Source organism: Triticum aestivum, chromosome 1A (assembly GCF_018294505.1).
Source record: "Triticum aestivum cultivar Chinese Spring chromosome 1A, IWGSC CS RefSeq v2.1, whole genome shotgun sequence".
NCBI lineage: Eukaryota > Viridiplantae > Streptophyta > Magnoliopsida > Poales > Poaceae > Triticum > Triticum aestivum.
The window spans coordinates 546200315-546271965 of NC_057794.1; the positions used below are offsets into that span (position 1 = coordinate 546200315).

Genomic DNA, 71651 nt, shown 5'->3' on the forward strand with positions numbered 1-71651 from the left:
AACTGTTTAACTTGCAAAACGATCATATATTATGGGAGAGAGGGAGTAGTTTATAACCTCTCTCTCATACACATCAATACATATATCCAACTTACTCTTTATAATCACTCTCATACACATCAATACAAATCAACAAGCTTGACTTAGGCTTTTTACTAATATTTGCCTAAACTTCAGTAAAACCTCTATTTCCCCAATGTCTTCGAGGAGATCTTTGCAGGCACATCTTTCTTTCTCATGTTCTCCATGATTCCTCGCATGACTGTACAATTAGGTCAATTTCAGGCGATGAGTTGATGGGGAGCAAGACGAAGCAACACAAAATCCGATGAGACGGAGAGAACTAAAGCTATGGCGATAACAAGTTGCTGGTCCGTGGATCTTGATATAATTTTTATTATTTTTTAGGTTTGTTGTATTGTCATGATTAAAGACGAATAGATTGAAAGTTTTGTAAAAAGACAAGTTGTCACGTTTGCGTTTTGTGCTTATCCGTTTCATGTTTGTTTGGCGAATGCCATAAGGACAACTGTCAAGGGGTTTGTCAAAGGTTTCAAAGTACTTTCTCCGTCTCAAAATTCTTGTCTTAGATTTGTCTAGATACAAGTGGTGCTAGTATGTTCTGCGTGAACACGTGGAATTTGGCTATAGTTTGAAATTTATTACAGTGTCTCAAAACAGACATTAAGTCGTGGAATTTTCTTGTTGAAAAATAATAACACTAGGAAAATCCGTCGGGGAGTCCAATTGACGGACCGCCGTCGTGTTCCCGATTTAACTTCCGTCGCATTTCCGCCGTCGTTGTCGGCGCCGACGACTCTTCCCTTCCACACCACCGTGCGGCTGCCGCTCCTCGCCTCGTCCCCATCTCGCCGAAGACCCCACGGCTGCCGCAGGTCCCGGTCCATTTCAGGCCGACTGGTCGACGGGGAGCGAGATGAAGCCGTACAGGACCAGACGACCCCAAAGCCCGGAGGTACTGGCGGAGGCGGCCGGCGATGGAGGGAAGCAGCCGCCGCGCCGGCAGCGCGAGGGCGTCGCTCAAGGTGGTGCTGCTCCACGGCAGCCTCGACATCTGGGTGCGCGACGCGGGGGGCCTCCCCGACAAGGGCGTGCTCTACAAGAAGTTCGGCGACCTCCTCGGCCTGCACATCGTCAGCTCCGTCGCCGGCAAGGTGCCCAGCGCCTCGATGACCAGCGACCCCTACGTCACCGTCCAGGTCTCCGCCGCCACCGTCGCCCGCACCTACGTCGTGCCCAACAGCGAGGACCCCGTGTGGGCGCAGAACTTCGTGGTGCCCGTCGGCCACGAGGCGGCCGAGGTCCACTTCGCCGTCAAGGACAACGACGTCTTCGGCGGCCAGGTCATCGGCGCGGCGGCCATCCCAGCCGAGCAGCTCCTCTGCGGGGACAGGATCGAGGGCGCCTATCCTCTGCTGGATCCCAATGGCAAGCCGTGCGCTCCCGGCGCGGTGCTGCGGCTCTCCATACAGTACACCCCGGTGGCTCGCCTCACAGCGTACCACCGTGGTGTCGCTGCTGGGCCGGACAGCCATGGAGTGCCAAATGCATACTTTCCTCTGCGCCGTGGCATGAGGGTGACCCTCTACCAGGATGCACATGTGCCGGAGGGCTGTCTCCCGGACATCCGGCTTGACAATGGGCTCCAATACCAACATGGGCAATGTTGGCGCGACATGTACACCGCCATAATCCAGGCACGGCGGCTGATTTACATCGCCGGCTGGTCGGTGTTCCACACCATTCGGCTCGTGAGGGACGGGGCCAAGGAGGTGCCGTCACTTGGGGACCTGCTGAAGATGAAGTCACAGGAAGGGGTAAGGGTGTTGCTTCTTGTTTGGGACGATCCAACATCGGAGACTATCATCGGCAGAACGGTATTTTGAGTTACTCATAGAGTCCAAAACTGCTGTGTTGAGGCAATTTTGCATCCAAGCTGAAAATTGTAGTGCAGCCAATCTCCCAGTAATACTTATCATTCATTTGTAAATTTTAAGTTGCTAAACATGTTAAAGATAGGACAGCCTATTTTTACTTCTGATGAAAGAATTTATGTAGACCTCCTAATCAAAATTTTATTATAGGATGGATATATGCGAACACGAGATGAGGAAACACGTAGATTCTTCAAGCACTCTCCGGTTCAAATATTGCTTTGCCCAAGATCTGCTGGGAAACGTCACAGCTGGGTGAAACAGAAGGTTATTCTTATTATTATGTCATATAACCATTTTGCTTATCTGTTATTGTAGATCATCTTTTGTTGGAGACTGAAAGTATTATGTTCAGTGCACCTAGCTAATGTGTGTGATTTTAGTTTGTTTGCCATCCATTATTTTTGCAACCATAAAGTTATATTATGCTGCTGCCTTATATTACTTCATAATATCAGTTCTTACTATTTACTACCTCCGTCCCAAATTATAAGATGTTTTGGTAGGCTATATTTTAGCCTACCGAAACATCTTATAATTTGGAACAGAGGAAGTATTATTTAACCAGGAAACTAAAATATATAGCTGCACACAATTTAAATTGTTTTTGTATTTATTTTCTGAAGTAATCTTGTATTGTATCAATTCTTCAGTGCCATTTATTTATCATATGAAGATTTTGAAAACTAGGAAACAGGAACAACATATAGTCATCATCAGAAAACAGTTATCGTGGATGCTGATGCTGGTGGTAATAGGAGAAAAATAATTGCTTTTATTGGAGGCCTTGATTTGTGTGGTGGACGCTACGATATACCTGGGCACCCTCTGTTTCGGACTCTTCAAACTTTGCACAAGGAGGATTATCACAATCCAAACTTTGCTGTAAGTGTTTGATTCCTTTGTCATGTACTACTTGTGTTGTGTGTTACCGGAGTCTTCTTTTTTTTTAAAGAGTAGGAGCCTTATGTGCTGTTTGCCTTTTAATCATTGAAAGGAGATCATCTTAGGTCAGGAAGAATAATTGCATCATGTCTTCTGCTCAGTGTTTATTCAAATCTCTGTTCTGAAAGTAATTATCCTTGTCATCTGTTTACAGGTGGTTGATGCTCGTGGCCCAAGGGAACCATGGCATGACTTGCATTCAAAAATCGACGGTCCAGCAGCTTATGACGTTCTAAAGAATTTTGAGGAGCGTTGGTTGAAGGCATCGAAACGCCATGGTATTAAGAAGTTTGGAAAATCATATGATGAAGCACTTCTCAGGATTGAAAGAATACCTGATATCATAAACATTAGCGACACATTATATTTTAGCGATAACGATCCTGAGGCATGGCATGTTCAGGTAATTGCAGAATTCTGTAACTGGAGAGATCTCTCTTTTCAAAAACGAAACTCAGGAATCAAGGGTTTTCCTTGCTTCTCGTTTCAATTTTTGGGCATTTAGCTCTCTTGTACTTTGATATTCAGGTGTTTCGATCTATTGATTCCAACTCTGCCAAAGGATTTCCAAAGGATCCACGAGAAGCAACCAGAAAGGTCACTGAATCAATTAAAGCAGCACCACCCGCTAACATTATGTTCTGCAGCTTGCGTGCTTCTAACTAACACTCCTGTTTTGGCTAACAGAATCTTGTTTGTGGAAAGAATGTACTAATTGATATGAGCATACACACAGCTTATGTGAATGCCATCCGGGCAGCCCAACACTTTATTTATATTGAGAATCAGTACTTCATAGGTTCTTCATTCGATTGGGATTCAAACAAAGATATTGGTACAGTATTCTTCTCATGGAAGTACAGAATACACCAAATACCTTGATTGACTACTCAAGATTGCAATGTGTTTTCTTTCAGGGGCTAACAATCTAGTACCAATTGAAATTGCTCTCAAAATCGCAACCAAAATTAAGGTGAACCAGAGGTTCTCTGCATACATAGTGCTTCCTATGTGGCCTGAGGGTAAACCAACTGGTCACATAGCACAAAGAATTCTTTACTGGCAGGTTAGATTGGGCACCTTTATTTGTGCCATGTTACTTGTTTATTCATTATGGAGCATCTCGGTTCATTTATATTGTGGAATTGCTAATTTTCGCTCTTCCTCTGGCATTGTAGAACAAAACAATGCAAATGATGTACAAGATAATATATAGAGCCTTGAAAGAGGCAGGTTTGGATGATGTATATGAGCCTCAGGATTATTTGGTCTTCTTTTGTCTTGGCAATCGTGAAGCTTCTGACAGTCCTAGCGCTTCAAGCACAGCAGATAGTCCTCAGGTGAGAATGATGTCTTGTTTTCCTTTTAAGTCTGAACACATTGTGCTTGTGATCCCTAAAAGATTGGATAAAGCGTATGCCTCTGGCAGGGACGCGTTGCATGTTATATAGGCAAAGAGGTTTACAAGATTTGGTAGTTAGGTTATGTTGGATTGATCCTCAAGAAAGAAACACAAGATGAGGATGAATCCTAACCAACCACAACTACCGGTTACAACACCACGCAACACGCTAGCCTACCGGGCGTATATACGGTTTATACTTATACCGTATATACATGTTACAATGTATTCTAACACGCCCCCTCAATCATAACTTCACCAAGTTGAGATTGCTCTTAAAATCTTCCAATTTTCGCCATGACAAGGCCTTGGTAAACCCATCAGCAACTTGATCACCTGTGGGTATAAACCGAATGTCCAGTAGCTTGGTAGCTACTCTCTCTCGAACAAAATGATAGTCAACTTCTATATGTTTAGTTCTTGCGTGAAACACTGGATTTGCTGACAAATATGTGGCACCAATGTTGTCATACCAAAGACGAGCAACTGGCGAACGAGCAACTCCAAGTTCACGCAGAAGAGTTTGGACCCAGATAATCTCAGCAGTTGCATTGGCTAATGATTTATACTCTGCCTCAGTACTTGACCTTGAAACAGTAGCTTGCTTACGTGCACTCCAAGAAATCAGGTTGGGACCAAAGAACACATAGAAACCTCCTGTTGATCTTCTGTCATCAGGACATCCTGCCCAATCAGCATCTAAGAAGGCACTAACAATGCTGCAAGCTGAGTGAATTTTAGGCCTGTACTCATATTACCTTTGAGATATCTCAAAATCCTTTTAACTGCTGTCATGTGTTGAGAGGTAGGAGAATGCAAATACTGACAAACTTTGTTCACTGGGAAACAAATATCCGGTCTTGTCAATGTCAAATATTGCAAAGCACCTACCATACTTCTATACCTTGTTGATTCTTCAGCCCCCAAAGGTTCTCCTTGTTCCTTTGACAGCTTTTCAGAAGTTGAGAGAGGCATGTTCGAAATCTTGCAGTTTGTCATACCTGCACGTTTCAATATATCCATGACATATTTTTCTTGGGTCAGAAGGATGCCATCTTTTACCTTCTTAACTTCAATTCCCAAGAAATAATGTAGATCTCCTAGATCCTTCAAGGCAAAATCTCTTCTCAAATCTGCCAACAAAGCTACACTTGCATCTTGTGATGAGCTAGCAACAATTATATCATCAACATAGACTAACATAAACATAATAGTCTTTCCTCTTCTAAAAAAGAACAGAGAGGTATCCCCTCTTGATGGTTTAAAACCAAGTGCTTGAAGTTTGTCACACAACCTGGAGTACCATGCCCGAGATGCCTGTTTTAGACCATACAACGCTTTGTCAAGTTTGCAGAGATGAATTTCCTTGCCTCTAATTTCATAGCCAGGTGGTTGTCTCATATAGACTTCTTCCTCTAGAACGCCATGGAGGAACGCATTCTGAACATCCAATTGCCTGAGGCTCCAGTTACTGGATACTGCAACAGAAAGAACAAGTCTGATAGTAGCTGCTTTAACAACAGGACTAAAGGTATCTTCATAATCTATATCGTATCTCTGTTTGAAACCTTTTGCTACTAGCCTTGCCTTGTATCTGTCAATTTGATCATGTGCCTTTCTTTTAATCCTATAGACCCACCTACAATCAATGATATTTTTATTTTTTATTGGTGGGACTAAGTGCCAAGTCTTATTTTTAATAAGAGCATCATACTCATCATTCATGGCCCTCTTCCAATTTGTATCATTCAAAGCTTCTTGCAAGTTATGAGGTTCACCAGTAGTTGTCAGACCACCAAAATGAGGTTTGAGCTTGTCATACCTAATTGTGCCATCTGTACGAATTTGAGGTTTTAAAATGCCATGTTGTGACCGTGTTCGCCGGGTTGGCACATCAGGAGCTGCAGGTGCATGCGGCACAGAAAATCCGCCCGAGGAGGGAGGATCCGTATGCGATCCCATGTCAATGCGCGATCCCGTAGCGGATCTGCCGCCAGCGACAAAGGATATCTCATCCTGTCGGGGCAGATCGACGTGGGAGCCCGTGCGCACGTCTCCCTCGCTTGGTTGGCCCACCTGGCGGCCCGTGAGAGGGGAGCCGATTGGCCCACCTAACGACGCGCTGTCGGGAGATTCAGCGAGCGGCCCAGCGCGCGCCACGCGTCGTTCCCGCGGCGGCGTCTGCGCAGTCGATGCAGATTCGCCCCCTGGTCCACCCGCGTCGCCTGCGCCTGCTGACGCTGCAGGCTCGGGATCGCTGCCCGCAGCACCTGAATCCTCCTCGTGTTCTGCAACAGTTTCGTCTTGTTCTGGCTGCATAAAATCATGCACAAAAACTGGATTTTCTCCATTGTTAGCAACATGATTAGGGCAAAAATTAGCCTGTTGATCAACTACAGGTTCGTCCCCATGATCAAAAGGTGTAGACTCAGGAAGTAAAAGGACTTCTGACCGGAGAGGGGTGCATGCATTAGGATTTAGATTTGCAAAGGGAAAAACTGTCTCATCGAAAATAACATCACAGGATATGTATACTCGTCCAGCAGCAACATCTAGACATTTAAAACCTTTGTGAAGATTGATGTAGCCAAGAAACACGCACTGTTTGGAACGAAATTCTAACTTTTTGGAATTATAAGGGCGAAGATTCGGCCAACATGCACATCCAAAGACCCGAAGAGAATGATAATTGGGTTGTTCTTGAAACAAAGGTGTCAGAGGAGTTTCAAAATTAATCACTTTGCTAGGGGTGCGATTTATCAGATATGTAGAAGAGAGGAAAGCCTCATCCCAAAACTTCAAGGGCATGGAGGCATGGGCTAAGAGAGAGAGCCCTACATCAACAATATGTCGATGTTTTCTTTTTGCTGATCCGTTTTGCTGATGAGCATGGGGACATGAAACATGGTGAGTGATTCTAACTGACGAAAAAAGGAATTTAGACGTTCATACTCGCCACCCCAGTCTGTTTGCATAGTGATTATTTTCTTATTGAACAACCTTTCAACAAGGGGTTTGAAATTCATGAAAGACTTTAAACACTTCGGATCGGTGCTTAAGGAGATATATCCACGTGAATTTGCTGTAATCATCAATGAAAGACACATAATAGTTTTTCTTATTGATAGAATCACGGGCAGGCCCCCATACATCGGAGAAAATTTGCTCTAAAGGAGCTTTAGACACACTGTTTGAACTAGGATAAGGAAGTTGGTGACTTTTGCCCATTTGGCATGCATCACACACTCCTTCTTTATTCAAATCGCTACTAGAAAAGGGAATATTATTCTGGCTAAGAACATGACGCACTATGGTAGATGACGGATGCCCTAGCCGACTGTGCCACCTTTCAACAGGCAGTTTATTGGCACCAAACGCTTGCTTGCTTGAGCTAAAGGGAGCCGATGATACGGGGTAGAGACCTTGTCTACACCTGCCGCGCAGAAGAGTTTTCCTCGTTCCCTGTTCCTTGACGAGAAAAAAAGTTGGGTGAACTTCAAGGAAAGTATGATTATCAGTGGATAAGTGATGGGCGGAGATAAGGTTTTTGGCGGCATCGGGTACATGCAAGATGTTCTTAAGATGAAGATCACGAGTAGGGGTACGAACGGTAGTGTGACCAATATGACTAATTTCCATACCTTCTCCGTTCGCAGTGTGGACTTGATCGTTGCCGTGGTACTTGTTGTGGACGGTCAACTTGTCAAGTTCGCTGGTGATGTGATCGGTGGCGCCAGTGTCCAGATACCAGTTGGTATCTACTCCATAGGACGAGGTTGTGGCAGATTCGGTGCTCTTCTCGTTCTTGGTGTAGGAGATGTCGAAGCGCTGGTAGCATTCGAGGGCGGTGTGATTCGGTCTCTTGCAGATCTGGCAGACAACCTCAGGAAGATCATCGGCTCCTCCGTTGCCGTTGCCGTTGCCGCGGCCTCCATTGCCACGACCACCGCCTCCATTGCCACGGCCTTTGTTGCCACGGCCACCTCCTCCATTGCCGCGGCCACCGTTACCATGGCCAAAGCCACCGCGGCCACGAGAGATAGTGTTGGCGGAGGACTGGGAGGAGTGGTTTCCACCTTCGAACATGGCAAGACGCTTTTCAAAACCGCTCAACTGAGAGTAAAGTTCATCTACCTTGATTGGTTCAGTCCTCGCGGCGCAGATGGACGAGACAAACGAGATGTAGTCGTAGTCTAGTCCGGCAAGGATGTAGGAGACCATGTCATCATCGTCGAGCGGCTTGCCTGCTGAAGCCATCTCGTCGCCCAGCGCTTTCATGCGCCCGATGTAGTCGGCGATGGTCGCGGTGCCCTTTTTGGTGGTGGAGAGGGCGATCCGCGTGTTGACAATGTTGGCCTGTGTCTGTGAGAGGAACATCTCCCTGATGGCGGTCCATGCCGCGGCGGCCTTGGTGCAGTGGGCGACTTGGATCACCACAGGTGGCGAGATCGAGTTGAAGATGAAGTTGAGTACCTGTGAGTCTTGCGCCACGGTGACAAGATACTCCGGGTTTGGCGCATCTGTCGGCTTGCCGTCTTTATCGGCGAGCTTGGGCTCCGGGAACGGGTGATCAGGGTTGAGGAGATCGACCAGCTGTGCTCCACAGATGGTGGCTAGGGCTTGCGCGCGCCAGACCAGGTAGTTTCCCCGGTGCAGCTTGTCAGCGATGGGAATGAGGGCAAAGGCGGCGGTGGCAGCAGAGCTGGAGCTAGCCATGACTAGGTTTGGATGTTGGAGAGGAAGTTGGCTCTGAATACCATGAAAGATTGGATGAAGCGTATGCCTCTGGCAGGGACGCGTCGCATGTTATATAGGCAAAGAGGTTTACAAGATTTGGTAGTTAGGTTATGTTGGATTGATCCTCAAGAAAGAAACACAAGATGAGGATGAATCCTAACCAACCACAACTACCGGTTACAACACCACGCAACACGCTAGCCTACCGGGCGTACCGGGCGTATATACGGTTTATACTTATACCGTATATACATGTTACAATGTATTCTAACAATCCCTAGCTGTTTTGATTCATCCCAGGAAGGTTGAAATGTTTGAGTTTTCAGTTGCAATATAATAGTAGAGAAGTTAGATGCGTCAAACTTAATGCCCTTCACCTGGACAGAACTTGACAGTTCTGTGTTTGTCTCGGAAAAGTATTGACATGGTTATGTTAGCCTCTATGATCCATGATGCACCACAATGCCAAAGGTTCAGATCCTTTTTGTCTCTTGCTTCAGAAGGATGCAAGCGGGAGGCTCGCGAATACCCCCATCCAAACATACAAACATAGGATCGATTTGATAGGTCTATATGCGGGTTTTGCAGGATGCCCACCTGCATCCTTATAGCATATGGGTTTTATTTTGAATAGCCGTGTGACATTAGTTCTGAAAGGAGATTGGTATAAGGTCTTGTGATTTTTGTCATATTTTCTTTGACCTTGGACATAGTACTCATTTACACTTTACTGTTTAGGAACAAGCTAGGAAAAATAGGAGGTTCATGCTGTATGTACATTCAAAGGGCATGATTGTGGACGATGAATATGTGATAATTGGATCAGCTAATATCAACCAGAGGTCCATGGAAGGAACCAGAGATACTGAGATTGCTATGGGAGCGTATCAACCACAGTACACCTGGGCAAATAAAATTTCTGCCCCTCGTGGACAGGTAATCCTGTTATGCCTCATTTTTCAAGCTCTTGCTTCTGCATAACATTTATTGGTACTTGTAGGACTGACATGTCTTCATTGGCTGATTGGCTCTGTTTTTCACCTGTCGTTTTTGCCATTACATGACCTCAGATGCACCCGTTTGATATTTACATTTTCTTTTATTTATTGGATTGGAATAGCAAGAATGACACTAGCACTTCTGATGCCAACTCTACTAGTACAGCTTTTGATGCATTAAAGCTAAATAATTTAGTGAGTTATGACGCAACTGATATATCTTGAATTGTTCTCTAAATAAAATTTGTGTAGGTTTACGGGTACAGAATGTCGCTCTGGGCTGAGCATATCGGAGCTATCGAGGAAGACTTCAACCATCCAGAGAGCATAGAGTGCATGAGGCGGGTTCGACATCTCGGGGAACATAACTGGGATCAGTTCGTTGCCAATGAGGTGACTGAGATGAGAGGGCACCTCTTGAAGTACCCTGTAAGTGTTGACCGTGAAGGCAAGGTGAAACCCTTGCCAGGATGCACGACATTCCCAGACATGGGCGGGAACATTTGTGGCTCTGTCCCCTTTACACTCATCCATGATAACCTCACAATATGAATTTGGTTGTGCAAGTATGTATAGTTGCTAGTGGTTTCTGGGGTAGCCTGGACAGGTAAAATGGCAATTTTATAGTATCTTGGATGTTGTTAAGGACGAGCCGTGAGAATTGTTAGTTATGTTCTTCAAGTAGTATGATGTTAGTTGCCCAAAGCTATGATCCAAATAAGTTAAGCTTTTTCATACCAATACTAGGTAGAAATATGATTGGATTTTTTTAAACATATTTTGAACCAAAAAATTGAATGAGCAACTAAAACTACAAATATTAATGGTTTTAACTAGCAAGATGATGTGGCCGTCGATTTTGCCATGTGTGCACTTACAAGCGGGACTCGCCCATTAGGAATCGTGTAAACATAGTTTTTTTTTTCAAGAAATCTTTCAATCTATTCATCAATTATTAAGGTAGTATAAAAAACATCAGAAGTAAAAATTACATCCAGGTCTGTAGACCACCTATCGATGAGTACAAACACTGAAGCGAGGCAAAGGCGTGTTGCTGTCCATCGCCCCTTCCTCATCGGAGCAGGGCAAATATTGTTATAGTAGACAGTTGAAAAGTTGTCATGATAATGCCCCACAGGACTAGCACACTAGAACATCAACCGTCACCAATAAATAGAAGTGTAGATCAGAAAGATCCAACCTGCAGACACACATATGTAGACGAACGAAGACTGGATCCAGACAGATCCACCGAAAACAAATGCCGACCGCATCCCACGAGATTCGCTGCCACACGCCCTCCGGCGACGGTAGAAGCATCGCCAGGACGGGAGCTAGGCTGCGAGGACCTAAACCCATCAAAAAGAAACCGCCGATACCTCGTCTTCTTATCATAACACAGATCCTAACAAAACTCAGAAAAACACCTAAAACCGGAGCTCTCCCGCCGGCAAAGGCCGGCATCCACCGCGCCTCCATGGTCCAAGGACCATAGGAGACGAGGCGGACCGGCCGCGGTGGCGACAAGAAGTAGAGAAACTCTAGATGAGAGTTCTTCGTGTAAACAGAGTTAAGCGATGGATTAGAGTTAGATGCAAAGGGTTGCATCAATATGCGGTGTCTTGGTGCAACAAACCCTAAGGGCAACTTCAATGGGGCGGCCCATTTCGTCTGCTGGCGTTCGTTTGGGTCAGCACGGACAGAAAAAGCGGCCCAACGCACCGACCCAAACGGACGCACGTCCGCTTGCCGTCCGCATGTCGACCCATTCCTGGCCCAATTTTGAGCCGGATTTGCATCGGCGCGGACACGAGACGAACGCGCGCGCCTACTCCTCTCCCCAGGCCCGCCGGTCGGTGGCAGCCACTACCATTTCCCCTCAAAACCCTCCGCCCCTGCCCCACACCCGCCATCGACCTTGACGCCGCCGCCGACCCCACCTCGTCCGGCTGCCGCCCCGTCCGGGAAAGGCAAGCCTCGTGCCCCGCACAAGACCGCCGCCGCGGCCAAGCCAAAGAAGCCGCTGACTCCCACACAGCGGGCAATGGAGTCGGCCAAGAGGAAGGACCGAAGGCACGCCGTGGACGCGGGGGATGAGGCCGCCGCGCAGGCCCCCATCATCGCTGCTGCGCAGCAGGAGGTCACCAACACCCGCGTCGCAGCGGCAATGAGGGAGGCTGTCGGTGTCAAAACCGGCGGATCTCGGGTAGGGGGTCCCGAAATGTGCGTCTAAGGCGGATGGTAGCAGGAGGCAGGGGACACGATATTTTACCCAGGTTCGGGCCCTCTTGATGGAGGTAAAACCCTACGTCATGCTTGATTTATTCTTGATAATATGAGTAGTACAAGAGTTGATCTACCACGAGATCGGAGAGGCTAAAACCCTAAAAGCTAGCCTATGGTATGATTGTATGTTCTCCTGTGGACTAAAACCCTCCGGTTTATATAGACACCGGAGGGGGCTAGGGTTACATAAGGTCGGTTACAAAGGAGGAGATATACATATCCGTATAGCCTAGCTTGCCTTCCACGCCAAGTAGAGTCCCATCTGAACACGGGACGAAGTCTTCAATCTCGTATCTTCATAGTCCAACAGTCCGTCCAAAGGATATAGTCCGGCTGTCTGGAGAGCCCTTAATCCAGGACTCCCTAAGTAGCCCCTAAACCAGGCTTCAATGACGATGAGTCCGGCGCGCAGTGTTGTCTTCGGCATTGCAAGGCGGGTTCCTCCTCCGAATACACCACAGAAGAGTTTGAATACAAGGATAGTGTCCGATCCTGCAAAATAAGTTCCACATACCACCGTAGAGAGAATAATATTTCCACAAATCTAATCTGCTGACACGTTTTGGCAGCATGACATCACGCCATGGCCTGGTAATTATTCGAACCGTTTTTCTTTAACTAGCCCCGCACATAACGCGAGGCGGTTTGTTGACACGTCTTGTCAAAGTAGGGATCGTGTTCCCCTTATTACGGGATTCTCATCAATACGGACGTGGGTAACCCAACCGCGCCACCAATTACGGCGCTTGGGGGATAAGTGAGTTTTACCAGGCTAGTGGGGGCGCATGGTTTCATCCGCCCTTATAAAGGAATAAGGTCTCACCTTTTTCTACACACGCCTTCTTCCTCCTTGCTTATCCATTCTTGCGCACTCGAGCTCCAACGCCCAAGTCCACATCCTTCTCCTCAACTCTCTCCAAACATGTCCGGAGCGGGAGGCAAGTGGATGGCCTCCTCCATTACGGAGGGACATATCAAAAAGCTACGTGGAGCCGGATACTTAGCCGCGGATATCGCGCACCGGCTGCCAGCCGCGGGGCAGGTCGTCCCTACCCCGGAACCTCATGAAAGGGTGGTTTTCCTCCCCCACTTCGTCCGCGGACTGGGGTTTCCCCTCCATCCATTCGTCCGCGGCCTCATGTTCTATTATGGGCTGGACTTTCATGATTTGGCCCCAAATTTCATCCTCAACATCTCGGCGTTCATCGTCGTGTGCGAGGCTTTCCTCTGCATCCGGCCCCACTTCAGCCTGTGGCTGAAGACCTTAAATATCAAGCCGAATGTGGTGGGCGGCCAACAAGCGAAATGCGGAAGAGCCATGGTGGGCAAAATGCCCAACGTTATATGGCTTGAGGGCTCCTTCGTGGAGACCATAAAAGGGTGGCAATCGGGGTGGTTCTACATCACCGAGCTGCGCGACACCAACTGGGTGGCGGTCCCCGAGTTTCGATCCGGATTCTCCACGCGGCTCACTTCCTGGAAGGAGAAGGGCCTGTCCTGGGGTTCATCGGTGGAGCTGGACGGACTCCAGAAGTGTATCCGAAATATGATAAGCAAGAAACTTAAGCTTGTCAACATAGTCCAGGTCATGCTCTTCCGCCGGATCCTCCCCTGTCAACAACGGGATTTCAACTTATGGGAGTTCGACCCGGCCCAGCACCAGACTCTACACGAGCTCTTCGACACGACGCACAAGGACGTCTGGAGGGTGCTATTCAAGGGTGCCGAGGTCCCTCCTTCTCTTACCGAGGACCGCGGATTAAGCGCGAAGCGCCCTGCGAATCGGTAAGTTATGTACATCCGGTAGGATATTTATTTCCCATAGCTTAACCATGTGCGGGGTCTGAGCTCCCATGCCTTTGACAGGACTGGGTGGAGACATCGGAGCAGATTAACTGTCCGGCCCCTCTGCCCGAAGACACTGCGGACGCTCTCCTGACGGAGATGCTGACTCCGGCTCCTTATGAGGTGCCGGAGAAGACCAAGAAGAAGGCCAAGGGAATCTGAAAAAGTTCCCGGCGCCAGGTGGTATCGGACTCATCGTCTGATAACTCCGCGATGCACTCCTCCCATGAAAACGAGGAGGAAGATGAAGATGCTCCCCCTCCAGCCGGGGGAGACAAGAAAAGGAAGGCCGCCCCAACCGAGGAGGCCGAAGGGTCCAAGAAGGGAAGGACTCTTCTTTCGGACTGCTCCACCACCGCCGCCGAAGGCGAAGACGAGTGGCTGCTCAGGGCCAAGCCCCTGGCGAAGTCGTAAGTATTCGGATACCAGAGTAACTCATAGCATACCTTTGTCGCACTACTTCTCCTAACGCCGAATATGATTATGCAGACCGCCCCAAGCCCGTATTGACGTATCCTCGTCGGACGGTTCCTTGGACTCGTTGGATATGAATAGCGATCCACTTCCGACTGCCTCCTGCCCTTTCCCTATGGACAATGCCGAGGTATTGTCTCAAGAGGCACCGGGCCGAGGGGAGACAGTCTCGGAGGTGCCTCAAGGCGACCTTCCGGACTCCAGGAGCAAAGAGAGTAAGGCTCCCGGGGGCTCCAAGTTCGGCCCTTGGCCGAACACCGCGCCGGAACCTCCGGTGGTTCCGGACTCGGGCAGGCGGCCCCCTTCCAAAAGGGGCAAGACGCCCGTGCCGGTGACCTCTGTCCATCTAGAGGCACCGAACAACCTGCTGGGAGCGCTTCGCGGTGCTTCCATAGACGAAGAGCACCGCACTATTATGAGTGCGGTGATCAAGAAGGTTCAGTCCGCCAAGAGCGGACTGACTGAAGCCTGTGCCAGCCTTCTAACAAGCTTTGACGTAAGTATTTAAAATATAGGAAAAATATTACCGCATAGATAGTAGCCCTTGATGCTCTGTTTGGTGTTCACAAAGAAAAGCCGAATAGAGGATCAAATAATATCTGCAGGAGTCTAATATAAATATGTCTGTATGCGTATGCAGGCTTCGCCGCTGACCTCTGCCGCTCTGACTGCGGAGGTCGCCGCATTGAAGCAGGACCTCGAGGGGTCCGAGAAAGAGCTCGGCCTTGCCAAGAGGCAGCTCGAGGAGAACAAAGGTAAGTAATACCTTGTCTATATATATAAAAGAAAATGTGGTTGCGAAATGACAGGATCATCATGAATGTGCCAGGGGCCACGACCGAGGTGGTGACCCTGAAGCAAGCGCTGTCCGAGGCCGAAAACAAAGCAGCCCGGGAGCGCACCGAGCGGGAAAAATAAGAGGTACGGGTGGGCGAGGTGCAGCAAGAGCTCCAGGCTCTCGTGACGAAGCACGAGGCTTTGGAGCTTGACTCGAAGACGCAAGAGTCCGAGCTTGCCGCGGCCCTCGAGAGCGCAAAGAATGTCAAGGCTGAAGCCTAAAAGGCCCTTCAGGAGATTGAGGCGATGAGCAAGATAGCGGCGAGTAAGGCATTCAATATGCAAAGCAAGCATGTGAAAGTAAATTACTTGTTACTTACCCGAGTCCGGAGCTCTCCAGAAGCATTCGCAGATTTGCCCCGCAGCGTGTCGGATGCCACGAAATATTACCAGGCCGAGGAGGGAAGCTCGACGAAGAAGTTGTTCTGGTCTCAGTATATTGGGACCGAACACCCGATGCCTATGAGTGACCAGCTGAAGCAACTGGTCGAGCTGCACAAGGCGGCCGAACAGGCCATGAAGGGCTTTATAGTCCGGATGTGGCCTAGCGACTCCCTCCCCAACAGTTACTTCGGCTTGGTGCGGCGGCTTGTAGATACCTGCCCACGGCTAGAAGTCATCAAGCGGTCCGTCTGTATCGAAGGTGCCCACCGGGCTTTTGCCTGTGCCAAGGTGCACTGGGCCAAGATGGACGCCGAGAAGCTGGTGAAGGAGGGGCTGCCGCAGGGCAAGGAGCATCGCCACCCCGAGATGTATTATGAGGGTGTCCTGAAGGGTGCCCGTCTTCTGGCGGACGAGTGTGCGAAAGATGTAATTTTTGAATAAACTTGCTCGTGTGATCCTGTATTATGAAAACTTGTTCATATGCGCTATGCAACGCCTGTTTGAATTTAAAATATTACCTTCTGTGCGGCTGTTTTATAAAATCTGAGAGATGGCCAGTCGTCGACTTCTGTCCCCATGCCACGAGTGCTTGGGTGTTCGGGATAAACCTAAGCACTCTTTTTCCCATTGTTGGGTCCTTCGAGGGAGGTGCTCAGCACAACGAACAAGGAAATCGGACTATAATGCTTTATCACTCTCACTTAGCCATAGAATTCTATAATTTTAAATTTTGACGAAGCCCCTAGTATTCGGAAGGCCGAATTCGGGGTGTTATACATGCCTTAAGCCGGACAAAGCCGACTTCTCGCTCTAAGCGGCATAAGTCTTTAGGGACTCGAGACCTCTCAAACAGCGACCAGCTCTCGCCTTATCATGACAGTCAGTTTTAGCTTTCCCTACTGAGGTGCTTAGCCCAGCTGAACCGGGGCACAATCGCAGTAGTTCTCCCAGTGCTACCTTAGCCGATATAGCGGAACGTAAGGTACCAAAACATGGGAGCTGGGCAAACCCAACTATTGACCCAAGACATGATTCGGAGTTGATGCATATAATGCTATAAGTTCGGGGTGCCACACTGTTGAAAGTGTTCAGACTTCTCACGCCGTATTATGGGGTACGCTTAAGCCCCTGGCGTATTGGCCGTACCAGAGTGTACGGATGCTGAATGTCATGGATGAACATATATAAAAAAAGAAAGAATGGAGAATGCGATAACAGTCTAGTGCTATGCATTGTTTATTCAAAAAGGTGCGTCGAAGCAGAATGATACAAGTAGTGCGATAAGCAAAAAGTAGGACTATTTGACATATCCCCTCCAAGAGCAAGCTAAGGAATGGTATTGAAAGCAGGTATTTTACTCGTTATCAGAGACCACCTGGGAATTCCATAATGCGACGTAGCTTTCTGCCTCCTTGATTGTTGTATCGTGTGTCCGGCGAACATACTGCCAGGCAAGGTTTCCAGAGAGTAAAGTCCTGAAAGAGAGGAAAAATAATAAGGCGGGAAGCCCCTAGTGCGGTTGAGCCGCGTCTTGGGGCGTGCCGTAGTAGTGCCCCCCTCCCCACCTGTGCCCATGGTATTTTCAATGCGTAATTATGTACGCGTGGCACGAATTTTGCCGTTTGGTTGGGGATGGGGTGGAGGCCGCATTGCTATGCGAGCTCGAAACGTGCCAGGCGGTCTTGTTGCCGATTACTCCGGGCGCGCTTGAAGGTGTCCGGGTCTTTAATCACCGAACTGGTGGATTGCCTTAAGAGGCTGCTTTGGGTTTCTGCTGCGAGGGCCGCAGTGTGCTCCTCCGTGCGGAGAGAGCACTCTGTGTTTCCAATGACTGTGATGACCCCTCGAGGTCCTGGCATCTTGAGCTTGATATATGCATAGTGCGGTACCGCATTGAATCTCGCAAGCAAATGCGGTTCGCCCGAGCAGTGCATGGTAGCCACTGCGGAACGGGACTATATCGAAGATTAACTCCTCGCTTCGGAAGTTATCCGGGGATCCGAAGACCACTTCCAGTGTGACTGAGCGTGTGCAATGGGCCTCTACACCTGGTATGACGCCTTTGAAGGTCGTTTTTGTGGGTTTGATCCTTGAGGGATCTATGCCCATTTTGCGCACTATGTCCTGATAAAGCGGGTTCAGGCTGCTGCCACCGTCCATAAGGACTCGAGTGAGGTGAAATCCGTCAATGATTGGGTCTAGGACCAGTGCGGCGAATCCGCCATGACGGATACTAGTGGGGTGGTCCCTGCGATCGAAGGTGATCGGACAGGAGGACCATGGGTTGAACTTTGGGGCGACTGGCTCCAAAGCGTATACGTCCCTTAGCACACGCTTCCGCTCCCTCTTGGGGATGTGGGTTGCGTATATCATGTTCACCGTCTGCACTTGTGGGGGGAACCTCTTCTGTCCTCCGATGTTCGGCTGCCGGGGCTCCCCCTCGTCATCGCTATGTGACCCCTTATCTTTGTTTTCGGCATTTAACTTGCCGGCCTGCTTGAATACCCAACAATCCCTGTTGGTGTGGTTAGCTGGCTTGTCGGGGGTGCCGTGTATTTGACACGAGCGATCGAGTATACGGTCCAAACTGGACGGGCCCGGAGTGCTTCTTTTGAATGGCTTTTTCTGCTGACCGGGTTTAGAGCCTTTGAATCCGGCATTGACTGTCGTATTCTCGATATTGTCGCTGTTGATGCGGCGCTTGTGTTTGTTGCGACGTGACCTGCCATTGCCATCCTTAGTATCCAAAGTACCATGGTTCTTTGATATATATTATTGCTGCGAGCCAGCCAGCTGTCTTCTCCCGCGCAAAAGCGGGTCATGAGTGTCGTGAGGGCTGCCATAGATTTCGGCTTTTCCTGGCCAAGGTGCCGCACGAGCCACTCGTCGCGGATGTTGTGCTTAAAAGCTGCTAGGGCCTCTGCATCCGAATAGTCGACGATTTGATTTTTCTTTGTCAGGAACCGTGTCCAGAATTGCCTGGCCAATTCCTCTGACAGCTGAATTATGTGGCTCAAGTCATCGGCATCTGGTGGTCACACATAAGTACCCTGAAAGTTGTCGAGGAATGCGGCTTCCAGATCTTCCCAACAGCCAATGGATTCTGCTGGCAGGCTGTTGAGTCAATGTCGAGCTGGTCCTTTGAGTTTAAGTGGGAGGTATTTGATGGCGTGTAGATCGTCACCGTGGGCCATGTGGATGTGCATGAGGAAGTCCTCGATCCATATTGCAGGATCTGTTGTGTCGTCGTATGATTCGATATTTACGGGTTTGAAACCCTCTGGGATCTGGTGATCCATTACTTTGTCTGTGAAGCATAGAGGGTGTGCGGCGCCTCTGTACTGGGCTATGTCGCGACGCAGCTCAAATGAGTCTTGTCCGCTGTGTTCGGCCCAGCCGGATTTACTTTTACTGTATCCGGCGTGACGGTTATCGTCTCGCAAGGTGGCGCGCCCTCGTGATCCGTAGATCGATATTGCGTGTTTTGCTTTGTCCTCCAATACGTCTCGCAGGTCTCGCGTATTTCCCCATGCCTTCACATTTTTATTTGAATGGCGTCGGGGTGCGGGCTGAGCTTTTGGCTGAAATGCCTCTCTGTCGCGGCCACAGGGTGGCCGATCAGCCGCGTCATACGCTGGAGATGTAGGTTTTCGTGCTTCCTCCTCCAGTCGGGGTAGCAACCTGCACTTTGGGTAACTCTTGGAGGGGTATTCGAGTTTATATTCCTCGGCCGCAAGGACTTCAGTCCATCTGTCCGCTAGCAAATCTTGATCAGATTGAAGCTGTTGTTGCTTTTTTTAAGGCTATTTGCCGTGGCTATAAGCCGGCGCTTAAAGCACTCTTGTTCGACGGGATACTCAGGCACGACGAATTCGTCGTCGTCTAGGCTTGCCTCGTCTTCGGAGGGAGGCATGTAATTATCATCCTCCGCCTCTCCATCTGCCGCTCTCTCAGGAGGGCTAGCTTCTCCATCCTCCTGCTCTACATCTTGCTGGAGGGGATTGTTGTTATCTTCGGCACTGTCCGGAGTGCTATTATCTCCTGTGCCGGTATCACCGATTTTGCCTTGGCGGGACTTAGAGCGGCGCCGCTGACGCCGGCGCTTAGGTTGCTTCTTGGAGGGGTCATCCTCCGCTGTCTCGTCGTCATTACCTTCTTTGGGTGTGTCCACCATATATATGTCATATGATGAGGTGGCTGTCCAGTGCCCTGTGGGCAGTGGTTCTTGTTCGTCTCCTGCATCATCGTCCATGCCGTCGATGTCTTCGGAATCGAAGTCGAGCATGTCGGTCAAGTCGTCGACAGTGGCTACTAAGTGGCTGGTGGGTGGGCGGCGAATTTCTTCGTCATCCGCATCCCAATCCTGTCGGACATAGTTCGGCCAGGACTCTCCTGGCAAGAAAAGAGACCTTAATGAGTTCAGTATGTCGTCAAAGGGCGAGTGCTGAAAAATATCCACGGAGGTAAACTCCATGATCGGCGCCCAGTCGGATTCGATAGGCATGGGCGCAGGCAGTTCGGAGTCCATAGCCGGGGAAGGATCCGACAGCTTGGCATCACGGCTCTCGTGAAGGGTAAGGTCGATACTCGGCTCGATCGCCGCTGAGAATACGGCCTCCGTGGCGGGGTCTATCCACCCGTCCATGGATGGCGTAATTGGCTCCGAATAGAGGGTCGGAGCGGTTGCCGGTGCGATCTCCTGAACACTGTCCGATGGTAGAGCTAGATCGTGCTCATCGTGACTGTGTGGCGCATTCAGCAGGGGCTCGAATCCGTTGAAGATCAAGTCTCCGCGGATATCGGCTGTGTAGTTTAAGCTTCCAAACCTGACCTGGTGGCCAGGGGCGTAACTTTTGATCTGCTCCAGATGGCCAAGCGAGTTGGACCACAGTGCGAAGCCGCCGAATACAAAGATCTGTCCGGGGAGAAAAGTCTCACCCTGAACTGCATCGCTATCGATGATTGAAGGAGCCATCAAGCCTAATGATGACGACACAGAGGAACTCCCAATGAAAGCACCAATGTCGGTGTCAAAACTGGCGGATCTCGGGTAGGGGGTCCCGAACTGTGCGTCTAAGGCGGATGGTAACAGGAGGCAGGGGACACGATGTTTTACCCAGTTTCGGGCCCTCTTGATGGAGGTAAAACCCTACGTCCTGCTTGATTTATTCTTGATAATATGAGTAGTACAAGAGTTGATCTACCACGAGATTGGAGAGGCTAAACCCTAGAAGCTAGCCTATGGTATAATTATATGTTGTCCTACGGACTAAAACCCTCCGGTTTACACAAGGTCGGTTACAAAGGAGGAGATATACATATCCATAGTGCCTAGCGTGCCTTCCACGCCAATTAGAGTCACATCCGGACACGGGTCGAAGTCTTCAATCTCGTATCTTCATAGTCCAACAGTCCGGCCAAAGGATATAGTCCGGCTGTCCGGAGACCCCCTAATCCAGGACTCCCTCGGAGGCGCTCTACATGCTAGGGTTAAACCCTGGCCAGCATGGCCTCGTCAACGCCGTCGTTGCCGCGGCCAGCACTGGCTCATCGGCGTCTTCTCGATGGTGACCGGGGTGGAGATCATGAAGGTGGATCTCAACACCGTGTCACCAAGGAAGAGGCCATGGTTCAAGAAGATGCAGGCCGACACGCTCAAGTTCACCGACGAGTGATCCCGTGGTCGCGAGTGCCTTCCTTTTTGTATGCCGGCTTGTGTGCTGGCATAACCACGGGGCCGCGATGGCGTGGTCGAACCCATGTCCCACCCTTTTTGTGTACTGGCATGTGTGTCGGCCGGCTGGCGAGTGCGCCAACATGACATGTGTGTCGGCCGGCTGGCGAGTGCGCCAACACGAACTATGGTGATATTTTTTGAAGCCGGCATTGTATGCTGGCGCTGGCATGGTGCCGGCATGAGTCATGGCCGCTGGCATGATCGGTCGCAGGTCTTTTTTTAAGTTGAGTGCGGATATGAAATGAGTCGGCGTGTTGAGCGCACTGCTGATCCAAACTTCGTTATATCTCAGTCGAAGCTATATTCATTAGATCATGCATTGAGATCCGTGCAAAATTTTCTTTTCAGATTTTTCTTTTTATATGATACTCCCTTCGTATGAAAATACTTGTCATCAATCAAAATGAATAAAAAGAAATGTATTTAAATATATTTTAATTATAGATACATTTCTCTTTATCCATTTTGATAATAAATATTTTCGGATGAAAGAAGTATGTCAGTTGATTGAAACTTTGTTAAATCTCAGTCGAGAATATCGGAAAGCCACGCCATATCGGAAATATCCGATCGTTTGCCACGAGAATAACCCAGTCGTACGCACGCGCCTCCTGCAGCTCTCGTACAGCTCCCTCGGACGCAAGCGCAACGCCACAGTTTGGCACGTACAGACGCGGCTGGTCAGGTCACGTCCATCCGCCCACGTGAACCCGCTGTGCCGATGCTTGATGCTCCGTGTCACCCCGTCCCCGGCCAGGCACCTGAAAAGCGGGCAGCGAGCGCCTGCGCCCCCGTCCTCGGCATGGCCCCCGCCGCCCGTCCTCTCGCCGCGCCGCGCCTCGTCAAATGCTCCTCCGGTCCGTGACTCGCAGCAGCAGCAGCAACCACTAGCGCGGGCTACAACGCGCAGGGTGCATGGCGACGGCGATGGCTCTGCTCCGCCTCGCGGTCCTCGCCGGCGCCGTCGCGCTCCTCCTGCCGGCCGTCGCCGAGGCCCGCATCCTCCTCTCGCTCGACGACTTCGGCGCCGTCGGCGACGGCATCGCCGACGACACGCAGGTACGTACGTGCGTGCATGCGACAGTATGCCTCCACCTTGCTCCTCAAACATGACACTGTCTGTTTGGCTCTGCTGTCCAGGCCCTGGTGGACGCATGGACGGCGGCCTGCGCCAGCACCAACGGCCACGTGGTCATCCACGTGCCCGCCGGCAGGTCGTACCAGATCTGGCCGGTGACGCTCGCCGGGCCCTGCAGGGACGAGATCATGATCTTCGTACGCTCCTTCCTTCCTGCCTGCCTGCCGCCGCGTGCGCTTCTCTCGTCCGGCATGCACGCACCTGCGCGTCTTCGCTCATCGAGTCTTGGTTTGTGCCCCTGCCCGGTGGGACAGGTCTCCGGGAACATCATCGCGCCGGACAGCCCGGAGGACTGGGAGCGGCGCGACGGCGGCAAGTGGCTGCACTTCTTCCAGGTGCAGGACCTGACGGTGAGCGGCGGCGGCGTCATCGACGGCCGCGGGCAGGAGTGGTGGGCGCAGGCCTGCAAGGGGAGGCACCGCAACGACAAGGTATGATTTGTTTCATCACTGTATGATTGTGCGCATCACTATCACACAACTGAGGACTGATTTGTTTTACTCCGATTGTTTCTCTGCAGCATTGCACAGCCCCGGATGCTCCCAAGGTGAACTCCTCTGTCACCTTCACTTTGATGTTTGCTCATCATTTCCCTGCCATTTTTCCATCTACCTCGTTTCATGTTTGAAGAAAAATGGCTCGTGTTCTCTGCATGCACGCAGGCGCTTCACTTCGAGGAGTGTCATGGGGTGCGGGTGCAGGGCGTGACGCTGCAGAACGGGCAGCAGCACCACCTGACCTTCACCCGCTGCTCCAACGCCAGGGCCAGCTTCCTCAGGGTGGCCTCGCCGGAGAGCAGCCCGGGCACCGACGGCATCCACCTCGTCAACTCCATCAGCGTCCACGTCAACGATGTCCACATCGCCACAGGTGTGTGTTCGATCCGTCAATGGCAGTCTGCATCTGAAGAAGAAAGGGGTTTCCTTCCTCAGTTACAGTGCTCCTGGCTAACTGAATCTCTTATTTTCAGGCGGCGCTTGCGTGTCCATGGTCGGCAATTGCACCGACGTCCGCCTCAGATACGTCTCCTGCGGACCTGGCAATGGCATCAGGTAGCTTCTTAGCTGCCTCATCAGCTACTCCGTTGGTAAATGCTTGTCTGCTCATTGCTCATGTGTTGGATCTGTCAGTATTGGGAGCATAGGCGAGACCCCGGTGGCTGACAGGCTCGAAAAGATCGAGGTGGACACCATGTTCATCGCCAACACCTCCAACGGCCTCCTCATCAAGACCTGGCAGGTAGTAAGATCGATCTAGCAGTAGCTCATCATGAACTACTGCAAGGAGCTCATCATGAACTTGTATTGTCTCCATCAGGATGGCTGCGGCTACGCGCGCAAGGTGAAGTTCGCCAACGTGGTGATGAAGAACGTCTCCGACCCCATCATCATCGACCAGTACCGCTCCGAGCACCCCACACCCTGCGGATCGACCGCGGTACGATCTCCGCTTGCCGGACTAACAAACACGCCGATCGATGCCTGAAACTCTGGTCTGCTTCTTGTTCTTGGGCGCATGCATGCAGGCGACGAGGACGGTGGCGGTGGAGAAGATCGACTACGTGAACATCGCCGGCACGTCGGCGTCGAAGCGGGCGGTGACCTTCTCGTGCAGCGACGTCGTGCCGTGCAGGCAGGTGTCGCTCAAGGACGTGAACCTGAAGCGCCTCAGCGGCCGCGGCGCCTCCGCCTACTGCCGCAGCGCGTCCGGGAAGGCCGCCGGCGTCGTCGTCCCGGAGTCCTGCCTCGACGGAACCAGGGGGGCCGCTGGCGACGAGGAGGAGTGAGCCGTGAGGTCTCGGCCGGGTTCTTGGTCTCGGCTGTGATGCTCCGGCATGCAGAGAGTGGCGGCAGTAGTGCCATGATATGGTAGTACCTAGTAGAGTAGCCGGCAGTTCTACGAATAATCCCGCCATGTATTGTGCCAGTATTATATTGTGATGTACTGTACTCCCGTACCGCCGTACGTATTCGGGCGTGTTGTATTTTCCTGTACGTACAAAAAATGTGCTCGTAGCAATTTTCGTCCGCACCGATCGGCACATACCTCGTCGTAGAATGTTGCTAACTGACCCGCGGATGCGGCGGTCAAAGCCAAGGCAACCCGGATGGCGAAGGAGCAGCAGCGTGTGGTCCGTCCACCGGCCGGCATCATCTCCTTTGACGACAGCTCCGACTCCGACGACTCCGCCTCTCTCGTCGCCGACGCCTACATGGAAAGCTACAGCCGCACCGGCGACCGCAAAGGCAAGGAACCGGCACGGAAGTGGTGATGATGATGAACTGGGAAAGATAGTTTAGTTTAGTTTTTAATAACTATGTTAACGACGATGAACTGGGACTTTGGGTCCGATGGACTGTGTTTATATGTTCGTATGTTATTTCGTTTTAACTGTGTTGTTCATCAGTTCATCTGTAGCCGTATGATGATGAATAGAGACAGTTTCTTACGAACATTGCATGGATAGCTTTGAGGGATGACCGGTCACTGTCCGCAGCCTTCGAAGAATCATGTTGTGGACGTGGCCATATGAGGGTGACCAGTCATTATCCATGGATATGGCCGGGCCTTTCCATGGATGTATAGTAGGATGAATTTGGTATATCCGGTTATAGATGTTCTAAGACCATTGGCCTTGCCAAAAAAACTGCTTCTGGGCCTTTTGGAAAAAAAAAACTTCAACGGATGCCCTATAGTGCCTAATTTAATATCTTTTTGCAAATGCCCTAAATTTTGCCAGAAGTGATGTACCTTCCTTTCGGTTTATAGGGCTTATCTTAAAAGAACTGTTTTCCCATTTTATAAGTCACAATTTTATTGTGTCTCATCACATATTCAGATTTTTGAGGTGCATTAAATCGTTGCATGTAAGATTAAAAAGAAAACTCACGATGCACGTAAAAGCTCTTAGCCATTTATTAGTCACACATGCATGCATTGCAATTAATGCATTGGTTAATACAATTTTTTTAGGAAAACAACCGCATTAATTGAGTACTTTTACAAGCTACAAAATTACCGCATGCTTGGATCCAAGGGACTATTTTTAGTCTGACTAAAAATAGTCTCTTTTAGAGGCTAAAGTTCCAAGCACCCCTGACTAAAGAGAGGCTAGGACTAGTCTTGAGGCTAAAAAAATTTAGTCATAGGAAACCTACTAAAATATGTATTAGCCCTCTCTCTCCTCATTTAATGTCTCTCCTTTAACACATGCGAGTTCTGGATTAGAGGGTTTAGAGGATAATAAATGCTCAATAACTTGATTTTAGTCTCTTTAGTATTTGGATCCAAGCATGGGTGAGGCTAGCAAGTTTTAGTCCCACTACTTTTAGTCATGGGACTAAAACGTATCCAAGCACCCTCTTATGCTACCACTCACCATCTATGTTGGTGGGTGAGATTTCTCAATTGAGCCCTATAAATCGAAAGGGAGGGGTACATTTGTAGCAGCACTGACAACTGCCAAAAAGAAAAACGGTTGTATCAGGAACCCAACCGTTTGTGTGAACTTCCACGTCACCGCACCGCCTCACCCGCCTCTGCGCCGCCCGATTCCGACCATCGGTCACTGCCGCCGCCACTCTGTCGGTCACCATGAACTTTGTTGCCACTCGCAGCCCCACCCCGCCCATCAGCAACCTCCTTCGGAACAAGAGCAATTGGAGCAGGAGCAGGAGCAGTAACATCAACAATTGGACCAGGAGCAGGAAAAACATTGGAGGTGGCTCTACATACCAAACAGGTCTCCTATAACAATGCAAAGCAATCATATGCAATGGTTGGTCTTCTTTAAGCATCTTTTGGATCGTAGCATCATTTGTTAGTTCAACCATGGTCATCCTCCCACTTGACCAAACCTTTGAGAAAAAAATGTATTTCTGCATAACCCCCACTCCAACAATTGTTCCTTCAAGCTATCATAGGTAATTGAGTCCCTAAGTCATGCCTCGGGTTGTAATGTTGAGAAGCACTTTTTCCGTGCACAGTGAACCTAAGCAGCCACATGCTTTCAATCCGAAACAGACAAAATCAAGAACAATTTAGTGCAAATGTAACTGATTTTTATCTATAACTGAACTTTGACACATATTACTAAATTTTTATGACACTTGTAACTGAACTTTGACACGTAGAACTGATTTATTATGACACCTATAACTGAACTTTGACCCGAATAAGAACTTTTACTGCTAAAACCCTATATTCTCTTTGATCTCTTCTAAATTCTTCTCGTTTAGCCCAATCGTCACTAGACTCACATAAATCCATCAAAACCCTATCTTCATCTCTTCACCGAGCCTCTTCTATGCTAAAACCATAAACCCTAACTTTGATCTCTCTTAAATACTTCTCTTTTATGCAAAGATGCATTAAACACATATCTAATCCAATAGAAAACACAAGAATAAATCATCAAAGACCTATCTTTTTCGAAGATTTAACATCTTTAGAAAAAACACATATCTAAGGAAGAGTAGTACATCCGCAGAAAACCCTTCTAACCAACACTGCCCTATCCACAACAGCAGACCGGAGAAGCAAACAAACCAAGAAGTAAGAGAGTAAAGAAGATGGATCAACGAGCACTGCCATCGTTTTTGTCCTCCATAATAGAGCACTGCATATATCTTCTGACAGAGGAGATGGAGAAGAAGGAGCATAGCATACCATCTGGACGATGGCCCCGTTGACTCCTCCAGCGAGTGCTCCGTTGACTTGATCTCCTTGGTTGCAAAACACCATCGTGAAAGGAAAGAAAGCCCGGGGGGTGCGAGTGGAGCAATGAGTTGAAGAGGGAAAAGGGCGCAAAGAGAGCTGGTGGACGTGACGCGGGCGGGCATGATCACTGGCGGAGTTTAGTGCAAGCAAAACTGGGCGGGGGCCCGCCCAATTTTGCTGCAAACCAATGGGCCTTTAGGCAGAAATGGGCCATAGAGGAAAAAAACCTTGGGCTTTTTTCAAACTGGCCCGCCCAGTCATTCTGATGTAGCTCCGCTACTGCCGCATGGTACGGCTAGACCAGGTGCGCAGCTAGTGCGGCAACTGGTTTTGTCCGGGTCGGCCATTAACCAGTTCGACTCCAAAAAAAACAGGTCGAAAACAACACAAAATGGGGAAAGTTGCGGTATCGGTGTAAAATGTGGCAAGAATTTTTTGAAAAATGGGTAATATATGTCACAAAGATCAGTTTTTGGGGTAAAAAACAATAGAATTTACTCTAAAAATAAAGAGCACATTGCATGATTCGTGGATCATGATGCCCAAGTTGAGTATCCAGCTGCAAAAAATGAATGCCAAGATCGTCGATGCACAAAGTCAAACAGATCGCCGGGGAGAAGAAGCCCCGGCTGACCGTGTAGTGTACCAGCACGTGATTCAGGGCCGGGCTGATCGTCCGGCGATCGCAGGTGCAGCGGCGAGGGACGACCCCTCCCGCAGATCCGGATCTTGTTTCGTTCTGCACTCGACTCGATCGTGCAGCGCCGTGCTTGGCCTGGCCTTGGCGCCCACGTGTCCGTTCGTTCTCCCGCGCGCCCTGCCGTTGCCCCCCACTCACCCAACTCAACTCGCGCCAAATCAGCTTCCGTCACTGAGCAGCAGCAGCGTGACTGAGCTCGTGAGTGCGCGCGTGCAGCATGGCGCTCCCTGCAAGGCCAAGGGCGCGGCTCCTGCTCGCGGCAATCGCCGGCGCCGTCGCCCTCCTGCTGCCGGGCGCCGCCGAGGCCCGCGTCCTGCTCTCGCTCGACGACTTCGGCGCCGTCGGGGACGGCATTGCCAACGACACGCAGGTGCGCAGCAATGTCGCCAGAGCCATCTCCGGCGGCACGGCCGCATTCCGTTGACTCTCCCTTTGTTTTCTCCAGGCATTCGTCGACGCGTGGGAGGCGGCGTGCGCCACCGGCGGCAACACCTACCTCAACGTCCCCGCCGGCAAGTCCTACCAGATCTGGCCCGTCACGCTCGCCGGCCCCTGCCGCGGCGAGATCAACCTCATGGTACACTTTTGTCCCCACTTCCTCTGTCACTGTCACAGTACACTCTAGCTAATTCGCGCCTCGTCAGATTTCCGGGAACATCATCGCGCCGGAGAGCCCGGAGGAGTGGGCGGACGGGGACCAGGGCCGGTGGCTCCACTTCTCCGGCGTGGGGGACCTGTCGCTCAGCGGCGGCGGCATCGTCGACGGCCGGGGCCAGCAGTGGTGGGCGGGGGCTTGCGAGGACGAGAACTGCACCTCGTACCGCCAGCACCAGGTCGCCCCCATGGCGCTCCACTTCGAGGACTGCCAGGACGTGAGCGTCAAGGGCCTCACGCTGCAGAACAGCCAGCGGCAGCACCTCGTCTTCACCCGCTGCTACAACGTCGAGGCCAACTACCTCCGGGTCACCTCGCCGGAGTACAGCCCCGGCACCGCCGGCGTCCTCGTCGTCAGCTCCACCAACGTCCACATCAAGGATGATCTCTTCTCCGTCGGTACGTCGCTCTGGTTCTGTATCTGAACTGAAATTTTCTCTGACAGGCGAACTCTGCTGGTGTTTATATTTTGAGTGTCATTTTCAGGTGGCGACTGCGTGTCGATTGTGGGCAATTGCTCGGATGTCCGGCTCAGAGCCATCTCCTGCGGGCCTGGCCTCGGCATCAGGTAATGTGTCATCTCTTTGCAAATACTAGAATTTTCACCTAATCTTAAGCTGAATGTGTCATCTTCTTCTTCGTCATGTCAGCATTGGGGGCTTGGGCGAGAACCAGAGTAATCACAAGATAGAGAAGATCAAGACGGACACCATGTTCATCTCCAACACCAAGAACGGCGTCCGCGTCAAGACCTACGAGGTAGTACAAAGCACAAACCAATAGCCAAAATTCTCATCCGAACCAAGAATGGCCGTGTGACATGGTGACATTTTTGTGTGATGTTCTTGGTCGTCATTCAGGACGGCTGCGGGTTCGCGCGCAAGGTGAAGTTCGCGCAGATCATGATGAGGAACGTGGCCAACCCCATCGTCATCGACCAGCACTACTCCGCCTCCAACCGGGGAACTCGCTGCGGCGCCCCGGTACGGCTGAGCTCGCCGGCCGTCTTGACTGAATCCGATGACGCGTTTCACTGCCTAGCAGCAGAACGCCGTGCACATCTCTGAACTTGTTTGGTATTGTGGTGCAGAACGGGAGCGCGGTGGCGGTGGAGAACATCAACTACATCGACATCACCGGCACGTCGGCGACGGAGCAGGCGGTGACGTTCGCGTGCAGCGACGCCATGCCGTGCAGGCGCCTGTATCTGGACGGGGTGAACCTGACGACGGCCGGCGGGGACAGCACGTCCGCGTTCTGCCACCAGGCGTTCGGGAAGCACGTCGGGGACGTCCTCCCGGAGTCGTGCCTCGGCAAGGAGGACTTCGTGCAGCTGCAAGCCCCGACCGCCGGAGACGCTCAAGACGAAGAAGATGCTGCTGATTGGTGAACCTGTTCCTAGAATTTGATCTTGTAGTGCGAGCTTGTATGCAGTGTGTGTGGATTCATGAAATAAATCATTTTTTGTTTGAGATATAAATGAACATGCCTTCAAAGCCAAGCATAATTTCCAAGACAGGACAACAATATGATAATATCCACGAGTTGTCCACTTGTCCTACCAAAGGTAACACAACAGTATACTTCCTGCATCCACCAATAAGTGTACATTTAGCTTTTGTCCAAAGTTAAAGTTTTAAAATTTTGATCAAATTTATAGAAAAAAGTAGCAGCATTTATGGCACTAAATTACTATAACTGGATTTGTTTTGAAATGTAGTTTCATAATATACCAATTTGATGTCGTATATACTACTGCTCTTTTGGATAAATTTAGTCAAAAATTTCAAACTTTAACTTAAAACAAATAGTAGAAGTAAGGGAGTATTATCATAGTTTCACTGAAGAACTCAACAGCAGCACAACCACCTTGCGGAAAGTGACACGGAGTCAGCAGCGAGGCAAACAGCCAGCGCGAAATAAAGTCAATCCCCACCAGCCGGACAGCGATCAGCAGAGGTTAGACCAAAGCCACGCACCAGATTCAGATTTGGGAGCAAATATTTTTCAGAAAAGAAGGAGAATTCAGAGCTGCAGATGCAGATGAGATCTACTTGAAGGAGGAAGACCAGATCGAGACGAGATTGAGCAGCAGCAGCAGCAAGAAACATGGCGATGATGTCGCCGAAGCAGCTGCTGACCACCATCCTCATCGTCTTCTCCACGCTCTCCTTCATCAAGCTGCTGCTCCTCACCCACTCCGCATCGTCGTCGCCCGCGCGCCCCGGCCGCTCCGCCTGGGACGCCGGCGGGTCCGGCAACGACAACGGCACGGCCGCCAGGGACGGCCTGAACGCCAAGGAGTTCGCGCTGCTCCGCTCCGTCGTGGCCGCGCGCGCGCCGTGCGGGCTGCTCGTGTTCGGCCTCTCGCCGCAGCTCCTCGCGCTCGCCGCGGTCAACTCCGGGCAGGGCGCCGCCACCGCCTTCGTCACCGACAGCGCCGAGGACGCGGCCAGTGCGCGGCGCGTGCTCGCGGGGCGCGGCCCCGGCCCCGGCTCGGCGGCCGTCCACCGGGCCAGCTACCCCGACCCGGCCGGGGAGGCGTGGGCGCTGCTGCGGCGCGCGCGGGCGAGCCCGGTGTGCGGGCGGCCGACGGGGACGGTGCGCAAGTCCGGCTGCCGGCTGGCGCTGACCTCGCTGCCGCGGGAGGTGCTCGACGCGCGGTGGGACGTGGTCGTCGTCGACGGGCCGAGCGGGGCCGGGCCCGGGGAGCCGGGGCGGATGGGCGCCATATACACCGCGGCCGCGCTCGCGCGCGCGGCGGGGGGCGGCGCGGTGGACGTGGCGGTGCACGACATGAACCGGACGGTGGAGCGGTGGTACGCCAGGGAGTACCTGTGCGAGGACAACCTCGTCGCCGCCAAGGGGCGCCTCTGGCACTTCCGTGTCGCCGCCGGCGGGCCGCCGGACGCGTTCTGCTCGACTGCTCCGGTCCAGATCTTGTAACCTGAGCAAGCGGAGTAAGATCGCCGGTGGTGCCGTGGTGGGCACGGCATGTCGGCAAGGAGGACTTCGTCCAGCGGCAGGCCCCGACCATGGCCACCGGAGTGCTGCACGGAGAGACTGAAAATCTTGATGGCGAAGAAAATGCAGATTGGTGAAGCTGCTGCAACCATTTCGCCCGTGGCCATGTCTGACTGTGTGTGATCTTGTAATGTGATACAGCAACAGAAGAGGCATGAGTTTGCCTCCAATCTAAAAATTCGCATGTTTTTCGTGAGATACAAATTTTCTTGTGTCCTACCCCTAGGTGTAGTTTAGGTACTAGCAGTTGCGCCGAGTGAAATCACAACATCATGCCAAAATGCAAATTGTGGTTCTCGTATACTCCCTCACTAAATTAATATAAGAGTGTTTAGATAACTAAACGAAGAAAGTACTTCTTGGTGATCTAAACGCTTTTATATTTCCTTACGAAAAAAGTATCTGTTTTTCAAGAGCACACATTTTCTCTGCTTACTCAAGGTAGCACTATATTTTTTGAGAGCACTATTAGAACATCACCAACAGGAGACAGAAATCTCACATGAGAAAAAAAACTATTCCCTTAACACGTTTATTTTGGGACGGAGAGATTAGCTTTTTATTCTTTTGGAGCAAAAAACAAAGGCTACAAAAGAAGACCAATACATGCATACCAACTAATTTTTTTTCCTAACCAAAAAAATGGTATAGAAATGGTATATTTGGGTCACCACTAGCAGTCGACAAAAAATCAAAACCACAACCATGGAAGCCCCAAATGTCTGGTCTGAAACTTTCCCACCACCGACCTTCCTACCTCACCTCGGCACCGGTCGATTCTCGCTGCTGTCGACGCCACCCCCTTGACCGCCGCCACCCCTTCGCTCGTTCCCGTCAGTCGGGACAGTCCGCCACGACCCCGCATCTGTCGTGGATGCTCGGAATGTTGCGCCTGTTCCCGCCGATTCCGAACCCTCCCTTGCCCTTTTGTCGATCAAAATTCTCGCCGCCACACCAATGTCGCCCACTGAGGTAGATTGGAGGCCAGGCGACTCCCACTCGATCGGTGTGACCACCGCAAAGCCGAGGCTCCATTCGAACCCCTACTGTGTTGGCCTAGGCGAGCTACACCGGCAAAAGCTGAGCTTGGTGCCCACAAGGTGTTCGGCGGAATTCCTCTAAGGTAATTACCTTTCATTTTCTGTCATTTGTTGCGTCCTAGGACTTGTTCGCGATGGTAGATTTGTGTGGTGTAGATGAATTGTTGCAAATCCTCCTCGTTACCCGTGTATGATGATTCCTCCTCCGAAGAGGAATATCTGTGGGATGAAGATGAGGACATTGCCATGGTCATGTTGCTCGACATGGAAAAAACAAGCAGCCAAAGCAAGGTGGTTCCGTTGCCCGTGAGGTGATTCGTAGGAGCAGGTAATATGGGTACAATAGGCTGATGCTTGATTATTTTTGTGCAAATCCGGTGTATTCAGAGCGATACTTTCAATGCCAATTCAGAATGACTCGGATTTGTTCCTCCACATTGTCAACATCGTCAAAGGGAATGATTGATTCTTCATGCAGATGAGGAATTGCGCAGGAGATCTTGGATGCAACACTATCTAGAGGGTGACTTCAGCACTATGCATGATGGCATATGGTATTCCTACAGATTTGATTGATCATCACGTGGCGATGGGAGAGAGCACTTACATCAACTGTGTAAAGAAATTCCCTAGCAGTGTTTGAAGTGTTTGGGCCACCGTATTTGAGAGCATCCAATGCTCAGGACACTCTTACACCTTTGGAGATGAACAAAGCACGAGGGTTTCCCGGGATGCTCAACTCTGTTGAATGCATGCACTGAGGTAGAAGACACTAGTAAAAAATAGGGCTTTGATCCAGGCAGGGAAAGCCCATTAATCCCGGTTCACCCATGAACCGGGACCAATGAAGGCATAGGTCCCGGTTCATAAGGCCATGACGCGGACCGGGCCTCGGAGGCCATTGGTCCCGGTTCCAGACACAAACCGGGACCAATGGATCTTGCTCCTGGCCCATCATCTTTAGGATGTGTTTGATTTGAAGGATATCCCGCGACTGGACAGGGACAGCCGTTTTTGAGGGGATACCAGCTGTTTGGTTTATGGACGAGGAGGGATATCAGCAACCAGATTCTTGGAATATTCCATGAAACTCAGGCTCCACTCGTCCGCCAAAAACTCGCGGATATGGGCATCCCGTTCGTTCTGTGCGATAGCCTTTCTTCTCGCCCGTTACCTCCCCTCACTTTTCCTCTCGTTGAGTGCGGCAGCGGCGGGGTATCTAGGAGCGGCGGCCGGAACTAGGCCGGCCGCGACCAGGTACGACAGGTTAGCTTGGCGTGGCATCTTGGCCACCGCCACGAGGAAGACGACGCCCGGGACGAAGCAGTGCCATGGCCGGTCTCGGAGAGTCGGGGAAGTCAACGCTGGCATCGGGGTCAGGGAAGGAGCAGTGCCATCGCGCCGTTTTCCTCTCCGCAAAGCAGGGTCGCACCGTCTGCCGTGAGGATGGCAGCGTGTGGAGTTGCCTCCGGGAAGACTCCGTCCGCCGATTTTCTGACAGAGCCATCCGTGTGTACATGGTGATTACAATATTTCGTAGCGTGTCCCCACGAGATTGATGCTACTTCTGTAAAGAGTTCCTGGTCACAGTTTGATGCAATGTGTGTGTTCGTCACAATTTCTATCCACTACCCATCCCACAAACCAAACACATATATGATTATCTTCAACCACTCTTCATCCTGCCCAACCAAACAGAAAAAGAAGCTATCCCTAACCAGGTGGTTGGGATACCCATATCCCTCAACTCTATCCCGCCAACCAAACGCATCTATTCCCGGTTGGTGTCTGGAAGCGGAACCAAAGGTGTTTTTTTTAATCCAAACAAAACTAAAATATTCTACAATAGCAAAAAGAATCAACTAAAAAGCTTTAATAAAACTCTAATAGGAAAAAGATTCAATTAAAAAGAATCAATAAAAATAAAATTTATGCAACTTAAATTAGATAAAAATTTATGCAACTAAAAATAATCATTTGTAGTATTATTGAAACTAAAATTATATAAAATTTATGAACTAAAATTATCAAAGTATTTTCTGTTCAAAACATTATAAGCAAAAAGAATTTTCATAAAGATCTTTTTTTGTTAGGAAACTTTAATAGCAAAAAGAATTATCATAAAGATTTTTTGTTAGAAACTAGAATAACAAAAACTGTTTTTGAATATAATAATAAAACACAGTAATATTAAGTAGCAGAAAAAAGAATCACTCTAAAATATTTTTATAGTAAAGTTAATCACAAACTAGTGATTCACACAAATTTCAAAGAATTCAAATTTAAACTATTCAAATTTAAAAAGTAATGGCACTAACAGAAAGTTTATAATTTTTCTGACCTAGAAGCAAAAGGAATTAAAAAAATAAAGCAAAAAAAGAAAATAAATAATGAGAAAAACAAAACAAAAATACTGGAAAAAATAAAAAAAAATCGCCTATTGGGCAACCACGGCCTGAATACAACCAGAAACCCAACCAGCCTGTTGGGTCAGGATTCAGGCCCGCAGAAGGCCCAGCAGGCCCACAGACAGATACAGAGTGGTTAGGCCAGTAAGCCTGCTTTGGAGAAGAGCTCGAAGGCTCAGGCACACCGCGCCTTATAAACAGGTGCGGCACTCTCTCAACTAGCGATGTGGGACTAAACTCCCACCACGTCGCTGTGCAAGGCCATTGGTCCCGGTTGGTGCCATGAACCGAGACCAATGCCCCCCTTTGGTCCCGGTACCAACTGGGACCAATGCGTCCTTTTTAGTCCCGGTTGGTTGTTGGGGAACGTAGTAATTTCAAAAAAATTCCTACGCACACGCAAGATCATGATGATGCACAGCAACGAGAGGGGGGAGTGTTGTCTACGTACCCATGCAGACCGACTGCGGAAGCGTTGACACAACGTAGAGGAAGTAGTCGTACGTCTTCCCGATCCGACCGATCCAAGCACCGTTACTCCGGCACCTCCAAGTTCTTAGCACACGTACAGCTCGATGATAATCCCCGGGCTCCGATCCAGCAAAGCGTCGGGGAGGAGTTCCGTCAGCACGATGGCATGGTGACGATCTTGACGTTCTACCATCGCAGGGCTTCGCCTAAGCACCGCTACAATATGATCGAGGTGGAATATGGTGGCAGGGGGCACCGCACATGGCTAAGGAACGATCTCAAGGATCAACTTGTGTCCTAGGGTGCCCCCTGCCTCCGTATATAAAGGAGCCAAGGGGAAGGGGGCGGCCGGCCAAGGAGGGCGCGCCAAGGGAGTCCTACTCCCTCTGGGAGTAGGATTCCCCCCCCCTCAATCCTAGTTGGAATAGGATTCCTCGAGGGGGGAAAGAGAGAGGGGGGGCCGGCCACCTCTCCTTGTCCTAATAGGACTAGGGGAGGGGGGAGGCGCGCGGCCCACCTTAGGCTGCCCCTTTCTCCTTTCCACTAAAGCCCACTAAGGCCCATATAGCTCCCGGGGGGTTCCGGTAACCTCCCGGTACTCCGGTAAAATCCTGATTTCACCCGGAACACTTCCGATATCCAAACATAGGCTTCCAATATATCAATCTTTATGTCTCGACCATTTAGAGACTCCTCGTCATGTCCATGATCACATCCGGGACTCCGAACAATCTTCGTTACATCAAAATGCATAAACTCATAATAATTGTCATCGTAACGTTAAGCGTGCGGACCGTTGGGGAACGTTGCAGAAAACAAAAATTTTCCTACGGTTTCACCAAGATCCATATAGGAGTTCATCTAGCAACGAGTGATCGGATTGCATCTACATACCTTTGTAGATCACGCGCGGAAGCGTTCAAAGAACGGGGATGAGGAAGGCGTACTCGACGTGATCCAAATCACCGGAGATCCTAGCGCCGAACGGACGGCACCTCCGCGTTCAACACACGTACGGTCAGCCTAACGTCTCCTTCTTCTTGATCCAGCAAGGGGGAAGGAGAGGTTGAGGGAGATGGCTCCAGCAGCAGCACGACGGCGTGGTGTTGATGGAGCTGCAGTACTCCGGCAGGGCTTCGCCAAGCACTATGGAGGAGGAGGAGGTGTTGGAGAGGGAGAGGGAGGCACCAAAGATCAAGGTAAGAAGTCCTCCATCTACCCATTATATATAGGAGGGCCAAGGGGGGGGGCGGCCCTAGGAGATCTAATCTCCTAGGGGGTGCGGCCAAGGGGAGGAATCCCTCCTCCCCAAGGCACCTAGGAGGTGCCTTCCCCTCCTAGGACTCTTCCCTCCTTGAAACCCTAGGCGCATGGGCCTCTTGGGGCTGGTTCCCTTGGCCCATGTAGGCCAAGGCGCACCCCCTACAGCCCATGTGGCCCCCTGGGACAGGTGGCCCCACCCGGTGGACCCCCGGGACCCTTCCGGTGGTCCCGGTACAATACCGGTGACCCCGAAACTTGTCCCGATGGCCGAAATAGCACTTCCTATATATAATTCTTTACCTCCGGACCATTCAGGAACTCCTCGTGACGTCCGGGATCTCATCCGGGACTCCGAACAACATTCGGGTTACTGCATATACATATCCCTACAACCCTAGCGTCACCGAACCTTAAGTGTGTAGACCCTACGGGTTCGGGAGACATGTAGACATGACCGAGATCGCTCTCCGGTCAATAACCAACAGCGGGATCTGGATACCCATGTTGGCTCCCACATGCTCCTCGATGATCTCATCGGATGAACCACGATGTCGAGGATTCAAGCAACCCCGTATACAATTCCCTTTGTCAATCGGTATGTTACTTGCCCGAGATTCGATCGTCGGTATCCCAATACCTCGTTCAATCTCGTTACCGGCAAGTCACTTTACTCGTACCGTAATGCATGATCCCGTGACCAGACACTTGGTCACTTTGAGCTCATTATGATGATGCATTACCGAGTGGGCCCAGTGATACCTCTCCGTCATACGGAGTGACAAATCCCAGTCTTGATCCGTGTCAACCCAACAGACACTTTCGGAGATACCCGTAGTATACCTTTATAGTCACCCAGTTACGTTGTGACGTTTGGCACACCCAAAGCACTCCTACGGTATCCGGGAGTTACACGATCTCATGGTCTAAGGAAAAGATACTTGACATTGGAAAACTCTAGCAAACGAACTATACGATCTTATGCTATGTTTAGGATTGGGTCTTGTCCATCACATCATTCTCCTAATGATGTGATCTCGTTATCAATGACATCCAATGTCCATAGTCAGGAAACCATGACTATCTGTTGATCAACGAGCTAGTCAACTAGAGGCTTACTAGGGACATGTTGGTGTCTATTATTCACACATGTATTACGATTTCCGGATAACACAATTATAGCATGAATAAAGACAATTATCATGAACAAGGAAATATAATAATAATGCTTTTATTATTGCCTCTAGGGCATATTTCCAACAGTCTCCCACTTGCACTAGAGTCAATAATCTAGTTACATTGTGATGAATCGAACACCCATGGAATTCTGGTGTTGATCATGTTTTGCTCTAGGGAGAGGTTTAGTCAACGGATCTGCTACATTCAGGTCCGTATGTACTTTACAAATATCTATGTCTCCATCTTGAACATTTTCACGAATGGAGTTGAAGCGACGCTTGATGTGCCTTGTCTTCTTGTGAAACCTGGGCTCCTTGGCAAGAGCAATAGCTCCAGTGTTGTCACAGAAGAGCTTGATCGGCCCCGACGCATTGGGTATGACTCCTAGGTCGGTGATGAACTCCTTCACCCAAATTGCTTCATGCGCTGCCTCCGAGGCTGCCATGTACTCCGCTTCACATGTAGATCCCGCCACGACGCTCTGCTTGCAACTGCACCAGCTTACTGCCCCACCATTCAAAATATACACGTATCCGGTTTGTGACTTAGAGTCATCCAGATCTGTGTCGAAGCTAGCGTCGACGTAACCCTTTACGACGAGCTCTTCGTCACCTCCATAAACGAGAAACATTTCCTTAGTCCTTTTCAGGTACTTCAGGATATTCTTGACCGCTGTCCAGTGTTCCTTGCCGGGATTACTTTGGTACCTTCCTACCAAACTTACGGCAAGGTTTACATCAGGTCTGGTACACAGCATGGCATACATAATAGAACCTATGGCTGAGGCATAGGGGATGACACTCATCTCTTCTATATCTTCTGCCGTGGTCGGACATTGAGCTGAGCTCAATTTCACACCTTGCAACACAGGCAAGAACCCCTTCTTAGACTGATCCATATTGAACTTCTTCAATATCTTATCAAGGTATGTGCTTTGTGAAAGACCTATGAGGCGTCTTGATCTATCTCTGTAGATCTTGATGCCTAATATATAAGCAGCTTCTCCAAGGTCCTTCATTGAAAAACTCTTATTCAAGTAGGCCTTAATGCTGTCCAAGAGTTCTATATCATTTCCCATCAAAAGTATGTCATCTACATATAATATGAGAAATGCTACAGAGCTCCCACTCACTTTCTTGTAAACACAGGCTTCTCCATAAGTCTGCGTAAACCCAAACGCTTTGATCATCTCATCAAAGCGAATGTTCCAACTCCGAGATGCTTGCACCAGCCCATAAATCGAGCGTTGGAGCTTGCACACCTTGTCAGCATTCTTAGGATCGACAAAACCTTCCGGCTGCATCATATACAATTCTTCCTTAAGGAAACCATTAAGGAATGCCGTTTTGACGTCCATTTGCCATATTTCATAATCATAGAATGCGGCAATCGCTAACATGATTCGGACGGACTTCAGCTTCGCTACCGGTGAGAAAGTCTCATCGTAGTCAACCCCTTGAACTTGTCGATAACCCTTAGCGACAAGCCGAGCTTTATAGATGGTCACATTACCATCCGCGTCTGTCTTCTTCTTAAAGATCCATTTATTTTCTATGGCTCGCCGCTCAACGGGCAAGTCAGTCAAAGTCCATACTTCGTTTTCATACATGGATCCTATCTCGGATTTCATGGCTTCTAGCCATTTGTCGGAATCCGGGCCCGCCATCGCTTCTTCATAGTTCGAAGGTTCACCGTTGTCTAACAACATGATTTCCAAGACAGGGTTGCCGTACCACTCTGGTGCGGAACGTGTCCTTGTGGACCTTCGAATTTCAGTAGGAGCTTGATCAGAAGTATCTTGATCATCATCATTAACTTCCTCTCTAGTCGGTGCAGGCACCTCAGGAACATTTTCTTGAGTTGCGCCATTTTCCGGTTCAAGAGGTAATACTTCATCAAGTTCTACTTTCCTCCCACTTACTTCTTTCGAGAGAAACTCTTTCTCTAGAAAGGACCCATTCTTGGCAACAAAGATCTTGCCTTCGGATCTGAGGTAGAAGGTATACCCAATAGTTTCTTTAGGGTATCCTATGAAGACGCATTTTTCCGACTTGGGTTCGAGCTTTTCAGGTTGAAGTTTCCTGACATAAGCATCGCATCCCCAAACTTTTAGAAACGACAGCTTAGGTTTCTTCCCAAACCATAATTCAAACGGTGTCGTCTCAACGGATTTCGACGGAGCCCTATTTAAAGTGAATGCGGCAGTCTCTAAAGCATAGCCCCAAAAAGATAGCGGTAAATCGGCAAGAGACATCATAGATCGCACCATATCTAATAGAGTGCGATTACGACGTTCGGACACACCATTACGCTGAGGTGTTCCAGGCGGCGTGAGTTGTGAAACTATTCCACATTTTCTTAAGTGTGTGCCAAACTCGTGACTCAAGTATTCTCCTCCACGATCTGATCGCAGGAACTTGATTTTCCTGTCACGTTGATTCTCAACCTCACTCTGAAATTCCTTGAACTTTTCAAAGGTCTCAGACTTGTGTTTCATTAAGTAGACATACCCATATCTACTCAAGTCATCAGTGAGGGTGAGAACATAACGATAGCCACCGCGAGCCTCAACACTCATTGGACCGCACACATCAGTATGTATGATTTCCAATAAGTTGGTTGCTCGCTCCATTGTTCCTGAGAACGGAGTCTTGGTCATTTTACCCATGAGGCATGGTTCGCACGTGTCAAATGATTCGTAATCAAGAGACTCTAAAAGTCCATCAGCATGGAGCTTCTTCATGCGTTTGACACCTATGTGACCAAGGCGGCAGTGCCACAAGTATGTGGGACTATCATTATCAATCTTACATCTTTTGGTACTCACACTATGAACATGTGTAGCATTACGCTCGAGATTCATTAAGAATAAACCATTCACCATCGGAGCATGACCATAAAACATATCTCTCATATAAATAGAACAACCATTATTCTCGGATTTAAATGAGTAGCCATCTCGAATTAAACGAGATCCTGATACAATGTTCATGCTCAAACTTGGCACTAAATAACAATTATTGAGGTTCAAAACTAATCCCGTAGGTAAATGTAGAGGTAGCGTGCCGACGGCGATCACATCGACCTTGGAACCATTCCCGACGCGCATCGTCACCTCGTCCTTCGCCAGTCTCCGCTTATTCCGCAGCTCCTGCTTTGAGTTACAAATGTGAGCAACTGCACCGGTATCAAATACCCAGGAGCTACTACGAGTACTGGTAAGGTACACATCAATTACATGTATATCACATATACCTTTCGTTTTGCCGGCCTTCTTGTCCGCTAAGTATTTGGGGCAGTTCCGCTTCCAGTGACCACTTTCCTTGCAATAAAAGCACTCAGTCTCGGGCTTGGGTCCATTCTTTGGCTTCTTCCCGGCAGCTTGCTTGCCGGGCGCGGCAACTCCCTTGCCGTCCTTCTTGAAGTTCTTTTTACCCTTGCCCTTCTTGAACTTAGTGGTTTTATTGACCATCAACACTTGATGTTCCTTCTTGACTTCTACCTCTGCTGATTTCAGCATAGCAAATACTTCAGGAATGGTCTTTTCCATCCCCTGCATATTGAAGTTCATCACAAAGCTCTTGTAGCTCGGTGGAAGCGACTGAAGGATTCTGTCAATGACCGCGTCATCCGGGAGATTAACTCCCAGCTGAGTCAAGCGGTTATGTAACCCAGACATAGTGAGTATGTGCTCACTGACAGAACTATTTTCCTCCATCTTACAGCTGAAGAATTTGTCGGAGACTTCATATCTCTCGACCCGGGCATGAGCTTGAAAACCATTTTCAGCTCTTCGAACATCTCATATGCTCCATGTCTCTCAAAACGCTTTTGGAGCCCCGGCTCTAAGCTGTAAAGCATGCCGCACTGAACGAGGGAGTAGTCATCGGTACGTGCCTGCCAAGCGTTCATAACGTCTTGTTCTGCAGGGAGAACAGGTGCGTCACCTAGCGGTGCTTGTAGGACATAATCTTTCTTGGCAGCTATGAGGATGATCCTCAGGTTCCGGACCCAGTCCGTATAGTTGCTGCCATCGTCTTTCAGCTTGGTTTTCTCTAGGAACGCGTTGAAGTTGAGGACTACGTTGGCCATTTGATCTACAAGACATATTGTAAATATTTTAGACTAAGTTCATGATAATTAAGTTCATCTAATCAAATTATTCAATGAACTCCCACTTAGATAGACATCCCTCCTGTCATCTAAGTATAACATGATCCGAGTTAACTAGGCCGTGTCCGATCATCACGTGAGACGGACTAGTCAACGTCGGTGAACATCTTCATGTTGATCGTATCTTCTATACGACTCATGCTCGACCTTTCGGTCTTCTGTGTTCCGAGGCCATGTCTGTACACATGCTAGGCTCGTCAAGTCAACCTAAGTGTTTGCATGTGTAAATCTGTCTTACACCCGTTGTATGTGAACGTTAGAATCTATCACACCCGATCATCACGTGGTGCTTCGAAACAACGAACTGTCGCAACGGTGCACAGTTAGGGGGAACACTTTCTTGAAATTATTATGAGGGATCATCTTATTTACTACCGTCGTTCTAAGTAAACAAGATGAAAAACATGATAAACATCACATGCAATCAAATAATAATAGTGACATGATATGGCCAATATCACATAGCTCCTTTGATCTCCATCTTGGGGCTCCATGATCATCTTGTCACCGGCATGACACCATGATCTCCATCATCATGATCTCCATCATTGTGTCTCCATGAAGTTGCTCGCCAACTATTACTTCTACTACTATGGCTAACGCGTTTAGCAATAAAGTAAAGTAATTTACATGGCGTTTCTCAATGACACGCAGGTCATACAAAAAATAAAGACAACTCCTATGGCTCCTGCCGGTTGTCATACTCATCGACATGCAAGTCGTGATTCCTATTACAATAGCATGAACATCTCATACATCACATATAGATCATTCATCATTCATCACAACTTTGGCCATATCATATCACAAAGCACTTGCTGCAAAAACAAGTTAGACGTCCTCTAATTGTTGTTGCAAGTTTTACGTGGCTGAAGTAGGGTTCTAGCAAGAACGTTTTCTTACCTACGTGAAAGCCACAACGTGATTTGTCAACTTCTATTTACCCTTCATAAGGACCCTTTTCATCGAATCCGCTCCAACTAAAGTAGGAGAGACAGACACCCGCCAGCCACCTTATGCAACTTGTGCATGTTAGTCGGTGGAACCGGTCTCACGTAAGCGTACGTGTAAGGTTGGTCCGGGCCGCTTCATCCCACAATACCGTTGAAGCAAGATAAGACTAGTAGCGGCAAGAAAGTTGACAACATCAACGCCCACAACAAATTGTGTTCTACTCGTGCAAGAGAACTACGCATAGACCTAGCTCATGATGCCACTGTTGGGGAACGTTGCAGAAAACAAAAATTTCCTACGGTTTCACCAAGATCCATCTAGGAGTTCATCTAGCAACGAGTGATCGGATTGCATCTACATACCTTTGTAGATCACGCGCGGAAGCGTTCAAAGAACGGGGATGAGGAAGGCGTACTCGACGTGATCCAAATCACCGGAGATCCTAGCGCCGAACGGACGGCACCTCCGCGTTCAACACACGTACGGTCAGCGTAACGTCTCCTTCTTCTTGATCCAGCAAGGGGGAAGGAGAGGTTGAGGGAGATGGCTCCAGCAGCAGCACGACGGCGTGGTGGTGATGGAGCTGCAGTACTCCGGCAGGGCTTCGCCAAGCACTATGGAGGAGGAGGAGGTGTTGGAGAGGGAGAGGGAGGCACCAAAGATCAAGGTAAGAAGTCCTCCATCTCCCCACTATATATAGGAGGGCCAAGGGGGGGGCGCCGGCCCTAGGAGATCTAATCTCCTAGGGGGGTGCGGCCAAGGGGAGGAATCCCTCCTCCCCAAGGCACCTAGGAGGTGCCTTCCCCTCCTAGGACTCTTCCCTCCTTGAAACCCTAGGCGCATGGGCCTCTTGGGGCTGGTGCCCTTGGCCCATGTAGGCCAAGGCGCACCCCCTACAGCCCATGTGGCCCCCCGGGACAGGTGGCCCCACCCGGTGGACCCCCGGGACCCTTCCGGTGGTCCCGGTACAATACCGGTGACCCCGAAACTTGTCCCGATGCCCGAAATAGCACTTCCTATATATAATTCTTTACCTCCGGACCATTCCGGAACTCCTCGTGACGTCCGGGATCTCATCCGGGACTCCGAACAACATTCGGGTTACTGCATATACATATCCCTACAACCCTAGCGTCACCGAACCTTAAGTGTGTAGACCCTACGGGTTCGGGAGACATGTAGACATGACCGAGATCGCTCTCCGGTCAATAACCAACAGCGGGATCTGGATACCCATGTTGGCTCCCACATGCTCCTCGATGATCTCATCGGATGAACCACGATGTCGAGGATTCAAGCAACCCCGTATACAATTCCCTTTGTCAATCGGTATGTTACTTGCCCGAGATTCGATCGTCGGTATCCCAATACCTCGTTCAATCTCGTTACCGGCAAGTCACTTTACTCGTACCGTAATGCATGATCCCGTGACCAGACACTTGGTCACTTTGAGCTCATTATGATGATGCATTACCGAGTGGGCCCAGTGATACCTCTCCGTCATACGGAGTGACAAATCCCAGTCTTGATCCGTGTCAACCCAACAGACACTTTCGGAGATACCCGTAGTATACCTTTATAGTCACCCAGTTACGTTGTGACGTTTGGTACACCCAAAGCACTCCTACGGTATCCGGGAGTTACACGATCTCATGGTCTAAGGAAAAGATACTTGACATTGGAAAACTCTAGCAAACGAACTATACGATCTTGTGCTATGTTTAGGATTGGGTCTTGTCCATCACATCATTCTCCTAATGATGTGATCTCGTTATCAATGACATCCAATGTCCATAGTCAGGAAACCATGACTATCTGTTGATCAACGAGCTAGTCAACTAGAGGCTTACTAGGGACATGTTGGTGTCTATTATTCACACATGTATTACGATTTCCGGATAATACAATTATAGCATGAATAAAGACAATTATCATGAACAAGGAAATATAATAATAATGCTTTTATTATTGCCTCTAGGGCATATTTCCAACACGGACCCTACGGTTCGAGAACAATGTAGACATGACCGAGACACGTCTCCGGTCAATAACCAATAGCGGGACCTGGATGCCCATATTGGCTCCTACATATTCTATGAAGATCTTTATCGGTCAGACCGCATAAGAACATACGTTGTTCCCTTTGTCATCGGTATGTTACTTGCCCGAGATTCGATCGTCGGTATCCAATACCTAGTTCAATCTCGTGACCGGCAAGTCTCTTTACTCGTTCCGTAATACATCATCCCACAACTAACTCATTTGTTGCAATGCTTGCAAGGCTTATGTGATGTGCATTACCGAGAGGGCCCAGAGATACCTCTCCGACAATCGGAGTGACAAATCCTATTCTCAAAATACGCCAACCCAACATGTACCATTGGAGACACCTGTAGAGCTCCTTTATAATCACCCAATTATGTTGTGACGTTTGGTAGCACACAAAGTGTTCCTCCGGCAAACGGGAGTTGCATAATCTCATAGTCATAGGAACATGTATAAGTCATGAAGAAAGCAATAGCAACATACTAAACAATCGGGTGCTAAGCTAATGGAATGGGTCATGTCAATCAGATCATTCAACTAATGATGTGACCTCGTTAATCAAATAACAACACTTTGTTCATGGTTAGGAAACATAACCATCTTTGATTAACGAGCTAGTCAAGTAGAGGCATACTAGTGACACTAGTTTGTCTATGTATTCACACATGTATTATGTTTCCGGTTAATACAATTCTAGCATGAATAATAAACATTTATCATGATATAAGGAAATAAATAATAACTTTATTATTGCCTCTAGGGCATATTTCCTTCAGTCTCCCACTTGCACTAGAGTCAATAATCTAGATTACACAGTAATGATTCTAACACCCATGGAGCCTTGGTGCTGATCATGTTTTGCTCGTGGAAGAGGCTTAGTCAACGGGTCTGCAACATTCAGATCCGTATGTATCTTGCAAATCTCTATGTCTCCCACCTGGACTAGATCCCGGATGGAATTGAAGCGTCTCTTGATGTGCTTGGTCCTCTTGTGAAATATGGATTCCTTTGCCAAGGCAATTGCACCAGTATTGTCACAAAAGATTTTCATTGGACCCGATGCACTAGGTATGACACCTAGATCGGATATGAACTCCTTCATCCAGACTCCTTCGTTCGCTGCTTCCGAAGCAGCTATGTACTCCGCTTCACATGTAGATCCCGCTACGACGCTTTGTTTAGAACTGCACCAACTGACAACTCCACCGTTTAATGTAAACACGTATCCGGTTTGCAATTTAGAATCGTCCGGATCAGTGTCAAAGCTTGCATCAACGTAACCTCTTATGGTGAGCTCTTTGTCACCTCCATATACGAGAAACATATCCTTAGTCCTTTTCAGGTATTTCAGGATGTTCTTGACCGCTGTCCAGTGATCCACTCCTGGATTACTTTGGTACCTCCCTGCTAAGCTTATAGCAAGGCATACATCAGGTCTGGTACACAGCATTGCATACATGATAGAGCCTATGGCTGAAGCATAGGGAACATCTTTCATTTTCTCTCTATCTTCTGCAGTGGTCGGGCATTGAGTCTGACTCAACTTCACACCTTGTAACACAGGCAAGAACCCTTTCTTTGCTTGATCCATTTTGAACTTCTTCAAAATCTTGTCAAGGTATGTGCTTTGTGAAAGTCCAATTAAGCGTCTTGATCTATCTCTATAGATCTTTATGCCTAATATGTAAGCAGCTTCACCGAGGTCTTTCATTGAAAAACTCTTATTCAAGTATCCCTTTATGCTATCCAGAAATTCTATATCATTTCCAATCAGTAATATGTCATCCACATATAATATCAGAAATGCTACAGAGCTCCCACTCACTTTCTTGTAAATACAGGCTTCTCCGAAAGTCTGTATAAAACCAAATGCTTTGATCACACTATCAAAGCGTTTATTCCAACTCCGAGAGGCTTGCACCAGTCCATAAATGGATCGCTGGAGCTTGCACACTTTGTTAGCTCCCTTTGGATCGACAAAACCTTCCGGTTGCATCATATACAACTCTTCTTCCAGAAATCCATTCAGGAATGCAGTTTTGACATCCATCTGCCAAATTTCATAATCATAAAATGCGGCAATTGCTAACATGATTCGGACAGACTTAAGCATCGCTACGGGTGAGAAGGTCTCATCGTAGTCAACCCCTTGAACTTGTCGAAAACCTTTTGCGACAAGTCGAGCTTTGTAGACAGTAACATTACCATCAGCGTCAGTCTTCTTCTTGAAGATCCATTTATTCTCAATTGCTTGCCGATTGTCGGGCAAGTCAACCAAAGTCCATACTTTGTTCTCATACATGGATCCCATCTCAGATTTCATGGCTTCAAGCCATTTTGCGGAATCTGGGCTCACCATCGCTTCTTCATAGTTCGTAGGTTCATCATGATCTAGCAGCATGATTTCCAGAACAGGATTACCGTACCACTCTGGTGCGGATCTCGCTCTGGTTGATCTACGAGGTTCAGTAGTATCTTGTCCTGAAGTTTCATGATCATCATCATTAGCTTCCTCACTAATTGGTATAGGTGTCGCGGAAATAGTTTTCTGTGATGTACTACTTTCTAATAAGGGAGCAGGTACAGTTACCTCGTCAAGTTCTACTTTCCTCCCACTCACTTCTTTCGAGAGAAACTCCTTCTCTAGAAAGGATCCATTCTTAGCAACGAATGTCTTGCCTTCGGATCTGTGATAGAAGGTGTACCCAACAGTCTCCTTTGGGTATCCTATGAAGACACACTTCTCCGATTTGGGCTCGAGCTTATCAGGTTGAAGCTTTTTCACATAAGCATCGCAGCCCCAAACTTTAAGAAACGACAACTTTGGTTTCTTGCCAAACCATAGTTCATAAGGCGTCGTCTTAACGGATTTTGATGGTGCCCTATTTAACGTGAATGCGGCCGTCTCTAAAGCATAACCCCAAAACAATAGCGGTAAATCAGTAAGAGACATCATAGATCGCACCATATCTAGTAAAGTATGATTACGACGTTCGGACACACCATTACGCTGTGGTGTTCCGGGTGGCGTGAGTTGTGAAACTATTCCGCATTGTTTCAAATGTACACCAAACTCGTAACTCAAATATTCTCCTCCACGATCAGATCGTAGAAACTTTATTTTCTTGTTACGATGATTTTCAACTTCACTCTGAAATTCTTTGAACTTTTCAAATGTTTCAGACTTGTGTTTCATTAAGTAGATATACCCATATCTGCTTAAGTCATCTGTGAAGGTGAGAAAATAACGATATCCGCCACGAGCCTCAATATTCATCGGACCACATACATCGGTATGTATGATTTCCAACAAATCTGTTGCTCTCTCCATAGTACCGGAGAACGGCGTTTTAGTCATCTTGCCCATGAGGCACGGTTCGCAAGTACCAAGTGATTCATAATCAAGTGGTTCCAAAAGTCCATCAGTATGGAGTTTCTTCATGCGCTTTATACCGATATGACCTAAACGGCAGTGCCACAAATAAGTTGCACTATCATTATCAACTCTGCATCTTTTGGCTTCAACATTATGAATATGTGTGTTACTACTATCGAGATTCATCAAAAATAGACCACTCTTCAAAGGTGCATGACCATAAAAGATATTACTCATATAAATAGAACAACCATTATTCTCTGATTTAAATGAATAACCGTCTCGCATCAAACAAGATCCAGATATAATGTTCATGCTCAACGCTGGCACCAAATAACAATTATTTAGGTCTAATATTAATCCCGAAGGTAGATGTAGAGGTAGCGTGCCGACCGCGATCACATCGACTTTGGAACCGTTTCCCACGCGCATCGTCACCTCGTCCTTTGCCAGTGTTCGCTTAATCCGTAGTCCCTGTTTCGAGTTGCAAACATTAGCAACAGAACCAGTATCAAATACCCAGGTGCTACTGCGAGCTCTAGTAAGGTACACATCAATAACATGTATATCACATATACCTTTGTTCACCTTGCCATCCTTCTTATCCGCCAAATACTTGGGGCAGTTCCGCTTCCAGTGACCAGTCTGCTTGCAGTAGAAGCACTCAGTTTCAGGCTTAGGTCCAGACTTGGGTTTCTTCTCCTGAGCAGCAACTTGCTTGCTGTTCTTCTTGAAGTTCCCCTTCTTCTTCCCTTTGCCCTTTTTCTTGAAACTAGTGGTCTTGTTAACCATCAACACTTGATGCTCCTTCTTGATTTCTACCTCCGCAGCTTTCAGCATTGCGAAGAGCTCAGGAATAGTCTTGTTCATCCCTTGCATATTATAGTTCATCACGAAGCTCTTGTAGCTTGGTGGCAGTGATTGGAGAATTCCGTCAATGACGCAATCATCTGGAAGATTAACTCCCATCTGAATCAAGTGATTATTATACCCAGACATTTTGAGTATATGCTCACTGACAGAACTGTTCTCCTCCATCTTGCAGCTATAGAACTTATTGGAGACTTCATATCTCTCAATCCGGGCATTTGCTTGAAATATTAACTTCAACTCCTGGAACATCTCATATGCTCCATGACGTTCAAAACGTCGTTGAAGTCCCGATTCTAAGCCGTAAAGCATGGCACACTGAACTATCGAGTAGTCATCAGCTTTGCTCTGCCAGACGTTCATAACATCTGGTGTTGCTCCAGCAGCAGGCCTGGCACCCAGCGGTGCTTCCAGGACGTAATTCTTCTGAGCAGCAATGAGGATAATCCTCAAGTTACGGACCCAGTCCGTGTAATTGCTACCATCATCTTTCAACTTTGCTTTCTCAAGGAACGCATTAAAATTCAACGGAACAACAGCACGAGCCATCTATCTACAATCAACATAAACAAGCAAGATACTATCAGGTACTAAGTTCATGATAAGTTTAAGTTCAATTAATCAAATTACTTAAGAACTCCCACTTAGATAGACATCCCTCTAATCCTCTAAGTGATCACGTGATCCAAATCAACTAAACCATAACCGATCATCACGTGAGATGGAGTAGTTTTCAATGGTGAACATCGTTATGTTGATCATATCTACTATATGATTCACGCTCGACCTTTCGGTCTCCGTGTTCCGAGGCCATATCTGTATATGCTAGGCTCGTCAAGTTTAACCTGAGTATTCTGCGTGTGCAAAAACTGGCTTGCACCCGTTGTAGATGGACGTAGAGCTTATCACACCCGATCATCACGTGGTGTCTGGGCACGACGAACTTTGGCAACGGTGCATACTCAGGGAGAACACTTCTTGATAATTTAGTGAGAGATCATCTTATAATGCTACCGTCAATCAAAGCAAGATAAGATGCATAAAAAGATAACATCACATGCAATCAATATAAGTGATATGATATGGCCATCATCATCTTGTGCTTGTGATCTCCATCTCCGAAGCACCGTCATGATCACCATCGTCACCGGCGCGACACCTTGATCTCCATCGTAGCATCGTTGTCGTCTCGCCAATCTTATGCTTCCACGACTATCGCTACCGCTTAGTGATAAAGTAAAGCATTACATCGCGATTGCATTGCATACAATAAAGCGACAACCATATGGCTCCTGCCAGTTGCCCATAACTCGGTTACAAAACATGATCATCTCATACAATAAAATGCATCATCATGCCTTGACCATATCACATCACAACATGCCCTGCAAAAACAAGTTAGACGTCCTCTACTTTGTTGTTGCAAGTTTTACGTGGCTGCTACGGGCTTAAGCAAGAACCAATCTCACCTACGCATCAAAACCACAACGATAGTTTGTCAATTTGACTCTGTTTTAACCTTCGCAAGGACCGGGCGTAGCCATACTCGGTTCAACTAAAGTTGGAGAGACAGTCGCCCGCAAGCCACCTATGTGCAAAGCACGTCGGGGAAACCGGTCTCGTGTAAGCGTACGCGTAATGTTGGTCCGGGTCGTCTCGTCCAACAATACCGCTGAACCAAAGTATGACATGCTGGTAGGCAGTATGACTTATATCGCCCACAACTCACTTGTGTTCTACTCGTGCATATAACATCAACATATAAAACCTGGCTCGGATGCCACTGTTGGGGAACGTAGTAATTTCAAAAAAATTCCTACGCACACGCAAGATCATGATGATGCACAACAACGAGAGGAGAGAGTGTTGTCTACGTACCCACGCAGACCGACTGCGGAAGCATTGACACAATGTAGAGGAAGTAGTCGTACGTCTTCTCGATCCGACCGATCCAAGCACCGTTACTCCGGCACCTCCGAGTTCTTAGCACACGTACATCTCGATGACAATCCCCGGGCTCCGATCCAGCAAAGCGTCGGGGAGGAGTTCCGTCAGCACGACGGCGTGGTGACGATCTTGATGTTCTACCGTCGCAGGGCTTCGCCTAAGCACCGCTACAATATGATCGAGGTGGAATATGGTGGCAGGGGGCACCGCACACGGCTAAGGAACGATCTCAAGGATCAACTTGTGTCCTAGGGTGCCCCCTGCCTCTGTATATAAAGGAGCCAAGGGGAAGGGGGCGAGCGGCCAAGGAGGGCGCGCCAAGGGAGTCCTACTCCCTCTGGGAGTAGGATTCCCCCCCCCCCCAATCCTAGTTGGAATAGGATTCCTCGAGGGGGGAAAGAGAGAGAGGGGGCCGGCCACCTCTCCTTGTCCTAATAGGACTAGGGGAGGGGGGAGGCGCGCGGCCCACCTTGGGATACCCCTTTCTCCTTTCCACTAAAGCCCACTAAGGCCCATATAGCTCTCGGGGGGTTCCGGTAACCTCCCGGTACTCCGGTAAAATCCCGATTTCACCCGGAACACTTCCGATATCCAAACATAGGCTTCCAATATATCAATCTTTATGTCTCGACCATTTCGAGACTCCTCGTCATGTCCATGATCACATCCGGGACTCCGAACAATCTTCGTTACATCAAAATGCATAAACTCATAATAACTGTCATCGTAACGTTAAGCGTGCGGACCCTACGGTTCGAGAACAATGTAGACATGACCGAGACACGTCTCCGGTCAATAACCAATAGCGGGACCTGGATGCCCATATTGGCTCCTACATATTCTACGAAGATCTTTATCGGTCAGACCGCATAACAACATACGTTGTTTCCTTTGTCATCGGTATGTTACTTGCCCGAGATTCGATCGTTGGTATCCAATACCTAGTTCAATCTCGTGACCGGCAAGTCTCTTTACTCGTTCCGTAATACATCATCCCGCAACTAACTCATTAGTTGCAATGCTTGCAAGGCTTATGTGATGTGCATTACCGAGAGGGCCCAGAGATACCTCTCCGACAATCGGAGTGACAAATCCTATTCTCGAAATACGCCAACCCAACATGTACCATTGGAGACACCTGTAGAGCTCCTTTATAATCACCCAGTTACGTTGTGACGTTTGGTAGCACACAAAGTGTTCCTCCGGCAAACGGGAGTTGCATAATCTCATAGTCATAGGAACATGTATAAGTCATGAAGAAAGCAATAGCAACATACTAAACGATCGGGTGCTAAGCTAATGGAATGGGTCATTTCAATCAGATCATTCAACTAATGATGTGACCTCGTTAATCAAATAACAACACTTTGTTCATGGTTAGGAAACATAACCATCTTTGATTAACGAGCTAGTCAAGTAGAGGCATACTAGTGACACTAAGTTTTGTCTATGTATTCACACATGTATTATGTTTCCGGTTAATACAATTCTAGCATGAATAATAAACATTTATCATGATATAAGGAAATAAATAATAACTTTATTATTGCCTCTAGGGCATATTTCCTTCATTGGTGCCACCAAGCGGGACCAAATGGCTCTGTTTTCCGCCATATGGGCTGCTGAAAAGAGGTTTTTGGTCCCGGTTGATGTTACGAACTGGGACCAAAGGGGTACATTCGTCCCAGTTCGTGCCAAGAACCGGGACTAAAGCATCATGTATATAAGAAACATTTGTTAAAATTTTGGTTTCCATCTTGCAGTTTGCCCCCAACGACGCACGCGCCTCCTCGACGCCGCCAGGCTGCCGGACGTCGTCGCCCCCGCCCTGGAGCCCACGCCGACGCCGTCCGCCGCCCGCAACGTTGCCGTCCGCCGCCCACTCCGTCGCCGTCGCCCATGCCCCTGTTCCCGCACGCCTTCGCCGTCGCCCGCCCCCGCCGACGCCCTCGCCGCCCCCGCCGTCACCCTCTCCAGCCGGCCCCGCTGTGAGCCGCCGCCACCCCGGCTCTCTTTTTTCATTTTTTTTCATATATATATATATATATATGTATTTTTTACATGTATATATATACTAGTAATTTTATAGATTATTATGTATAGTCATAGTACTAAATTATTAAATTACAGAGTAACAATTTTCTATATGAAGAATGCATTAGGCAAAACCTTACTTTTTTACTAAATTTTCTATTTGAACATTTCTTAAAAAAACCAAGCAATACTACTTTATTTGAACATTCTCTAATTTAAGTTAGTGCATTAGATGTTAGGTTAGTGTGCACTTTAGATTAGTTGAATTAGATGTTTTTAAGTGTTTAATAGAATTAGTTATAGAACTAGTTAAACTAGTTTATTTTTAGTAAGTAGTACTTTATTTTATTTATAGTAAGTGCTTAGTTGAACTAGTTGATTTAATAAAATTACTTTATTTTACTATATAAGTAGCTTATTTTTAGTAAAGAAATTAATAGAACTAGTTTATTTTTTAGTTAAAGAAATTATTCCCGCATCGACATCGACGATGCCTATCCCGCATCCTCGTCGTCGACTCGGCGGAGGAGGCCTGCTTGATCAGAGGGGCCATGTCCGGGACTGGGCTCCACCGGGCTGGTATTGGGAGGTGCTATCTTCCGGGCGGCGTAGCTTGGTGAGGAGGCAACCCGTCGTTGACCCGAACAGGGTTTGGTGGCGGTCGCGTGGGCCAGTGACGGTGCCGAAGCTTTCGGACACCGCGAAGGTGGTACGTCACCATGTCAGCGAGAAGGACGAGCATGTCTGTTGCTACATGGTTGCGTTGGAGGGTAGGTTCGATAATATCTGGCAGGTTCTTCAGGGATCTCATTGCAGCTATGATCCTGTGATGGTTCCTTCTCTTTGGGTGTCCACCTCCCGCGCCGATACCCGTCGGGCGCTACAGTTCTAGTTGTATTAGCGATGCTATATGTATGATACTATTCTAGGTGTATTAGTGATAACATTCGACGATGTACGGATGCAAGAGATGATGTAGTTTTGCTTATTGAATGCTTGCTAATTTGAATACTAATTTATTTTACGATTTGGTTTTGCTTATTGAATGCTCAAATTGGAAAACTAGTCCTACTTTGAATGCTAAAGTTGGAGAGCACTATGCAAGGCGTATGCATTTGATTAGTTGATAGCTTATAGGGTTTTTGTTTTTGCAAAAATCTAGTAGCCCCTCCATCATCCCTGTCGTCGTCCCCGTCACCGACCCCCCTCCGACCTCGAGGTGAGACTAGCCAAATCTCCATGTCAATATGAGTCATATAAGATATTTTGAAATATTTTTGCTCATATGTTCAACCATTGAAATGCAATGGGCATCAAAGTTTGAATGCTCATATGATGTAGATAAAAACATGTATATTTCCGTTCCGGCAAATTTCAGGCGCTCGATATGTCCTTTTTTAGAAAGATAATTAAACGATATGTCGGGTTGACTTTAAGTCTGTCGAGGCTCCACCATATATGAGAGGACGAAGAATCCTGACTGTTGTTGTGGGGGTCGTTTCTTTTTCTTCTCCTTGTGCTAGACCTTTGTTATGCACTAGGGGAAGGAGGAGTAACGACCATCACCGACGGTCGCAAATGTCAGAGAGGAATCAATGAGGGAGAGTCTCCACCATATAGACTCAGCAGACCGATAGTCAACCCGTGATGAATAATAATGATCTATTTTAATTTTTATAGTACATATATTGAATTGTACAAGTTTAATCTTTGAATTATGAATGTAGGAAATGTCATCATCGGACGATGAAAGTCTCCCGGCGGAGTGCAACGACGACCGACGTCTGTGTGACAGGCCTCACCTGGACGAAGATCAGCGCTTCAGCATTAAGCTCTAGGAGACCTTCGATGTTGAAACGGTACGCAATGACGAAAAGTGTTTTTTCGTAATTAAGCATGACTTCAACTATCTCAACGTGTAATTTTCATCTTTTACAATTCGAGTAGCTTGTCTCATGCCATGAAAGATGCTATGCCTTGGAGAGGATGGATTTTGAAGACCATGAAAATTTCGAAACACAGAAAATTCACCTAAGGACCCATCATGATGTGGATTTTGAAGTAAATCTATATAATTCTGAGAGCGTAACCCATTTTGGTTGCAAAAATTGGGAAGCACTTTGCAAGATGTATGGTTTTTATGAGGGTATGCTTGTCACCATGGATCTTGGTGATCCTGACATCGACCAAGACAATATGGACATTTGGGTCCTTGTTGATACACTTCCAATTCTACCGCTATGTGAGTTTGTCAAACATAGTTATTAACTAATTTATATTGTTCATTTCAAAATAGTTGATAGCTTATTTCCATTGACAACTTATTTTCATTGTTCAGACAATGTGTGGAACATGGTAGACAGAACCTACTACACTGATGGCTCTGAGTTAACTTATCAGGAGAAAAATCATCTGGTCGCATTTTGTACTGATCTTGAGAATTACAATATCTACTATAAAACTCCTCCGCATTATGGTCAATACGTGCCACTAGTGCACGTGTTGAACTACGGTAACATCCATGGAGATGCCATGGTAAGATTTTTTTACTATTACAACATCCATGCATCTTTTGCATAAATTCTTTTAAAACTTAACTACATTGCTACCTACGAAGTTATTACTATATTTTTCAACAGAAAATCCTGAATGATGGTGTGCCTCATCTGATGTATCAGAATGGTCGCCTTGATGTTTTGAACATATGGCCAGGTCATCCTACGAATCTCAACTGTCATATCAGATTTCTAAAAGAAGTGGAGACATGAAAATCACAGAATGGAAAAAATGTATGGACAGTCGTAAGGAGGTACTTGGAAGCAACATTGTGCGAAGCGCAAGAATTGGAGACAAGATGATCTCCATTCTCCATAATAGAGAGTCAGGGCCTATATTGTTTTATGCTATTTTACCTTAAAGAGGGTATTTAGGTCCTACCTAATACTGATGATCATGTGCTAAGAACAATTAAGTTGGGTTAGTTCGATGACTATGAGGATGATGATCGTATGACTTGTTATTAATAACGAGTAGAAGTTGTATGATGATGATTAGTAGGACTTGTTATTATGATGATGCATGATGCGAGCATGAAGAGTTTTTATATATCACTGGGTGAAATGAACATGGATTGGATTGAAGTGAAGGCAACATGTGGTGCATGTCGAAAGTAGTACTAATCCAAATTTGATCAAGTTAGGATATTAGTATTACTTTCGACATGCACCACACATGTTGCCTTCACTTCAATCTAAGCCATGTTTAGGCATAGCAATAGCGTTGGTAAACCAAGCACGGAGATAAGAGAGAACACTTCTATCTATTAGCCAGCTAACACCCTAAATTAACCCCCCAAAAACCCCTAAACCACCCTCTTTCAAAAAAAAACAAAAACCTTAGCTCCTGCCAGCTACTGACATGTGGATGCCTTTTGGTCCCGGTTGGTGCTACCAACCGGGACCAAAGTCCCTCCTGCCTGGGCTCGCCACAGCGGCCACGTGGAGGCCCATCTGACCCGGTTGGTGTAAGAACTGGTACTAAAGGTATAGGGCTTTAGTACCGACCCTTTAGTCCCGGTTCCCCAACTGGGACAAATGGGCCCTAGGAACTAGGACAAATGGCCCTTTTTCTACTAGTAAGAACTTCCCTGCAGCATGGCATGGAGAGTTTAATGGCCATGTGAAGGATGCCACCATCATTCTTGAAGCTATGGCAAATCATGAGACATGGTTTTGACATGCCTGGAGCTTGCAATGACATCAATATGCTCCACTGATCACCACTCGTTGCATGGTTAGCCATTGGGGAATCACCACCAGTGGAGTTTCAAGCAAATGGCCACTCATACAACATGAGTCACTACCTAGCAAATTGATATATCCAAAGTGGGAAACCTTTGTGAAGCTAGTTCCAAGATCCCAAGGTAAGAAATAACTCGGTTTTCATAATCCTCGAGCAGTTGCTAGGAAGGATGTCAAGAGGGCGTTTGGGATTTTGCAAGCCCAATTTGCTCTTGTGTGAGGATCGGAGAGTTTTGGGACGAAGAAATCCTTAGGTACATCTTGATTGTCATCGTGATCTTGCAAAAAAAAATTCTTGAGCATGAGCATGGCCAAGATTTGGATTACCCTACTATGACTTCATGGGAAGGGTGATGCATCCGTGTAGAATGGAATACCTCATCCTACACTTTCTTCAAGTTCACCATGAAAACCGAGATGAATATGCTCATGAACTTCAACAAGACCTCATCAAGGAGTGGTGAATCTGAAATGGGCAACTAGACCACTAATTCTACTTCTATGTTTTGTTTTATGTTTGATGCACTTTCTGTTATGTTTGATGAACAATTGTGTTGAATTTGGGGGTGTGGATTGATGAAATATGTAAAAATTACATACTATTTCTGTTTTATTTGTTTCAGATTAATTTTGCATGAGTTTCATTATTTACAACATAGCATATGCACAAAAATGTGTGGTAAAATAATAAGTCCAAATTTTTGGCTTCTAGTTTGGTTTGCTGGAAAAAGCAAAAAAAAATCCTGGAGACCAAAAACCTTCTGTTTCCACCCGTAAAACTAGTTTTTGGTCTCCAGATTATTGGTCTCGTGTTGGATATGCTTTTAGGTAAGTATTTAGCTACCGTTATGGCTGAGGCCCCACAATGCAGTTGGGACTCAGTCGGTATTTATGGAGAGACAAAGTGGAAATTCATCCATCCGTTGGAGGGAGAGGTCAAAATTTACCCTAAGCCGGTTTCCTCCACTAACAAGGACTCTAAAAACTATCCATGGTCCTGTATTTTGAAATTACATGGTCCTGACCAAAAATATAGTCGCTCGATGTCCGCTCGTCTTCATCTCCATGTTTGATCATGCTCCAAAGCTCGTTCATCTTGTCCATGATAGGCTGTGAGCAATACAAGCATATCTAATTTAGGCAACACCATGTTCTCATGAAGATTAGAAATAATTCTAAGAAACAAAAGTGTCCGATAATTTAATTGGCATGCTCAAGTTCTAGTGATTGGTCCCTGGTTTTCAAGATTTGAACATGTGTAGCGACAATCAATGTGGGTGCAATAGCGGTAGCGATGTCCTCATCAGATGGGCTTGATATTTTGAAGTCACACATAACCTATTAGTCTAGTCTAGAAATATTTATCAAGATTTTTTATACGCATGCTTTCAAGAACTATAGCGCGATATGCGACCGGGACCCTTCTACTGTGAATTGAGTATAAAACATACTCACACATAACATATGAACCAAAAAAGAAATATTAGCAAAATTAAGTGTGGGTTTATTTTAGAAAGATATATTTTTAATGATAAACACTAAATTTTTAGTTAAAACAATTATATCATCATACTTTAACCACGTGCATAACCAGGAATATCAACTACTCGGTTCAACTCTAATAGACAATGGGTTATAATCTTTGCTTAGTCTTGAGCTACTGTAATTTTATAAGGGGTATACAAAAATTTATTTGGTTGACTTGAACCTAATCCCAACAAGTTGGCTCTGCCCCTTTAACATGCCATTGTGGGTTAACTTTATGAAATAAAATATGAAAAATTGATTGAAATGTTCTCTTTTAAATCCACCTAATGATGTCATGGCTAAACTTCTACAAATAGTGTAACATTCAATTGGTAGGTGGTTCTTGAGAAACTTACGATGTCCACGAATATTTCAAAAACATTCGCATCTTTGCTGCCTTGTAAGAAAATCTTCCACTTGTCCTCTTGTCAAGTTGATAAAGCACTCCTCCAATGTTGTCAACCAGCTTTGCAAACTCGTGTTCTTCCCAATTCCTGGAAGCCTTCTTGTTTATTAAGGGGTAGACCTACCTTGTTTTGTTGACTTATTGCTTTCCAGCAAAGCGTGCCGACCCTATCTCTAAAGCACCAAACTTCCACATTTTAGGAGATGGCCTATCTTCAATGGCTCGATATGAAAGACGACCAACTCTACTACTTTTGGTGACATATCTTTCAAAACCAAGTTGTGTACCAACTGGTTCACGACCCCTACTACATATGCATTTAAAATATACCCATGGGTGGAACTCTCACTCCGATTTGATTACCAGGCTGAGGATAGGCAAACCACTTATCAATGCATTTGTGGAAGTCACATAATTTGGTATTCTCTTGAGTCATCATGACAAAGCAAGCAATCCAACACACGAGCACACAAAAAAGCAAGCGAAGAAGACGAACGGAAGAGGGACGAAGAAAAGGCAAATCTTTTCGAAAATCATTTTAGAAGTGGGGGAGAGGAAAACAAGAGGCGAATGGAAAATAATGTAATGCAAGAGATGAGAGTTTATGATGGGTACTTCGTATGTCTTGACTTGGCATAGATCTCCCCGGCAACGGCGCCAGAAATTCTTCATGCTACTTCTTGAGCTTGCGTTGGTTTTCCCCTTGAAGAGAAAAGGGTGATGTAGCAAAGTAGAGTAAGTATTTTCCTCAGTTTGAGAACCAAGGTATCAATCCAGTAAGAGACAACGAACAAGTCACCGAATACCTGCACAAACAATCAACATCTTGCACCCAACGCGATAAAGGGGTTGTCAATCCCTTCATGGTTACTTGCAAAAGTGAGATCTGATAGAGATAGATAAACGGTAAAGTAAATATTTTTAGTATTTTTGGTTTATAGATCGGCAAGTAAAAGATTGCAAAGGAAGTAAATCGGAAACTAAAATTGTAGATCGGAAACTTATATGATGGAAAATAGACCCTGGGGGCATAGGTTTCACTGGAGGGTTCTCTCAAGATAGAAAATATTACGGTGGGTGAACAAATTACTACCGAGTGATACATCTCCGTCGTATCTATAATTTTTTATTGTTCCATGCCAATATTCTACAACTTTCATATACTTTTGGCAACTTTTTATACTATTTTTGGGACTAACATATTGATCCAGTGCCCAGTGCCAGTTCCTGTTTGTTGCATGTTTTTTGTTTCGCAGAATATCCATATCAAACGGAGTACAAACGGGATAAAAATTGATGGAGATTTTTTTGGAATATATATGATTTTTGGGAAGAAAAATCCACGCGAGACGTTGCCCGAGGTGGCCACGAGGCAGGGGGCGCGCCTGCCCCCCTGGGCGCGCCCCTGACCCTCGTGGGCCACCCGTAAGGCGGTTGGTGCCCTTCTTTCGCCGCAAGAAAGCTAATTTCTGGATAGAGGTCATGTTAAAATTTCAGCCCAATCGGAGTTACGGATCTCCGGGAATATAAGAAACGACGAAAGGGAAGAATCTGGGAACGTAGAAACAGAGAGAGACAGAGAGACAGATCCAATCTCGGAGGGGCTCTTTCCCATCCTGTGCCATGGAGGCCATGGACCAGATGGGAAACCCTTCTCCCATCTAGGAGGAGGTCAAGGAAGAAGAAGAAGGAGGGGGGCTCTCTCCCCCTCGCTTCTAGTGGCACCGGAGTGCCACCGGGGGCCATCATCATCACCGCAATCTACACCAACACCTCCGCCATCTTCACCAACATCTCCATCACTTTCCCCCCTCTATATACAGTGGTCCACTCTCCCACAACCCGCTGTACCCTCTACTTGAACATGGTGCTTTATGCTTCATATTATTATCCAATGATGTGTTGCCATCCTATGATGTCTGAGTAGATTTTCGTTGTCCTATCGGTGGTTGATGAATTACTATGATTGATTTAATTTGCTTGTGGTTATGTTGTTGTCCTTTGGTGCTCATTATATGATTGCGCACGTGGATCACACCCTAGGGTTAGTTGTATGTTGATAGGACTATGTATTGGAGGGCAAGAGTGACAAAAGCTTCAACCTAGCATAGAAATTGATGCATACAGGATTGAAGGGGGACCAATATACCTTAATGCTATGGTTGGGTTTTACCTTAATGAACATTAGTAGTTGCGGATGCTTGCTAATAGTTCCAATCATAAGTGCATAGAATTCCAAGTCAGGGATGACATGCTAGCAGTGGCCTCTCCCACATAATACTTGCTATCGGTCTAGTAAAGTAGTCAATTGCTTAGGGGCAATTTCGCAACTCCTACCACCACTTTTCCACACTCGCTATATTTACTTTATTGTTTCTTTATCTAAACAGCCCCTACTTTTTATTTACGTACTCTTTATTATCTTGCAAACCTATCCAACAACACCTACAAAGTACTTCTAGTTTCATACTTGTTCTAGGTAAAGCGAACGTCAAGCGTGCGTAGAGTTGTATCGGTGGTCGATAGAACTTGAGGGAATATTTGTTCTACCTTTAGCTCCTCGTTGGGTTCGACACTCTTACTTATCGAAAACTGTTGCGATCCCCTATACTTGTGGGTTATCAAGACCTTTTTCTGGCGCCGTTGCCGGGGAGCAATAGCGTGGGGTGAATATTCTCGTGTGTGCTTGTTTGCTTTATCACTAAGTAATTTTTATTTGCTGTTCTTAGTTGTTCTCTATCTTTAGTTATGGATATGGAACACGAAATACCAAAAAAATTAGGTGTACTTGCTACTCATGGAGATGGGGAACCTCCTAAAACCCTCGATGCTGGTTATGTGAAAAATATTATGTACTACTTTAATAATCCTGAGAAAACCCCATTCAATTATGTAATGGGAGTAACGTTGGATCAACGTGAATACTTTAGGGATTACCGCTTGACACAAAAAGGGAAACTATTATGGGATCAAATTCATATATTGAATTGGTATGCTAGGCAACTATGCTTGAGATATGATTATACTTGTTGCTCTAAGGTGAAGGCTCCACACCTTCCCTTTTCATGTGAATTTAATGATAATGAAACCTTAGCTTCTTATGCTAATGGTATATATGATTACTATGATGTGGAACAAATAGAAGAATTTGTTGCTTTCAAGGGTGCTTATGAAATTGAATCTTTGTTTGAAAAGCATGAAGCTTGTGATGATGATGTTTATAGGCCTGAAAATTTAGCTATCTTAAAATATTGCTATGACAATTATGAATATAATTCCTATATTAATGCGCTTATTGAGAAAGTCTCTGCTGTCCAAGAAGAGACTACTATTTTGCAGGAGTCTATGGAAGAAGAAATTGATGAAACTGTGAGCTCATTGGATGAAAAAGATGAGGAGGAGAGTGAAGAACAAAAGGAGGAAGAGCGGATTAGCTACCCGTGCCCACCTTCTAATGAGAGTAACTCTTCAACTCATACATTGTTTAATTTCCCTTCGTGCTTACCGGAGGATGATTGTTATGATCCCGTTGATTCTTTTGAAATATCCCTTTTTGATGATGCTTGCTATGCTTGTGGCCAAGATGCCAATATGAATTATGCTTATGGAGATGAACTTTCTATAGTTCCTTATGTTAAACATGAAATTGGTGCTATTGCACCCACGCATGATAGTCTTATTATCTTTTTGAATTCTCCCAACTACACTATATCGGAGAAGTTTGCCCTTATTAAGGATATATTGATGGGTTGCCTTTTACCGTTGCACATGATGATTTTGATGAATATAATATGCATGTGCTTGCTGCTCCTACTTGCAATTATTATGAGAGAGGAACTATATCTCCACCTCTCTATGTTTCCAATACGATAAAATTGCAAGAAACTGTTTATACTATGCATTGGCCTTTACTATGTGTGCGTGGATTGTTCTTTTATGACATGCCGATGCCTAGGAAGAGAGTTAGAATTCGTCATTACATGATATATGTTACCTTGTGCTCACCACTAAATTACAAATCATTGTTAATTAAAATTGGCTTTGATATACCTTGGGATCCGGGTGGATCCATTACTTGAGCACTATATGCCTAGCTTAATGGCTTTAAAGAAAGCGCTGCCAGGGAGACAACCCGGAAGTTTTAGAGAGTCATTTATTTCTGTTGAGTGCTTTTATATAGTTTAAAAACAACAAACATAAAGAGGGGAACCCAAAACTTTTTCAAAAAAGGAAAGCGAAAGTGAGAAAGACAAGCATTGTTGAAGTGGGAGCTAGCCTTGAACTTTGTTCATGCTCATGGAAACTTTGTGAATCTTGATTACAGAAACTTTTCAATATAAATAATTATCCCCTTGTACAATTTCATTGTATTATAAAATTAATGTGCGAAGGTTTGCCTTTAAGATGTTTACATTTGCTTGATGGTTTGTACGGTGCAGGACAGAAACTTTGGCTGTAGTGCGCGATTTTACACTTTTTGCTGGAATGTAAAATGGTTCTGATTATTTTTGCACTGTCTTCCTATACAAATTTTTTATTATTCCTAATTTTGGTAGAATTTTTCAAGTATCAGAAGTATGGTGAATGTTCAGATTATTACAGACTGTTCTGTTTTAGACAGATTCTGTTTTTGATGCATAGTTTGCTTTTTTTTATGAAACTATCGATTCATATCAGTGGATTAAGCCATGAAAAAGTTATATTGCAGTAGACACAATGAAAAAATAAAATATGAATTGGTTTGCAACAGTACTTGGAGTAGTGATTTGCTTCAATATACTAACGGATCTTACCGAGTTTTCTGTTGAAGTTTTGTGTGGATGAAGTGTTCGATGATCGAGAAGGTCTTGATGTGAGAAGAAGGAAGAGAGGCAAGAGCTCAAGCTTGGGGATGCCCGAGGCACCCCAAGTAAATATTCAAGGAGACTCAAGCGTCTAAGCTTGAGGATGCCCCGAAAGGCATCCCCTCTTTCTTCAACAAGTATCGGTATGTTTTCGGATTCGTTTCGTTCATGCGATATGTGCAATCTTGGAGCGTCTTTTGCATTTAGTTTTCATTTTTCTTTTATGCACCATGCTGGTATGAGATAATCCTTGGTTTATTTATAGAATTCTCTATGTACTTCACTTATATCCTTTGAGTATGGCTTTATAGAATGCTTCATGTGCTTCACTTATATCATTTGAAGTTTGGATTACCTGTTTCTCTTTACATAGAAAACCGCCATTTGTAGAATGCTCTTTTGCTTCACTTATATTTGTTAGAGCATGGGCATATCTTTTGTAGAAAGAATTAAACTCTCTTGCTTCACTTATATCTATTTAGAGAGATGACAGGAACTGGTCATTCACATGGTTAGTCATAAAATCCTACATAAAACTTGTAGATCACTGAATATGATATGTTTGATTCCTTGCAAAAGTTTTGCGATATAAAGATGGTGATATTAGAGTCATGCTAGTGGGTAGTTGTGGATTGTAGAAATACTTGTGTTGAGGTTTGTGATTCCCGTAGCATGCACGTATGGTGAACCGTTATGTAACGAAGTCGGAGCATGATTTATTTATTGATTGTCTTCCTTATGAGTGGAGGTCGGGGACGAGCGATGGTCTTTTCCTACCAATCTATCCCCCTAGGAGCATGCGCGTAGTACTTTGTTTCGATGACTAATAGATTTTTGCAATAAGTATGTGAGTTCTTTATGACTAATGTTGAGTCCATGGATTATACGCACTCTCACCCTTCCACCATTGCTAGCCTCTCTAGTATCGCGCAACTTTCGCCGGTACCATAAACCCACCATATACCTTCCTCAAAACAGCCACCATACCTACCTATCATGGCATTTCCATAGCCATTCCGAGATATATTGCCATGCAACTTCCATCATCATCATATACATGACTTGAGCATTCATTGTCATATTGCTTTGCATGATCGTAAGATAGCTAGCATGATGTTTTCATGGCTTGTCCATTTTTTGATGTCATTGCTATGCTAGATCATTGCACATCCCGGTACACCGCCGGAGGCATCCATATAGAGTCATACTTTGTTCTAGACATTGAGTTGTAATATTGAGTTGTAAGTAAATAAAAGTGTGATGATCATCATTATTAGAGCATTGCCCAGTGAGGAAAGGATGATGGAGACTATGATTCCCCCATAAGTCGGGATGAGACTCCGGACTTTACAAAAAAATAAAAGAGGCCAAAGAAGCCCAAATAATAAAAAAAAAAGAGGCCAAAGAAGCCCAAAAAACAAAAAAATGAGAGAAAAAGAGAGAAGGGGCAGTGCTACTATCCCTTTTCCACACTTGTGCTTCAAAGTAGCACCATGTTCTTCATATAGAGAGTCTCTTGAGTTATCACTTTCATATACTAGTGGGAATTTTCATTATAGAACTTGGCTTGTATATTCCGATGATGGGCTTCCTCAAATGCCCGAGGTCTTCATGAGCAAGCAAGTTGGATGCACACCCACTTAGTTTCAGTTGGAGCTTTCATACACTTATAGCTCTAGTGCATCCGTTGCATGGCAATCCCTACTCACTCACATTGATATCTATTGATGGGCATCTCCATAGCCCGTTGATACGCCTAGTTGATGTGAGACTATCTTCTCCTTTTTGTCTTCTCCACCATCATATTCTATTCCACCTATAGTGCTATGTCCATGGCTCACGCTCATGTATTGCGTGAAAGTTGAAAAGGTTTGAGAACGTCAAAAGTATGAAACAATTGCTTGGCTTGTCATCGGGGTTGTGCATGATGTGAATATTTTGTGTGGTGAAGATGGAGCATAGCCAGACTATATGATTTTGTAGGGATAACTTTCTTTGGCCATGTTATTTTGAAAAGACATGATTGCTTTATTAGTAGGCTTGAAGTATTATTGTTTTTATGTCAAATGATAGACTATTGCTTTGAATCACTCGTATCTTAATATTCATGCCATGATTAGATTACATGATCAAGATTATGCTAGGTAGCATTCCACATCAAAAATTATCTTTTTTATCATTTACCTACTCGAGGACGAGCAGGAATTAAGCTTGGGGATGCTGATACGTCTCCGTCGTATCTATAATTTTTGATTGTTCCATGCCAATATTCTACAACTTTCATATACTTTTGGCAACTTTTTATACTATTTTTGGGACTAACATATTGATCCAGTGCCCAGTGCCAGTTCCTGTTTGTTGCATGTTTTTTGTTTCGCAGAATATCCATATCAAACGGAGTCCAAACGGGATAAAAATTGATGGAGATATTTTTGGAATATATGATTTTTGGGAAGAAAAATCCACGCGAGACGGTGCCCGAGGTGGCCACGAGGCAGGGGGCACGCCTGCCCCCCTGGGCGCGCCCCTGACCCGCGTGGGCCACCTGTAAGGCGGTTGGTGCCCTTCTTTCGCTGCAAGAAAGCTAATTTCCGGATAGAGATCGTGTTAAAATTTCAGCCCAATCGGAGTTACGGATCTCCGGGAATATAAGAAACGGTGAAAGGAAAGAATCTGGGAACGCAGAAACAGAGAGAGACAGAGAGATAGATCCAATCTCGGAGGGGCTCTCGCCCCTCCCGTGCCATGGAGGCCATGGACCAGAGGGGAAACCCTTCTCCAATCTAGGGAGGAGGTCAAGGAAGAAGAAGAAGGAGGGGGGCTCTCTCCCCCTCGCTTCCGGTGGCACCGGAGTGCCACCGGGGGCCATCATCATCACCGCGATCTACACCAACACCTCCGCCATCTTCACCAACATCTCCATCACCTTCCCCCCTCTATCTACAGTGGTCCACTCTCCCGCAACCCGCTGTACCCTCTACTTGAACATGGTGCTTTATGCTTCATATTATTATCCAATGATGTGTTGCCATCCTATGATGTCTGAGTAGATTTTCGTTGTCCTATCGGTGGTTGATGAATTGCTATGATTGATTTAATTTGCTTGTGGTTATGTTGCTGTCCTTTGGTGCCCATCATATGATTGCGCGCGTGGATCACACCCTAGGGTTAGTTGTATGTTGATAGGACTATGTATTGGAGGGCAAGAGTGACAGAAGCTTCAACCTAGCATAGAAATTGATGCATACGGGATTGAAGGGGGACCAATATACCTTAATGCTATGGTTGGGTTTTACCTTAATGAACATTAGTAGTTGCGGATGCTTGCTAATAGTTCCAATCATAAGTGCATAGAATTCAAGTCAGGGATGACATGCTAGCAGTGGCCTCTCCCACATAATACTTGCTATCGGTCTAGTAAAGTAGTCAATTGCTTAGGGGCAATTTCGCAACTCCTACCATCACTTTTCCACACTCGCTATATTTACTTTATTGTTTCTTTATCTAAACAGCCCCTACTTTTTATTTACGTACTCTTTATTATCTTGCAAACCTATCCAACAACACCTACAAAGTACTTCTTTTTCATACTTGTTCTAGGTAAAGTGAACGTCAAGTGTGCGTAGAGTTGTATCGGTGGTCGATAGAACTTGAGGGAATATTTGTTCTACATTTAGCTCCTCGTTGGGTTCGACACTCTTACTTATCGAAAACTGTTGCGATCCCCTATACTTGTGGGTTATCACCGAGCAATTGATAGAAAAGCACAAAGTTATGACGATATCTAAGGCAATGATCATGAATATAGGCATCACGTCCCTGTCAAGTAGACCGACTCCTGCCTGCATCTACTACTATTACTCCACACATCGATCAACGCCTGCCTGCATCTAGAGTATTAAGTTCATGAAGAACAGAGTAACACATTAAGTAAGATGACATGATGTAGAGGAATAAACTCAAGCAATATGATGTAAACCCCATCTTTTATCCTCGATGGAAACAATAGATACGTGCCTTGCTGCCCCTACTGTCACTAGGAAAGGACACCGCAAGATTGAACCCAAAGCTAAGCACTTCTCTCATTGCATGAAAAACCAATCTAGTTGGCCAAACCAAATCGATAGTTCGAAGAGACTTGCAAATATATCAAATCATGCATATAAGAATTCAGAGAAGATTCAAATAATATTCATAGATAAGCTGATCATAAATCCACAATTCATCGGATCTTGGCAAACACACCGCAAAAAGTATTACATTGAATAGATCTCCAAGAACATCGAGGAGAACATGGTATTGAGAATCAAAGATAGAGAATAAGCCATCTAGTTACTAGCTATGGACCCGTAGGTCTGTGGTAAACCACTCACGCTTTATCGGAAGGGCAATGGTGTTGATGTAGAAGCCCTCCATGATCGAATCCCCCTCTGGCAGGAAGCCAGAAAAGGCCCCTAGATGGGATCTCACGGGTACAGAAGGTTGCGGCGGTGGAAAAGTGATTTGGTAGCTCTCTCTGTTGGTTTTGGGATATATGAGAATGTATAGGTGGAAGGAATTGGTCGGCGGAGTCACGAGGGGCCCACATGGGTGGGGGCGCGCCCTACCCCCCCTGTGCGGGCCCTCCGTCCTTGTGGCCACCTCATGGCTTCTCTGACTTGCACTCCAAGTCCTTTGGATGTCTTCTGGTCTAAGAAAAATCAGCATGAAAGTTTTATTCCGTTTTGGTATTCCTTTTCTGCGAAACTCAAAAACAAGAAAAAAAATAGAAACTGGCACTGGGCTCTAGGTTAATAGGCTAGTCCCAAAAATAATATAAAAAAGCATATTAATGCATATAAAACATCCAAAGCAGATAATATAATAGCATGGAACAATAAAAAATTATAGATACGTTGGATACGTATCAAATACCCAAGCAAAGGTGTACATACTGAAGGAAATATGCCCTAGAGGCAATAATAAAGTTATTATTTATTTCCTTATATCATGATAAATGTTTATTATTCATGCTAGAATTGTATTAACCGGAAATATAATACATGTGTGAATACATAGACAAACAGAGTGTCACTAGTATGCCTCTACTAGACTAGCTTGTTGATCAAAGACGGTTATGTTTCCTAACCATAGACATGAGTTGTCATTTGATTAACGGGATCACATCATTAGGAGAATGATGTGATTGACTTGACCCATTCCGTTAGCTTAGCACTTGATCGTTTAGTTTGTTGCTATTACTTTCTTCATGACTTATACATGTTCCTATGACTATGAGATTATGCTACTCCCGTTTACCGGAGGAACACTTTGTGTGCTACCAAACGTCACAACGTAACTGGGTGATTATAAAGGTTCTCTACAGCTGTCTCCGAAGGTACTTGTTGGGTTGGCGTATTTCGAGATTAGGATTTGTCACTCCGATTGTTGGAGAGGTATCTCTAGGCCCACTCGGTAATGCACATCACTATAAGCCTTGCAAGCATTGTAACTAATGAGTTAGTTGCGGGATGATGTATTACGGAACGAGTAAAGAGACTTGCCGGTAACGAGATTGAACTAGGTATTGAGATACCGACGATCGAATCTCGGGAAAGTAACATACCGATGACAAAGGGAACAACGTATGTTGTTATGCGGTTTGACCGATAAAGATCTTCGTAGAATATGTAGGAGCCAATATGAGCATCAAGGTTCCGCTATTGGTTATTGACTGGAGAAACATTTGAAAAGTTCAAAGAATTTCAGAGTGAAGTGGAGAATCATCGTAACTAAAATAAAAGTTTCTACGATATGATCGCAGAAGTAAAATATTTGAGTTACGAGTTTGGCCTTCAGTTAAAACAATGTGAAATAGTTTCACTACTCACGCCACCTGGAACACCACAATGTAATGGTGTGTCTGAACATCATAACCGTACTTTATTTGATATAGTGCAATCTATGATGTCTCTTACCGATTTACCACTATCGTTTCGGGGTTATGCATTAGAGATAGCTGCATTCACGTTTAAAAAAAGGGCACCATCTAAATCCATTGAGACAACACCGTATGAACTGTGGTTTAGCAAGAAACCTAAGCTGTCATTTCTTAAAGTTTGGAGTTGCGATGCTTATGTGAAAAAGTTTCATCTTGATAAGCTCAAACCCAAGTCAGAGAAGCGCGTCTTCATAGGATACCCAAAAGTAACTGTTGGGTACACCTTCTATCACAGATCCGAAGGCAAGATATTTGTTGCTGAGAATGGATCCTTTCTAGAGAAGGAGTTTCTCTCGAAAGAAGTGAGTGGGAGGAAAGTAGAACTTGATGAGGTAACTGTACCTGCTCCCTTATTGGAAAGTAGTTCATCGCAGAAATCTGTTCCTGTGACTACTACACCAATTAGTGAGGAAGCTAATGATGATGATCATGTAACTTTAGATCAAGTTACTACCGAACCTCGTAGCTAAACCAGAGTGAGATCCGCACCAGAGTGGTACAGTAATTCTGTTTTGGAGGTCATGTTACTTGACCATGACGAACCTACGAACTATGAGGAAGCGATGATGAGCCCAGATTCCGCGAAATGGCTTGAGGCCATGAAATCTAAGATGAGATCCATGTATGAGAACAAAGTATGGACTTTGATTGACTTGCCCAATGATCAGCGAGCCATTGAGATTAAATGGATCTTCAAGAGGAAGATGGACGCTGATAGTAGTGTTACTATCTACAAAGCTAGAATTGTCGCAAAAAGGTTTTCGACAAGTTCAAGGTGCTGACTACGATGAGAGTTTCTCACTCGTATCTATGCTTAAGTCTGTCCGAATCATGTTAGCAATTGCCGCATTTTATGAAATCTGGCAAATGGATAAGCAAAACGGCATTCCTTAATGGATTTATTAAGAGTTGTATATGATGCAACCAGAAAGGTTTTGTCAATCCTAAAGGTGCTAAGGAAATATGCAAGCTCCAGCGATCCATCTATGGACTGGTGCAAACATCTCGGAGTTGGAATATATGCTTTCATAAATTGATCAAAGCATATAGTTTCATACAGACTTGCGGTGAAGCCTGTATTTACATGAAAGTGAGTGGGAGCACTACAACCTTTCTGAAAAGTATATGTGTGTGACATATTGTTGATCGGAGATAATGTCAAATTATTCTGCAAAGCATAAAGGAGTGTTTGAAAGGAGTTTTTTCAAAGAAAGACCTCGGTGAAGCTGCTTACATATTGAGCATCAAGATCTATAGAGATAGATCAAGATGCTTGATAAGTTTTTCAATGAGTACATACCTTGACAAGATTTTGAAGTAGTTCAAAATGGAACAATCAAAGAAAGAGTTCTTGCCTGTGTTACAGGGTGTGAAATTGAGTAAGACTCAAAGCCCGACCACGGCAGAATATAGAAAGAGAATGAAAGTCATTTGCTATGCCTCAGCCATAGGTTCTATAAAGTATGCCATGCTGTGTACCAGATCTATTGTATACCCTACA

At 46.6% G+C, this 71651-nt stretch overlaps 4 protein-coding genes and 1 non-coding gene across 6 annotated transcripts; 4 read left to right on the forward strand and 1 right to left on the reverse strand.

The window, feature by feature from the left end:
- Positions 1 to 913: 913 nt before the first annotated feature.
- On the forward strand, positions 914 to 10711 carry LOC123065510 (phospholipase D beta 1; the record flags this gene model as incomplete). The annotated part of the gene is given in 10 exon segments (XM_044488775.1): positions 914 to 1898; positions 2106 to 2222; positions 2646 to 2840; positions 3055 to 3303; positions 3429 to 3497; positions 3588 to 3735; positions 3818 to 3966; positions 4079 to 4240; positions 9778 to 9975; positions 10290 to 10711. Coding segments are annotated over 10 exon segments (2487 nt in total). The 3' UTR covers positions 10590 to 10711.
- On the reverse strand, positions 8410 to 8541 carry LOC123072663 (small nucleolar RNA Z247). Its single transcript, XR_006435299.1, has one exon. It is a non-coding gene; the product is annotated as a small nucleolar RNA Z247 (small nucleolar RNA).
- Positions 10712 to 22413: 11702 nt separating the features above from the next.
- On the forward strand, positions 22414 to 24757 carry LOC123065520 (probable polygalacturonase At1g80170). Of its 2 annotated transcripts, XM_044488790.1 has the most exons (9): positions 22414 to 22659; positions 22741 to 22875; positions 22993 to 23169; positions 23259 to 23285; positions 23401 to 23608; positions 23709 to 23790; positions 23869 to 23977; positions 24056 to 24175; positions 24264 to 24757. In XM_044488790.1, the coding sequence occupies exons 1-9, from the start codon at positions 22516 to 22518 to the stop codon at positions 24522 to 24524; spliced, it is 1263 nt and encodes a 420-aa protein (XP_044344725.1). In that variant the 5' UTR covers positions 22414 to 22515; the 3' UTR covers positions 24525 to 24757. The 2 variants fall into 2 exon arrangements, with proteins under 2 accessions (XP_044344725.1, XP_044344717.1); XM_044488782.1 differs by having other exon boundaries at positions 22741 to 23169.
- Positions 24758 to 28239: 3482 nt separating this feature from the next.
- LOC123180326 (probable polygalacturonase At1g80170) lies at positions 28240 to 30285 on the forward strand. The gene is made up of 7 exons (XM_044592353.1): positions 28240 to 28527; positions 28603 to 28734; positions 28802 to 29210; positions 29298 to 29379; positions 29462 to 29570; positions 29672 to 29794; positions 29902 to 30285. The coding sequence occupies exons 1-7, from the start codon at positions 28375 to 28377 to the stop codon at positions 30199 to 30201; spliced, it is 1308 nt and encodes a 435-aa protein (XP_044448288.1). The 5' UTR covers positions 28240 to 28374; the 3' UTR covers positions 30202 to 30285.
- Positions 30286 to 30638: 353 nt separating this feature from the next.
- Positions 30639 to 32033, forward strand: LOC123180329 (probable methyltransferase At1g27930). The gene has a single exon (XM_044592365.1). The coding sequence runs from the start codon at positions 30921 to 30923 to the stop codon at positions 31755 to 31757; it is 837 nt and encodes a 278-aa protein (XP_044448300.1). The 5' UTR covers positions 30639 to 30920; the 3' UTR covers positions 31758 to 32033.
- The last annotated feature ends 39618 nt before the right edge of the window (positions 32034 to 71651 follow it).

What these genes read in the sequence shown, in the direction of transcription:
- LOC123065520 (XM_044488782.1), top strand. Translation starts at nt 22,516, where the DNA reads ATGGCGACGGCGATGGCTCTGCTCCGCCTCGCGGTCCTCGCCGGCGCC. An exon ending in GCATCGCCGACGACACGCAG is followed by an intron (nt 22,660 to 22,740) that starts GTACGTACGTGC and finishes TCTGCTGTCCAG; the next exon opens with GCCCTGGTGGACGCATGGAC. An exon ending in CGATGTCCACATCGCCACAG is followed by an intron (nt 23,609 to 23,708) that starts GTGTGTGTTCGA and finishes TCTTATTTTCAG; the next exon opens with GCGGCGCTTGCGTGTCCATG.
- LOC123180326 (XM_044592353.1), top strand. Translation starts at nt 28,375, where the DNA reads ATGGCGCTCCCTGCAAGGCCAAGGGCGCGGCTCCTGCTCGCGGCAATC. An exon ending in GGATGATCTCTTCTCCGTCG is followed by an intron (nt 29,211 to 29,297) that starts GTACGTCGCTCT and finishes TGTCATTTTCAG; the next exon opens with GTGGCGACTGCGTGTCGATT. An exon ending in GGGCCTGGCCTCGGCATCAG is followed by an intron (nt 29,380 to 29,461) that starts GTAATGTGTCAT and finishes TCGTCATGTCAG; the next exon opens with CATTGGGGGCTTGGGCGAGA.
- LOC123180329 (XM_044592365.1), top strand. Translation starts at nt 30,921, where the DNA reads ATGGCGATGATGTCGCCGAAGCAGCTGCTGACCACCATCCTCATCGTC.